The sequence below is a fragment of the Hevea brasiliensis genome, chromosome 7, assembly GCF_030052815.1.
Source record: "Hevea brasiliensis isolate MT/VB/25A 57/8 chromosome 7, ASM3005281v1, whole genome shotgun sequence".
In the NCBI taxonomy this organism is placed as follows: Eukaryota; Viridiplantae; Streptophyta; class Magnoliopsida; order Malpighiales; family Euphorbiaceae; genus Hevea; species Hevea brasiliensis.
In genome coordinates, this window is record NC_079499.1 from 96185381 (window position 1) to 96246288 (window position 60908).

At 32.1% G+C, this 60908-nt stretch overlaps 4 protein-coding genes and 1 non-coding gene across 9 annotated transcripts; 2 read left to right on the forward strand and 3 right to left on the reverse strand.

The window, feature by feature from the left end:
• Positions 1-9249: 9249 nt before the first annotated feature.
• Positions 9250-11593, forward strand: LOC110638214 (probable N-acetyltransferase HLS1). The gene is made up of 3 exons (XM_021788687.2): positions 9250-9841; positions 10053-10237; positions 10458-11593. The coding sequence occupies exons 1-3, from the start codon at positions 9665-9667 to the stop codon at positions 11320-11322; spliced, it is 1227 nt and encodes a 408-aa protein (XP_021644379.2). The 5' UTR covers positions 9250-9664; the 3' UTR covers positions 11323-11593.
• Positions 11594-15457: 3864 nt separating this feature from the next.
• LOC110638256 (BTB/POZ domain-containing protein NPY5) lies at positions 15458-23435 on the reverse strand. 4 transcript variants are annotated; one of them, XM_058150219.1, is made up of 6 exons: positions 22809-23435; positions 22572-22688; positions 21243-21937; positions 19774-19843; positions 18079-19257; positions 15458-16283 (listed from the first exon to the last, which is right to left on the reverse strand). In XM_058150219.1, the coding sequence occupies exons 3-6, from the start codon at positions 21302-21304 to the stop codon at positions 15720-15722; spliced, it is 1875 nt and encodes a 624-aa protein (XP_058006202.1). In that variant the 5' UTR covers positions 21305-21937; positions 22572-22688; positions 22809-23435; the 3' UTR covers positions 15458-15719. The 4 variants fall into 4 exon arrangements, with proteins under 4 accessions (XP_058006202.1, XP_058006201.1, XP_021644440.2 ...); XM_058150218.1 differs by having other exon boundaries at positions 22572-22697; XM_021788748.2 differs by having other exon boundaries at positions 22572-23435.
• An 8421-nt stretch (positions 23436-31856) lies between these two features.
• LOC110638215 (zinc finger protein ZAT10) lies at positions 31857-33170 on the reverse strand. The gene has a single exon (XM_021788689.2). The coding sequence runs from the start codon at positions 32942-32944 to the stop codon at positions 32222-32224; it is 723 nt and encodes a 240-aa protein (XP_021644381.2). The 5' UTR covers positions 32945-33170; the 3' UTR covers positions 31857-32221.
• Positions 33171-43821: 10651 nt separating this feature from the next.
• TRNAM-CAU (transfer RNA methionine (anticodon CAU)) lies at positions 43822-43893 on the forward strand. The gene has a single exon. It is a non-coding gene; the product is annotated as a tRNA-Met (tRNA).
• A 1488-nt stretch (positions 43894-45381) lies between these two features.
• LOC110662782 (glucan endo-1,3-beta-glucosidase 12) lies at positions 45382-47714 on the reverse strand. Of its 2 annotated transcripts, XM_021821882.2 has the most exons (4): positions 47376-47714; positions 47163-47225; positions 45886-47055; positions 45382-45775 (listed from the first exon to the last, which is right to left on the reverse strand). In XM_021821882.2, exons 2-4 carry the CDS (start codon positions 47221-47223, stop codon positions 45744-45746), a joined length of 1263 nt encoding a protein of 420 aa, XP_021677574.2. In that variant the 5' UTR covers positions 47224-47225; positions 47376-47714; the 3' UTR covers positions 45382-45743. The 2 variants fall into 2 exon arrangements, with proteins under 2 accessions (XP_021677574.2, XP_058006204.1); XM_058150221.1 differs by lacking the exon at positions 47163-47225 and having other exon boundaries at positions 47376-47645.
• Between the last annotated feature and the right edge of the window lie 13194 nt (positions 47715-60908).

The window sequence follows — 60908 nt, forward strand, 5'->3', positions numbered from 1 at the left end:
CTGGTATAATAATTCTTTGAAAAAGTGCTTCAGCTTTTTTGAAGGTATATGAATTTGGAATCGAATTAATGATATTGCCCAATCAATCTTTTTAATTATTCGGTATATTATTTGCTGATCAAATTTCTCTTTTTCAAAAGCAAATCCAACTTAATTTTTATATAAATAAAACTTAATTAAATTCATTCTATAGCTATCAATTGTAAATATATTATTCCTCCTTTTTATTTATTTATTTATATAATAAAGTTATGTTCTAAGGAGATATTCATACAGTTTTAAGTCCTTTTCTTTTAATTATGCTCTGAAATGATGGATTAATATAAAGTTTGGTCAGTGGTCACATGTATATTTCTTACAATAAATAGATGCCTTTGACATAAGCAGATGCTAATTAATTTACATCAGTGCCCACTTAATTATTCTCTTATTTGCCAATTTTGAAAATTATATATCTCTCTTTACAAATTGAAAAAATATTTTATTAATTAGAAATAGAGTATAAAATAAAAGTATAAATCAACACATTATATTTTTATGTAAATAAAATTAAACACTCATATAAAAAAAATAATATAATTAATTTACAAAATTCGATAATATTGATGGAATATGTATATTGATCAATAGATGGGTTACGCGCTTCACTTTTTGATTTCATGATATTTTTTAATGAGGTCATTTAAACCTCCTATTAAAAAAATCTACATAAGTAAAATACCTTTCAAAAAAAAATATTTCAACAATAAAAATAAATAAAAACTCTATTAAAAAATAAATAAAACAAAAAGTCAATATTTATAAACAATAATAGATATGAGGATTTATTTATATATTTGTTAACGATAATAAATAAAAAAAAAAAGAAAATAGATTACCACTCGTGAAAATACTCATCCTACTCATCCGTGATCATTTGTAAAAAAAAAAAAAAAAGAAAAATAAAAGAAAAGAAAAGATTTCTAGAAGAGATGCATTTTTTTTTAAATAATGAATAACCATATCCTTCATTGCCCCTAACAAGAAAATGTTAACTAATTATAAATTCTTCATCCACATCTTTATTTCATGAAAAGCACTAATTTTATATTTAAATTCAATTGGTGATGGGTTTTCAGAAGAATGAATTAATGGTTGAAAGATTAGGTATTGGCTATAGCAAGTTTGGGTTACTTTTGAATTAAAAATCATTAATTTAAAATTAAGAAAAGGAATAAATTGAAATTAGATTAATTAATTTTAAGTGGTTCCAGTTAGTTCTATTTTAAAAAGTTTTAGTATCAAATTTTATCTGATTTAATAGAGATTCTTGTTTGATTTAAAATGATAGTCTAGTCTAGTTTTGTTGTTGAAATTTTTAAAAAATAAAAAAATTCCCAAAAAATAAGGAAAAATTGAAATAGTAATAAATTAATAATAAAATTTTATTAATTTTTAAATATTATATATTGTTAAATGTGAATTAAAGAGTTAAAAGAGATAGATATTAAAAAAATTGAATTGGTATGAAATATGTAATATTTGTATTTTAAAATATTAATTATTATTTAATGATTAAATGACTGTTAGTTGAGAGTAGACCATTATTAAATTTAAGGTGAGAAAAAAAAATTTGGGTTGCTATGTGAAAAATATATATATATTTTTATTTTTTAATATTTAAAGCATTCACAAAATTGATTAATAAAAAATATTTTTTTAATTAAATAAAAAATTAAGTCATTTTTAAAAATAATAATTTTAAGTGATTCTTATATTTTAACATCTTATTAAAATGTAAAAATAATTTATATACACATGATATAGAAATATATTATTAATTTAATATCATAATTAAATAATAAAAAATATTTTTGTGAAAAATATTTTTTATAGATAAATTATTTTTTATAAAATAAATGGAGTCTTAGACTCTATTTATTTTATGAAAAATATTTTTTTATATTTATTTTTATATTTGGGACGCTTAGAAAAATAATTGAATGAAAAATATTTTATTGATAAAAAGAAAATTAAGTTATTTTTTAAAATAATGACATCCTTTTAAAAAAAGAGGAGGCTATTTTTATTTTATAGATTTTAATAATTTTATTAAAATATAAAAATATATGTAATATAAACATATATTATTAATTTAATATTATAATTAAATAATAAAAAACACTATCATAAAAAAAATTTCATAGAAAATATTTTTTTATATATAAATTATTTTTTATAAAATAAATAAAATATTAAAATAAAATAATTATATATACAATAACTATATCATAACTATACATATATATATATATAAATTACATTATAATTAATATTTAAAATCTATTTATTTTTTATATATATAAAGATGCTCCAAAGGGACACTTATTGAAGCCAGAAGACACAATGTAGTGTCTAGAAAATTCAGTTAGACTTGAATCAGACCGTGAGCTAAACTGCTAAACTATTAGTTCTTATTAGGATGAGAGGATGGTCAAACTAAACTTCAAAACCATATTGATTAAGAGACCAATCTGACATTTAAGCCGACTCGATTCAGGAACTCAACCAGCCTGGCCAGTCTATCCATGTGAAACTTGACTGAAGAAAAAAATTCAATGCATGTTATCCAAGTGTGATGGTGAGCTTGACAATGGTGAAAGGTCATTTCAAAAAACAGTAATAGAAAGAGAGAGAGAAGGGATGGGCGATGAGACACGGTGCATAATCTTGGGGATTCGGCCGAGCCAGGGCCGCACCCTAGTGTCGGTCTCTCACCATACAAGAAATTCTCATTTCATTACCAAACAAAATTAAACAATTCTGTGAGAAATGACAGCTCCACAATATCATATACAGTCCCCCCTTACCCTTTACTCACTTCACTTCGTTCTTCACTCACCAAATCATCTCTATCTCTTCTCTTGTCTGCCTCTCCAGACAACATACTAAGCTGTAACCCATTTTATCTCAGTCACTTCATTTTTATCTTTTATTTTTTGATATTATTAATTAAAATTTATTAATTTTATGGTTAATTAGAAAAGAATTATTAAGGGAAAAAATAATAAAAATTATTATATATGTATGATGGTAAACGAGAAGGGAACAAAGGGTCTGTGCTTTTTGATGTTGAGGTTTTTAGTATAAAATATTAGCAAGTTTGACTGTCTTATCGGACAATAGAACATTATGTCTTGCTGGGTCAAGTTGAAGGTCTCGATGCCATAAGAAAATATTAGGTGGAGCCTCTCTCCATATCAGTGGCAGAGCTTGAAATAAAAATTTAATATAATGAACTTAATTTATTAAAATAAATTTCTCTTACTTGTCAAACATTATTTTATATATTAAAAAAAAGTGTTATTATTATTATTATTATTATTATTATTATTATTTCTTAACTTATAAAAGAACGTTAATTCTTAAAATTAAACATTAAAATTTATAAAAAAATTAATTAATATTAAAAAGGTTTGAGTTATACTAAAATTACCTATATCATACATAATAAATTAAATATATATGCATATTAAACGAGAAAATTTTGTCAAAATTTGTGGGAATGCAGCCAGCAAACAAGTTTTTCTGTAACATATGCTTCTTTTATATAAAGTTACGAGTCTCATTTTTTAAAAAATATAAAAAAATAAAAAATTATATTTAAGGAAGAATTAAAATTTTATGCTTTCGATATATTATATAATTAATCTATATATGTACAACTGAATTTTATAAGACTTATTATTACTTATTTTATATTTTATCACTGATTCAATATATACAATCAGCAGGGTAAGATATAATCTCTACAGCAGCCTCAGGCCGGGCCATGGCTACCTTTCCTTAATTTTCTTTTATATTTTCACAAGAAAAAAAAGGGAGAGAAAAGGAAAGCAAACTAATCCCACATAATATCATTCCTCGAGCCACTCCATCAACTCATAATATCTTTAATCGTTGGTGGGTCAACTTGGCGATTAGGCTAGCCTAAAAAGCCCTACTTTATATACAACTAATTAATTTCCAACTGTAATCATATATTATTATTTAATGAAACCCATTATCAAAACCTTGTTATTTCCTCGTTCTCATTGGGCAAGACAAATTGCAAGATGATGGTGAACATGTTGCCTACTTGCTAATTAATCTACTATTTGATGTTGGCTACTAACTAGCTGCTAGGGTTTCAAAATTTTGGACAAGTAGCTTGATTTCACCATGTTCTAAATATATATTTTTTGTTTGCATGTGATATCCAAGAAGAGACACAACCTAGTGCGAGGACTTGATGTTTCATATTGGCCCTACAATATTGGTTGTGCTTGGCAACCATTATTCATCAGTAAATGATGTGATAAGAAAGGAGTTCGTACGGACCATAAGCTAGATTACACAAGAGAAGGAAACAAATCCCCTACCATCACCATTTCGAGGCAACTGTCTCGGCATTTGTCTCTTAACTCTTCATGTAATTTATCATCTGGGTGAAACATGTTAACATGATACGTGTCGAGGACCCATGTTCTTCTTCCATATTTTTATAATTTTATTACAAGCTTCATGTCTCATGTCCTAGCCTTATACTTCTTGATATTAGGGTTTCTGTTCACAGGAGCTAGCTACTGCTATATGTATGTGTGTGTGGTCCTCTCCTAGATAGCTCAGCATCAGCTCGCTCAAACCCTAATAATAATATTCTTTTGTTTTCCCCTCTCGTGTAGAATAAGTTGATTGGTGAGTAGAGAACAAATCGCTTAGAAATAAGCATTTGTCTCTTGATCCCATTATGGATATAAACAATGTTTATATAGTTCAAAAAGCTTGATGAAGGAAGAAAATGGAGGATCAAAATGGAGCAAAAGCCAAAAACTTCGCAAGAATCATGTGTTTTATTATGATTATCGTGCCCGTCATCTCTTTAATCATGATCCGATCAATTTATACAAGTTGATTAAGTCTTAAATAAGTAAGATTCCGAACCATATCTTCAACAGGAGACACTATTAGCTCATCCCCAAGAATTATTCTCAGCTTATTAAGTTAGTCAATAAATCAAGGTCTTCGTTCTTTTTACTGGTATAGATTATAGAAATCAGCACCAATTAAATGTCTCTCTCGATTCCAAATCGTGCATATGGACCCTCGCCAATCATCTAGACAGGGAATAATATGATCGGTAAAATGTTGGTGGATTTCTTAGTATCATCTAAAGCATCTCAGAATTGTTTAATTTTCTGTAAGAATCTCTCATCGTCACTTGTTTATTTCATGTCACTTTATTCTAATCACAATATTTTCCAATAACTAAGTATATTTTACAAAATATGCTTCTCCAATTTTGACCCGCAATCATTAGGACTCTCTCTCTCTCTCTCTCTCTCTCTCTCTCTCTCTCTCTCTCTCTCTATATATATATATATATATATATATATGCTCTTATTATTTTCTTTTAAAGTATATGTATATCTATGGTTCACTAAATTATCACCATTTTTTCTTAAAAAAAAATTTAGGTGAAGAGAGACTTCCTTAATCCAAGATTAGAGTATACTACCAATCTCATTGAGGATTACATTGGAGTTTTACAAATTATCCACAATGAGAGATGATTGATAGGAATTGAACTCTCAACTTAATGAGAAAATTTACCAACTGAATTAACACTCATCAACAAGTCATCACCGTCTTTAAAATTGGTATATATTTTTGATATATATTACTATCATCATCATTATCAATTAATTATTTCCTATCCCTGTTAATGAACTAGCTACTCACATTGTCTCCATCGAAATCATTTTCAGTCTATTTTTTCTTAATTGAAACGACTTTGTCAATATACATAGTATGAAATTAATTACATTTTTGTCATTTTCTTTGGCATCTAATGCTAACCACATACGTAAGACAAATTGACATGCAGCATCTAATATCTTGTATTGGAAGTAACTTATCCTATGTTTTTATTACATAAAAAGGTCAATGATGGAAGCAACCATATATAACTCAAAATGTATCTTTACAATACCAAATAGCATAGAAGAATTAGGTATCTTTGCTTCCACCTTCCATAGGAAAAAGAGTTAGAAGCAGTCTGATCAAGACCAATGTCGAATGTGTTAACATAAATTGAATTAGGTATATGTAACCGAGAGATTATCTAATGCAGTCGGTGCATATGCTTCTTTACTCATACTAAGGTGAGGTTTGTTCTTCTTGTTTTATGAGTTACCCACTTTACTCGAATTAAAGTGAGGCATGTTCTTCTTATTTTATGAGTGACCCACTTTATGTGTGGGATAGAGCACTAAATTTTTCATTTATATACTTTAGGTGCATTTGCCTTCCTCCACCTTTTTGCAATTTATGTATTAATGGATTAGAAAGAAGCCACTAAATAAATTAAAGGAATGAAATCAGTATGATGAAAGATCTTGCATGAATCTAATCTATGATGAATCATAGAAATAGAAAATAAATCCACAGATACGTAATAAGGATTTATAATTAACTATAGTACATGATGAACTATAAACACATCAAGGATTTCCTAATTATTGTTCAACTTATGAATGCTTCTTTCTTTTATATTTTATCTGTCCACTTTTTTTATCTGTTTTTAAAGTTATTTTATTCATAATAATTGAGGAAATCAATAAGTATTAATTATTATTATTATTATTTTAATTTTATCTTTATATCTACAAAACACAATTATTTATATAATTTCTTAAAATTCATTTTAATACTTTCTTTTTTTCTTTTAATTAGATAAAATAAAGAATAATTTCATCAAATTAAAGAGCATTTTATTATAATTTAGATAAATAATAAATAAAAGTAAATGAAAATACTATATTATGAATAATGAATAAATTGGATTAACGGGTAAAATTTTCCAAAATTTGTTCATTGTTGAAAAAGGAAAGAATAGTTTTAGCCCAAAACTTGACGTTAAATTAATACATATCATTCCTTTGGTAGATTTAAATTTAATTTTTTATTTATATAATTTATTTAATAAAAAAAAATAGGTAATAAGTAGGAAACCCATCACTATTAGAAGCACATTAAAAAACTTGTTAAGACAATAATTGCTGGTTTCCCATTAGATACAAGTCCAAATCAACCCAATTACAATAATCACATGGCAACCTGTCAAAAGAGACTTACCCACGTAGATTTTTTAGTGGGACCACCTCAAATGTAGGGACCCATTTGCCCCGCTAGTTGTTAGCTACCTACCCTACCCAAGCCATGCGTGTGTATAATATTTGTTTTTTAACTTATGCCTAATTATATTTTCGACTTATTTTTTATATATCAAAATTAACATTTTTTAAATAATTTTATAAATATATTAATAAAATATATTTAAAATAAATATTTAAATAAGAAGGCAGTAAACTTCTTCTGACTTGTCACTGCCTTCCTTTCATTTTCCTCTCCCTAAATATATTATCAATGATTTTTAGGTCATTATCACTAACCCTAATAATAATAATAATAATAATAATAATAATAATAATAATAATATTATGGTGTGAACTTAATAAAATTAAATATTTATATTAAAATATATTTAAAATTAATTGAAATGTATACACACATAAATTTATATATAAATATTTAATTTTGTGATTAATGTATTTATTTTTATATGAATTTGAGTAGGGATGGCAACTTATCGAATTTTTATAGGTATTAGATCCGATCAAACCCTAATCGTATGAATTTAGATAGTATATTTCTCGGGTTTGAGATAAATTAAGGCTTTACATATTAAGTATCTATTATTTAAACTCATTTATATAAATATTTAATTAAATATAAAATATATATATATATATTTTTATGATAATATTTATAAAATTTTTATATATATTATTTTACAAAAATAAAATTAAAATATTTTATGAAATTATTAAAATTTTAAAATATTAATAAAAATGTAATTTATATAAATTTTTAATTTAATATATAAAATTAAACGAATTTTTATATTTTTTGAATAATAATAATTAAATTTAAAATTATTTTGATAATTGACTAGTATAAATTTTAAAAATATTAATAAGATTTAAATTTAAATAGATGAATTTTATAGATATTCTGTTCATTGTTAAGCTCCAGCTTTATGTAGTTATAATAATAATAATAATAATAATTCATCCATGTAGCATGCAAATGATACCATTGTTAATTATTATTAATTAACAATAAAACCATTCCTAATGACGCGTTCACTTAATTAAAGACCCAACCATCAACTCCCCTTCTTTTTCTTTAATTCAGAGAAAATAAATGCTATTCACATGTTACTGCTTTCCATCAGCAACTATGCGGATCTTCTATCATAACCGTCCAATCACACAGCAGATGATATGAAAGGATTCACCTACATCACCAAGGATAGGGATGCGTCATACGGAGAAATTTTGCATTCGCCTTTGGCAAGATGGGCTAAGTGGGTAAAAACATCTTGTGACTGGATCGTGGCCGTTCATCCATAGATTGTGGACAATAGTGATGATGATGACGAGAAAATTGACGGTATTTGGGGAAGTTGTCATAGTCACTGTTGGATTCTTTAACCCAAAAAAAAAAAAAAAACGCAATTTAACAGTTTGATTATGGAGAGAAAAAGCCGCTTTTGCAGCCCACTCACAAATCAACGACCGAAATTCCTGGGACTTGCCCACGTGCCCATTCCCCTCCTCCGCATCCCGTTTTACTATCTTCTACTATGTTTTGCATGGCATATGTGTATATGTACATAGATAGAGAGATGATGTGATGATGATCATGGAATGGAAGGTTAAATGAGAGGTGGTATAAAGAAAAAGGATCTAAGTAAAAAGGTAATGATTACAAATGGGGTCATGATGGAACACCTCCTTCCATAGATATAAATGATTAAAACCAAAATAGAGAACGACTACACCCACAAGACTGCGCAGCCACAGCCGCCATTTGCTCTTCTGGCCCCTTTTCATTTCCATGATCATTAGCCATTACTATTTTTTTCAATATAAGATAAAATGATAATTTTTTTTTTTATTATTAGTATTTCTTACTAGTCCTAGACAAGCACTACGCAAGGGACAGGGACTTCAAAAGCACTCATTTTAATTTAATTTTTTAAAAAATACTTATATATATAAAAAAAGGGAGCGATGGGATTCTACAGAGAGAATTTATTTATTTATTTATTTATTAAAGAAAAAAAGAAAAAGGAGGACCCGAAATCAGGTATTTATAGGCACCATAAGATCGCTTGTTTCTTTGCAATGATGAACTACTCACTTGCCTAAAGAAAGCACATAGCAGTAAGTGGAAGAAGAATAAGAAGAAGAAGAAGAAAAGAGTAACGAGCAAACGTTTATAATTCCCGTTTGGGAATTTTCCCCTTTCTCTTGGTTGTCTCCTATGAGTTGTTATGATACGTATGAGCTGTTCAAAATCCTCCATTTTTTTTTCTCTGCCTGGTTTCGCTAATTTCGAAGTCCTAGCTTAGCCTCTGTTCTTCCTCCTTGCTTATTTCACACGTTATTATTGTTGTTCAGTCTTAACCAACGACCTCCAGCTCCTTCTATCTCTATAAATACACGTATAACCCTTTTCTGCACCAAGAAGCGAAGAAGCTTGACTGTTGTGAATTAAGTGGTTGGGTGTTATTAATATGGGGGAAGAAAGAATGATAGTTGTGAGAGAGTTTGATCCGAGCAGAGATCGATGGGGTGTTGAGGAAGTGGAGAGAAGATGTGAGGTTGGTCCCAGTGGGAAGCTCTCTCTCTTCACCGACCTCTTGGGTGACCCAATTTGCAGGGTCCGCCACTCCCCTGCTTTCCTTATGCTGGTACATACCCACAATACCATACTTGTCCATTTTCACTCATTTGTCTTTTTCTTCTAATAATCCCTCTCTCATTTTGCCACAAACAAACAATCCCCCCAAGTACCTATTCGTTTTTACGTGTGTTTCTTAATTATAATAATCAAGAACTTCATTAAAAAATTAAAAAATAATAAGTTCTAACCCATTTGAGTTTTGATTTTTTGGAATATAGGTGGCTGAGTTGGGTGGGAAGATAGTGGGTATGATAAGAGGCTGCATCAAAGCCGTTACATGTGGCAAAAAGCTCTCAAGACAAGTCAAAAACGCTAGCACCATCAACAAGAACCCTCCTAAGCCGCTCCCTGTTTACACCAAACTTGCTTACATCTTAGGCCTTCGTGTCTCTCCTTCCCATCGGTAAGTCCCTCACTTTTCAATTTGTACTCTACGACGTCGTCCTTTTTAAACAATCTGCGTTTCCAATTCCCGGAATCAAAAAACGACAAGTCTAATAATTAAACACCATTGCCTGCCAATTATTGGGCCTTAATGACCTTTATTTTAACATTTTCCTCAAAACATCTTTGTTTTTTTGTGTATTATATTTATATTAATTAATTTCTTTTTTCTAATGCAGGAGAATGGGAATAGGCTTAAAACTGGTGCGCACTATGGAGGAGTGGTTTCGCGAAAACGGCGCTGAATATTCCTACTTGGCAACTGAAAACGACAACCACGCTTCCGTTAAGCTGTTCACCGACAAATGCGGTTACTCCAAGTTCCGTACGCCTTCTATCCTTGTCAACCCGGTCTTTGCTCACAGAGTTTCCATTTCCAACAGAGTCACCATCTTTCAACTCAACCCTCACGATGCTGAATTGCTCTATCGCCGCCGTTTGTCCACCACCGAGTTTTTCCCCCGCGACATTGACTCGGTGCTCAATAACAAACTCAGCTTGGGCACCTTCTTGGCTGTGCCGCGTGGTACTTACGAATCAGATTCCTGGCCCGGTTTCGATAAGTTGCTATCCGACCCGCCTGAGTCTTGGGCCGTGTTAAGCGTGTGGAACTGTAAGGACGTGTTTAGACTGGAAGTCCGTGGAGTGTCGCGCGTGAAGCGCACGCTTGCTACAACGACGAGAATGGTTGACAAGGCGTTGCCGTTTCTGAGGTTGCCATCGGTGCCCGAGGTGTTCAGGCCATTTGGGTTGCATTTTTTGTACGGTCTTGGAGGCGAAGGTCCACTTGCAGTGAAGATGGTAAAGGCGCTGTGTGCTTACGCGCATAACTTGGCGAAGGAGCGTGGGTGCGGGGTGGTGGCCACGGAGGTGTCGAGTCGCGAACCGCTTAAGTTAGGAATTCCACACTGGAAAATGCTATCGTGCCCTGAGGATTTGTGGTGCATCAAGAGACTTGGGGAAGACTACAGTGACGGGTCCGTCGGTGACTGGACTAAATCACCACCTGGCGTGTCCATTTTTGTTGACCCTAGAGAGTTCTAAACTTGTAATGGTCATGTCAAAGAAGAAAATCGGAAAGGCTAAATTAGTAGAGCAACAAGAAAAGGTCCAAAAAAAAAAAAACCACCTTTATTTTTATTTTTTTTAAATCTTTATTTTTGGGTTTTTAGGGCTTTCGGTAGGGTATTGATGTGGAGGATTTTGGGGGATAAAAAAAGAGGGAATGAGAAGATATGAGTTTTTGTTGTACAAGGGAATATCCCCACTTTTGCTTGCTTTTCAACTTTTTTGTAAATGGATGTGGCTTTTTAGATCCTCGAGCAGCCAAACGCAACCTTAGTTTGATGTGGGGGGTGATGGGGTTAGGGTTATCTTCTTTACTTATATTCCCAAGTGTCTTTAAGCGGTTCATGTTTGAGATAGAGATGATGAGGTGAAATTGGAATATCCTCAGTCCTCACCCAAAAACTAAAACTAGTGTGTTCATGCAATTAACTTTTCTTTTCTTGCTTCTATCGAGAATAGGACTCTTCTTGGCCGTATCAATTATTCACTTTCTTTGATTATATACCCTTTGTTGATCCTATTTTCTTTGGTTAATTGGTTGCGAAGTATCTTTCTAATTAGGGTCGGTGGACATCAAAAGTAAAGCATATTGGACCAGAAGTTGTCTTAATGAAGGGGCAAAGGTGTCTTTCAAGTGTGTCCCAAAATATATTCATAGATTGTAAGATATAGTTGTAATGGACAACTTTTTTATGTGGATGAACTTTGGTGGTGGTGTTGGGGGATTCTTTTTAGGGCTTTGCTTTCATTATAATATATATTTGAAATTGACAGGAGATTTGGCTTTGCATTGAGAGAGAGAGAGAGAGGATAGTACGAGTGGGTATAAGGTATTTTCGCTTCCTCGTCTTTTCCTTTACACAGGGACCCTTGTGTTGATGGCTTTAGTTTGGAACTATGGACCATTGTGGAGGTTCTCAGATTATGACGTTTTTGGAACCAAATAAAATAAGATTTGAATATATCTGTACCTAATTATCTTTCCATTATCGCTGCTGCCAACAAATTTTTCTCAATCCTTTTATCTCACATCGCCTGCTTTCTTTATAAAGTTGGACTTGAGGGTCTAAAATAATATCAAATCCTCCTCTTATTTGGAGGTGATTTGTTAGCAAAAATTTTTCTTGATTTCTTCGTTTCATGCTTATAAACCCTGGATCTTTTTATAACTTGTTAGTGCCTCTCACTTTATCAATTAAGTTTCAAGATTGGACTTGGATTTCTAGCCATCACTATCACGAAAAGCAAATTCTACTGAAAATTCAAAGCTAAACCCACTTCCCTGTTTTTATCTTTTACCCTCTCCCTGTTTTTCTCACCCATTCCTTTTGTGTTTTCCAGATATTTTATAGCTAAAAATTTCATGATCATATCTTCAAACTTTTATTGCTGAATTATTATTTCAATTGAAAACGAAATTTACCATTAATTAATCCTATCTCTTAAAGGTGGGATTAAAAAAAAAGGTAGACTAGAGGTAGGTTAAGTATGCACTAAACTACTTGTTTAACAGTGGAGTGATTGAAAGAAATGGGGTTTTGCTGGGATCATGATTCATGAGAGGGATAGTTGAAAGCAAGTTAGAAAGTAATGTGATGACAAGTATTTGATTTCCAGCTGGAGTTTAAATATTTATCTAGTATTGTAGATAAACAAGTCAAAACCCAAAGGAAAGGAAACCAATCCAAGAATGGCAGAGCCTGCCCCACACTTGTACCTGCTTTGTGGTAACTGTTTTATCCATTCTTTTATTATTATGACTTGACTCCAATTTTGATCTCTTCCTTTGATCTACTGTAACTGTTCAAGAATTGGACTGCCCAATGATTTTGGTTAGAAATTCAATTTCATATTAGCCAGTGGCTCTTTAGACTAATTTCTCAAAACGATTTATCATTCACTTGACATATTATTCACTTGATAAAATCAAATTTTAGTCTTTCACTTGAAAGACTAATTAATGATATGCAATGGCAATTAAAGAAATAACAAAACCAAATTAGCCTGTAATTTTCTTGAAATAGAAGCAAGTAAATTCGTCAGGGATTGCATACACAAGCACCTAATAATGTTAAAGTGAAGTTAAAAGACAGGAAAAAAAGCAAGGGTCACTCATATAATTAAGTGCTAAATTGACTAAAAGTTTAGTATATTCCTCCATGATAATGAAGTTGATACATTGAACAGGAGCTTTCATTTCAAAGCTTTCCCAAGTCTTGATCAAATTAATATAAATAGAGATTGACAACGCGTTTATTTTTTATTATTTATCTTAGCAATAATACAGGAAACCAACAAAAGTAAGTATTGACAAGATTTGATTACTCTAATACTAACAAAGGCAGCATAAAAAGCAGGAATTAGGCTAAGTATTGACTGGTGCTGTCTCCATCTTTACATGTTAAGCTAACCTTAATATGGTTAATTAACATGTTTAGGTGTGAATTAGTCCAATTATTATTTTTCTTGGGAAAAGATATGTCCCTCAAAACAGGGTTTCCACTTTCAAATCAAAAAGATTAATGAAAAGCTAAGCTTTTGAATGGGTCCTTACCCTGAAAATTACATTAATTATCTGTTGCAAATTATAGTCAAACATGGTCGGCTCTCTGCTTCCTTGTCTTTGCTATAGCTAGTCTTCTTTAACAGTCAATGAGCAGAGTGGCCCATCTTTTTGACACCCCCTTTTACCAACAAAGTTCCAACCTTTCACTTGAGGAATTGGCAATTGAGCTGTGGTTGGTAGTGTTTGATCTGGAGGGATTTGATTGCCTCGAGAAGGAAAGAAAAAAAAAAAACAAAAGCAAGAAGCAATCCACTTGGTCTATTGCATTGTTTTTCTATCTTTGAGAATTTGAATAAAGATGGGAGAAGAAGAAGAAGAAGAAAAGAAAATTGAGAACCACCCATTGGCTAATATTTGTGTGGACCAATCTCAGGACATCTGAACTAATTAAATGTTTAAAACCTGGTCTACTAAATCAATTTGTGGGCAAGCACTGAATCTACTCAAGGTCAATTTTTCATGGATTAAATTTGCTAGGTTTGGTCCAAGGTTCAAAAGGAAGATGCCATTGTTAAAAATTTCTTGTACCCTTACCTTCCAAGATTTTAATATTATCAATTTCATGATGAGGTTGCTTTTTCGCTTATTCTTCAAGATTTCTGTACAATATCACAAGAAATAGATCAAATTGAGCCCAGTAACCACAGAACCTAATGGGCCAAACTGGACCTGACTTGAGCCTGTATTCTATATTTTCCAAGATAAGGTTGGCAATCATGGCCGAGCAAGATAAAGACTTCAATCCCAACCGCCTTAACGGGGTTACTGGTGATTGAAAAGCCTAAACAACACCTTCAACTTCAATTCTGAATCCAAAGAAATCAGTTATGGACCATTAGTTTTCCACTCAATTGTTGGAAAGTCTGTAGTTATCACAAGAAAATTCAAGAAACGTCAACATCCACGTCCAAGCTTAAGCGCAAGATGTGCATAATCCTTCATGGGCGGGAAGTGATAGCTTACATTTACTTCAATTTAGTGATAACAGCAGATTTAGAAGACTTGACAAGAAGTCCAGAAAAACGTGTGGGGTTTTGTTGCTGAACTTAGAAGATCATATCGGCTAGTTGAGAAGCAGGCAGCTGAGTTTAAGTTATTCGAAGCTTGGACACACGATGTGCAGTGAATAATTGAAACGGTGAATAATAAGCCGAAACAAAGATAGACTGTAAAACAAAGTCAAAACGATGCGTTGAAGGGATTTTGATTCTTGGCTAAGAACAAGAATGGGAATGGCGGGAGGAGTTGTTAGAAGCTAGTTACAGCTGGTAAAGATATTTTCCAGATCAATTGTAGATAGAAGATGTTTTTTTTCTGGCTGTTCTCTCTTATACAACTCATGTATAAGAACCATAGTACATTACAGAAGTTAATGATGAATGAATAGGATCATTCATTATCTTTCATACTTTCAGATGTTCTTGATTTCTTCAGCTTGTTCATGAACTTTATGATCCCTCATCTGTGCAACTTTTCTTTTTATCACACCATGCATGGTGGGGTAATTGAAAAAGGATACCTCCGAATCCAATACAAAAGAGGAACTGTATCAGAGAACATATCTTAGTCATTAAGGCCAACAGCGAGTATTAGGTAGCTCCATCTCTATGCAGAACCAAAAATTGGTAGCGTAAGATCTCAAAGAAATCAGCTCCCATTCCTCTCAACTTGTCTCTTTTGCATGAAAAATTCCAGCAGAAAATCAGCTGGAAAAAGTGGGTTTTAATTTCCTAATGGTCAACTAGGTGATAATTTTACAAGCCAAGAGATGCATGATCTAGTTCTTCTTCTGTGTATCTGTGACTTGTTAAGATACAGAATGCCTCCTGCTTCTGGAAGGGGTGGATTTTGCTTCTTCAGCAGCTGAACCAGGACTCTCCGATGTATCAGAGCTGCTAATCTCACCATTTCGTTCTTTGCTTGACCAGAGCTTTGAGAAGATCTTTGACATGACTAAACCTTTCATTTTATTGGCTGCAAGCTTTTCAGCATCACTTTTAGCACCATCATTCGGATTTCTATTGCTCCCACCTAATCGTAGTGTAGCAAGTTCCCCTTTCAAAGCCTTTATATCTTCAGCTGTTGGCACAGCATCCCAGTCCTCTTCTGTGTTGGTTGTAGTCGACCTTGAGCTCCCATCATGAGATCCACCAGGAAGTAATGCCCTAATGGACCCTGGTAGTTCTGGTGTGCTGTTGCCAGCAGATGATGTTGCTTGCCTAACCTGCTCAAAGAAGAGGACCTGCACAACGACCCTCAAGGGAAGCCGCTCATTTTGCACAGCATGCATGCAGGCATCCACTGACAACTTCCTGCAATCCATCAATCTGCATATTCTCTTTCTCTCACTCTTACTTATCCCAGGGTGTTCCTGCACCAAAAATAACAGTCAGTTGTAGCAAGTACTTTGAAACCAGTAACAACCACCTGTGCATGCTTGCAACTCCAATACAAAATTTACAGCCGCATAATTTGGATTAAGAAAAAGGAATGGGAGAGGTGGATCAATGAACGAATATGTAAAAGCATAAATGAGCCTCATATGCTGTTTGTGAGATGGGCTTTGACTCATAAAAATTACATGTACAGTTTAACCTTATATATATATAAATACAAATAGTCTTTAGCAGAGTATAGATTTGGTAATTTTCAAGTGAAATAGGGATTTTTTTTTTCTTGATATTTAAGTGGCATGTGTAGAGAGAAACAAGTCAATCCAAATGATTATCATCTTCCAAATGTAAAGTAATGCTTACTTCAATGGCAAAACTGAGGGTAATAAAGATGGTGACAAATAAATTGAAGCAAACAGCATTTCCAGCTTCGTCAAAGAAACATCTATCTATATCTATATAAATATTATAAAACTGATCTTTGAAATAGGTTAACACAATATTGCCATACGTTTATCCTATTTTTTTGCCAAGTGGCATGTCTTTTCATTTTGATCTTCTATCTCATTCATATCCCATATCATGTTTACATTAACAAATATTGCATAGTGTTTATCCTATTTTTTTGTCAAGTGCCATGGCTTATCCTTTTGATCCTCCATCCCGTTCAAATTCCATATTATGTTACAATAATAAAATACCTATTTATTGTCATGAAGGTATCTTCTTGCAATAAATTTCACCTAAGTTTTATAATATTTATATAGATAAGCCATCTTTCATTGTTCAGTATAATTGTATAACCAAGTACTTAATTTCTTATAATACAAAAATTTATGACAATAATTATAATTTAATTAATATTAAGAAAATTAAAATTCATAGTTATAAATTATATAAACCAAAGCCAGCTTTTCGTTATTAACTATAATTATAAAATCATGTATTTAATTACTTATAATAAAAAAATTTATGGCAAAAGTTATAATTTAATTAATGCTACGAAAACTAAGAGCTATACTTATAACTATATAAACTAATATTACACATCAAAAATCAAACTAGCCACCTCCTAATGCAAATAGAAAAAATAATATCCAACCAAGATTCTCTAAAATAACCTACCAAATGATATTTTAGTAACAAAGGCATTATAAGAAATATAAGAATTTATTTATATACATTTTATTGGCATTTTATTCTTTATTCTTTATATTTATTTTCAAAATATTATTTATTCTTCGCATTTATTCCGTTTATATTATCACAGTTTCTTTTACAAACATATCTTAAAATATTTTAAATAAATTAAATATAAGAACAGAAAATGTTATATACTCGTATTTCCATTCAACTAAATAATATATACTAATAATGATTATATCCGCGCAACTCGTGGGCAAAAGTCCAGCATTTAATATAAACCTAAAATATGATGAAATTATGACCACAGAACGTATCTAGCCATAATGACACGATACTTTGAAAATCTCTTTTATACAAAGTATCTTGAATTTTCAAACACAGTGGCACAACTCTGCTTGTCAGAATAACTCAAACAAACAAGGGGGAAAATGATTTTTGGTTTCTTATCATTGTAGCTAGGCAAAAATGTCACATAAATAGACAAGGAGAGAGTAATGATAGTTGATGCCATTCTTTTATATAGGCATGTGTGTGCACTTGTTGATGTTTACATATAATACCAATAAAAATCTTATTTATTAAGCATACTTAAAAGGTCAGTATGGTATATAATGTTCAGGAACTTACCTTAAGATACATATCAATGGCACGGTAAAGTCCATCATGGGATGGTCTTGGGAAATTAGACACCATTTCTGCAAGTTTAACAAACTTTGAAAGAGAGAGATTGGGATCTCGTGCAATTTCAGCAAGGTAGCTCTCAATCAACTTTGCTACCTTCATCTTGGAACCATCTGATCCTAACTTTGGGCTTCTACTCTCCTGGTACTCATTTTCCATGGGAAAATCACTCTGAGCATTCTGTTTATTCATCACAAACTCCTCTACTAAGCTTTGCACGATATCAACATTATACATTTCTGTTTCCTCAGCTGGGGCACGAATCAAAAGATCAGCCGCTGTAGCATCCTCTAGCTGCAGGCCAATCCTTTTCATCAGTTCATTCCTTTCCATCTCTCCACATTCTAACAGAATCACTGCTCTTAACAACCTGAGCATAAAAGTACAGGGAACGCTGCCTTTCTCTGAGGGCAGTAGCCACACAATGGCTTCTGCTAATGATCTATATCTTATGATGTCACCACTCTGTATTATTCCCTTGCTAAAACCTGGCAATCTTCTCAAGGCATATGCATTCAAGGATTCGCCAATTACATCACCAGAGACTCTTCCTTTCGTTTTGATTGTTGTAATTACCCTTCTATACAAATCAATGTGAAGCTCGCAGAGATCTTCCACCCACCAATCTTTTGGAACTGTTTGAGGTTTTCTTACACCATTCCAGATGGGATCATTCCCATTCTCAGATGGGAGCTTTCTCCTATTATAGGTGTATGACCACTCCACCTTGGAAGTATCAATGCAAGCCTTAGAAGCTATGGAATCCAGGCAATGGCTGACCAGCTTTAATTCCTCAGCCCATGGAAGAAGAGACTTTGTGGTTTGAAGAACAATAATCGAGTCTTTCCAACTACGGAAGATGCTAGAATTAAGGAAGACTTCAATCTTGTAGATGAGATTTCCTTTCTCAGCAGTTTCATACATTTCAAGGTACTCTGCTGCACATCGAGCTGCAACCACATTATATGCATTAAGAGTGACTGTCATACCATAACAGAACTTTGTACATATCTCAAAAGCTGCAGGTCCACCGGGAATATCCTGGATGTGAATCTCATCACTGTTCTCATCATTTATGTTTGCAACCAGTTTCTGCAGACGTGCACTCTTGGACAACAGTGGAAACTATAGAAATATTTTGGAAATTAGTACAAATGAAACCAGAATTTCTGATAACAGAAATGTCAATACAGGTAACTGTATTGATATTATCTAAGGCATAGCTGCTCTGACCAATTATGCAGGCGCATTTTAAAAATACAAGAATAAAAAGAGCAGGTAGGATCTTCAATATAAGTTATTAAGAAGGTTAGAGCTATAACTTGTTGTCCACAAACCCAGTACACACCAGTGTACTGTATAGTAGGACTGTAGAGTGAAACAGCCAAAGACATTGGCACATTTAGCCAAAAAGAATTCTGATCTATTCTCAACTTTTATTTAAAGTTCAAGGAGGAAGGAACATAAAAGGATTTGGAATAGACCCAGCCATTAATGCCAGAATGATCTACTTTTATTCCTAGCACCATTAAGAATTTGAAACATTACTGAAGAGAGTTTATTCCTTGCGTTATATGCATGGTAACTGGTAAATTATTGTACAAGATAGCACCCAGTTGAAAGATCAAATAGAATTCATACCTTATGCAGATAAAATTTCACATCTCCAACATTAATTACTATGTCAGTCGCCAGCTCAGTTGCCACATACCTGGACACATAGAAGTTTTTCCAGTCAGATTACCAACAAACTCCATCGGATTTAGGAATGATACAAAATTTCTTCATCTAACAAAGAAAGCCAATTATTGAGATAGGTTACAATGAAAAAATGAAGGATATCAACATGGGAAATGAAAGGAAATAAGAGAATTGCTCATATGATATTAAATTGTTGGAGGATAAAAATATTTTTAAAACAATAAGTGAGTATTTTCACCAGTCTGTGATATGAACCATTCGCTTGATTCACCTTTTTCAAGGAGCTCTACATGTCTGGATGGCTGTCAGTGCTAAATAGACAAATCGCAGAGGTGGAACAAGCTAATGCTTAAGCTTAACATATAATAGGGAACGTTTTAGTCAAAGCCAAAGAAATATCAGACATTTATTCCTTGAATATTTCTTTTGCCCTGCTAGTAAAATAACACTTATATTGGCTGCTTAACATTGAATACATGAACACCATTACCGAGTGCCCTTTTAAAAATCATTAGGAAGAAATGGGCAATAACATAATTTTCCATTACAATGTTCACTAAGTCATAGGTGGATTTATTGTATTAAACCTCAAATGGGAGAAATCTAAACAAAAATTATGTACAACAAAAGCTATTCCTACAAAAGTTTGGTCCCTCAATTTGTTAAAAAAAAAGGGGTTATGTCCCTCAAGAGCCAGCTAAATTGTGCACTTGCACGTACACATGCAAAGGGGGAAGAGGGGAAGGGAAGAGAGAGAGAGAGAGAGAAAGAAGTTCCTCATTTAAGTTGAACTTTGAGCTGGATGCATTTATTGTGAGAATAGTTATATATTCTTGGTCAAAATGATATGTTAAAACTGTTTCCTCTTCAACACAATGAGGCAAATTGGAACAGCTCAAGTCAACACTGTAAAATCAAGTGAAAAATGGGGGAACATAAATATTCCTTAAATAAGAGAAATTTGAATTATTGAAGCACAAGGTAATACACAGAACATTTATAAAAAGAAACCAACCCCAGAAAGGGTATAGTTTGCAATTATTTGTCAAAACAGTCTATTAAGGTGCCAAGCTAGTACAATTAACTGAAATTGAAAGGACTGATTTTCAGTGAAGAAAGAATACCCTTAAATTAACAAATTATTTTGTCTTTTTTATCTTTCCTGATGCAACAAAGTTGCAATCCATAGAAATCAAACAACAGTGAAATATCAACACATAAGGCACATGGAAATAATTCATTTGGGAAAGAACTAGACAAGTTATGTGCAAAGGAAAATCAGCTATATATATATATGGTGGATAAATAGGAGAAGGGGAGTTTCACTGGCGAGATTTGAACCCTAGTGACAGTCCCCAGATTTCACAATATAAAATTAGAAGAAACCAAAAGAGGGATCCAAGACTCACCTAATATTGTCCCCATCCACCAGAAACGAATCAGGCTTGGATCCAAGTTTCATGAACTTCATTTTGCCAAATAAAGATCAGCTCCCCTCCCTTGCAGAATCTAATTTCCAAATTGTTTCAAATCCACAATTACAGAAGCAAAACCACCATGAAGGCTTCAGGGAAGAAAAAAAGGGAAAAAAAAAACCCAGAAATGAGATTGAACTCCTGAAATTGACCAGCTGTTCAAGCCAAAGAGAATGGATCAAAGAAAGCTTGATGATGAGTTTCTTAACGTGTCCGAAATCTTGCCCACAAAACAAGGCCAAGGTGAGAAAGAGAGAAATGACTAAATGGAGTCAGTATGATCTTTGACAAAGTGAAGTGAGTTTGCTTCCTGAATTGGTAACAGAGTCCAAGGGCCCAGGACTGAGAAGGTTAACTAAGGAGACAATGTCTAAAAATTGTCTTAAAACATTTATATAAACTAAAGCAAGAGAGACACCCCCACTTGCTCAAAACTGACACCACCGTCCTTATATCATTTGTTTATGCTCCTCTCTCTTGTTTTTGCTTTTCTTAACCAATGGATCTCACACACACTACTAAGAGACCTTTACTTCTGGTCCACAAAGCTTCAAGACCAGAACCCCAGAATGCAAATTCCTTTACAAATCAAAATACCCTTCCAGCTCTTCAATTTAAGCTACAAACACCTGCAACCAGAAAACAGCATATCTTGGTATCAGTTCAGGGAACCACCGAAAGATTGGACAAGAAGCATCAATTTGGGGGTTTCTAAAAGAAAGATTGTACAAGGGAGCATCACTACCAACAAAGTTGTTTCAAAGTGGACTTGAATAAGCGAGATTGCTAGAATCAAAGTCGAGAATTTGACACAGAAATCAACGTAAGAACATACTATATTCTTTAACCAAAAAAGATGTGAGAAAAGAAAATAAATAAAAAGAGCAATAAAAACCCACCACAAAAGCTCGTGATCAGCTTGAGAACACCACTCAAGAACATCTCTGCTAGTCATTTTATAACAAATGCAAGAATTTGAAAACATGCCCAATAAAAAGAAACGGTTCACATCAAAAAATTGTTTTCATTAGACAATTACCAAGTGAGAGCCAGCTCTAATGCACAAAAAAGAATAAACAAAAAGAAAATGCAAGAACAGATTTCTGTTGGAAATATAAACGAATAAAGCCCAGGTCAAGTGAAGCAAAACAGTCACAAACAATGGCAGTTTGATAGGAGAATCATCAAATACATGAATGAAAAGGAATTCAATTGTTTAGAAAAACAGAAGAAAAGCATGAGAATCAAAATTTGTTACTTTACCTTGAAGATGTGTCTCTAGAAACTGCCCAAAATGTCTGATAGCGAAGCACCTTGTGTTTCTTATCAATTTGAAGATGTGTCTCTAGAAACGGCCCAAAATGTCCGATCGCGAAGGACCTTGTGTTTCTTACCAGTTAGCCAAGTACCAAAAGATAAGAAGAATCATATAAGCATGGCAATAGTCACACAGCAGAAGAGAACACAATACTACGTTCAATGCATGAGAGGGCCTATTACCTGCAGGACAAAACCCAAAAGGAGTAACCCCACGTACCACCAAATCCACCCAACAACACCCAAAAACTTCACATAAAAAAAATGAAGCTGTTCCTCATCTAATCTTTTGACAGCCACCACTGGCTACACACACACAAAAAGCCAAATCTCAGAGTGTTCCCACCCCATCTCTACTATTTTCCTTTGAATCAGCACCACCGCCCCCCACCACCACCCCACCACCTAGCCCTCAATGTAGACTCCACAAGAACCTTTAATCATATAAAACTAGCGATTCAGTTTTAACAAAGTGTCCTTATTTCACTTTGGCAACAATGAAATAAAAACAACTTTTACTTTGGCTGTAGACAGAAAAAGAGTGACGTTTCTTTCAAAGAAGAGAGAACCCAAAAACCACGAGGCCCCCACTTCCCACCTCACCTCGCCATTTTCTTTTTCTTTCTTCCCGAAGTTAAAAGATTTTCTTTCTCTATAACTTTCTGGATCTACAGTCAATCTGACTTGCATGACTCTGGTGTTTCCCCTCTCAAATACAAACTGACTTTAGTGAGTTACGTTGTGTTCTTATATTTTAGTGAGCGAAAGAAATAAACTGAGGAACAGCCCGTGTACCAGAAAACGACCCATCCATTCCCTTCTCTCGTACTTCGATAATAATGGCATCCATCTCATTTTCTTATTTATATTCATTTTCCTTCCGTCATAATGACTGTAAAGTAAAACTCCATGAAAGCTTGTCTCTTTTTTTCCTCGTGCCATTTTTCCCATTCTCGTCATTTCATCCCTGCCTTCAATGTTAAAAACTGAGTTTTGAATTTTGGATTCTCACTTACCATTTATTTTTAATATCATATTATTATAAATATGACTATAAAAACTAAAAAGCTTAATAAACACACACTTTATATATATATATATATATATATATATATAAAGTGTGTGTTTATTAAGCTTTTTAGTTTTTATAGTCATATTTATAATAATATGATATTAAAAAAAATGATAATATATATATATAAATTAATTTTATATAAATATTAATATTAATATTTAATTTAATAATTATAAAAATATCACGAATAAATTAGACGTGTCATTTTCCTTTTATTAAAAAAATTAAAATAAAAAGACTTAAATGCCTATGAAATGAGCTAATTATAATTTTTTACCACAAATATAAAAATATTAAAATAGCCTAATTGATTTTGTACTTAAAAAAAAAAAAAGGAGTAGATCACTTCAAGTTCAAAATTTTCCATTTATTAACTATAAGATTTATTACTTTTATACTTTTTATTATATAATTTATTAATTAATAATCAATTTATTGAAAATTTTTTAAATAAAATTATTATGCATACTCTTAATTAAAAAAAATATATGTATATAAAATTTTAATACATTATTATTATTATTATTATTATTATTATTATTGCTGCTTTATTAGTATATAAAAGTTCCATTAGAGTTAAAATTTTGTAATAATGTGAATTTTAACTTTACTGTCTCCCCTCTCCTCTTTTCCTTTTCTCCTTCCAATTTCTTCATTAGACGACCATCGATGAGTTTTTCATTAGTAACTATCCCAATTGATTTTTTTTATTATTATTTTTATTAATTTTTTTCTAATAAACTCTTAGATTTATGTTAATTTAGAATAAATATGAATTTCTCTCCTTCAATTTAGGTCATTTAATAATAAATCTAAAATTTTCAATCAATATTATGACATTGTTCTCTCCATTATTGTAATCTCATTTTCTTCCCTTAGCAGGTTATATTTATTTTTCACAATATTTAAATAAATTATTTAACAATTCAAAATAAATCATAAATTATTATTATTATTATTATTATTATTATTTGGAATTTTGAATCCTCATGTATGATCTTCAATTAATGAAGCTTAGTAATATGATTTATTCATCTATTGACGTTTGATAGTTTAGTATCTTTTACGAGTTACATAGATAATAAATTTCTAAAATAATAATATTACAAAATATTTTTTAAATCGTATAAAATGATAAATAATCAATTATTACTAGAAATTATTCTCATTTACTCAAATTATCTTTCATTAAAAGTTTTTAATAGTTTACGTTGTATTTTTTTCTCTTATAATAATATTATATTATATTAATCTTATAATTCTTATTAACGAATTGAAGTTCTTTAACTCGAAAAAATCAAAAGGTTAAATTTTTAAAAAGTATTATTAAAAATAATATAATTATTTTTATAAATTTTATAATTAAAATATATTAAATTTGATTTTAAATTAATTTTTAATATTTTAATAATATATTTAAAAAATTAAACATTTTAATCAGTTCACGTGTCATTAGATATATTATTACGTAATATTTATCAGTTTTGAAAGATTCTTAGGTCAAATCAGTGACTTTTATAACATTTAAAAATCAATTAAATAAATCATATTATTTTCTTAAGAAAATTTTATATATTTAAAATTATATATTATTTTAAAGTTTGAAATTATTTTTGATACAATATAAATCATTCGATTTTATCTGATTAATGATACGTGTCCTCAGAGATTGTACTCCACCATATATAGTTTGGATGCCACATGAGGATACAATACCCCTTGATCCTTGATCCTTTAACCTTTGATTGTCTTGCAAAGGGAGAAGTTGTAAATTCATCCCCTACTCAATGAGTACTCAAAAGGAGTTAAGCACTTTGGGTACCCATATTTCACTTATATCTTCCTAAATACTACCCTAACACTTTGACCACGTGTCCTTCATCACAAATGCCACTTGTATAATTTATGATATTGGAACTTATTTGATGTTGAAGCCATCTAAGCTTAGTTTACAACACTTGCAAGTTCAAAAGTTGACAATCTTGCAACCTCTTCATTATATATATATATATATATATATATATATATATATATTAGAGAAATATAATACTTCAAAGAGTTTTTTTTCTTTTCTTTTTTATGGGAGTTTTTAAAAGCTATTTGTTATTTAAAATAAAGAAAGAAAACAAAGAGAAACAACCTACTAGTCCAATCAAATGATGAAAACATATCTTCCTTTAGTGGACAAGCTGTGACCACAATCTTTAATTCCCTCATCCAATCCCCAATTTTTTTCCCTTTCACCTCACATGCAATGCTCCACTCCCCTATGTCACTAGAAAATCAATAAAAAACTATGTGCAATTGCTTATGTTCTATCATTTTAAGTTTTTAAACACATCCCCATGGTATTGTTGCATAAAGAATCTCACCCAGTACTATACATAATTCTTTTTATTTTGCACACCTGATGCAGATGTGCAACCCCAACAAATAAAAAATTAATTAAAAAATACTGCTATAGGATCTATGCAAAGATGAGATTGATGCTTGTGCTAACTGTCAGGACTTCTAATTAAAACAGACCAAATTTTTTGACACAATCTTTGAAAGATCCTATCAATGTTGGGGCCAATTGAGGACTTATTACAATACAATGGAAAATCATTGCTCATTGCTGTGGTTTACTATAAATTTAAAATATAAATATATAAAATTTATATATTTAATAAATAAATTTTATTATATATTTTATATTTTAATTTGTGATAAATTAGATTTAGAATTTATAATAGATTATTATTTATAAAGAAATTATTTTCTTTCCATGATCAAAAGATTAAGTATCACAAATTACAAATGAAAATTCATTTTGCAGTTGTGGGCATTGCTAATTTGAAGGTATTATTCTACAATAATGAAGGGGAAAAAAAAAGAGAGAGAGAATAATGATGCCCACTTGGCATTTGAGCAATGAAAGGAAAAAAACACACACTGTGGAAATGTCACCTTGTGCTCTGGCCTGTATACAGACTTTGACCCATGCCATGTGATCTTCTACTACTTGAAGGCTCTTGCTTGCCTAGCATTATCTTATATATACTTTTTATGATAAAAAAAAAAAATTATCTTTCCAGCTCAATTCAAGAAAAAATTCAGGCTTTTAAGGAGGGGACCAGTGAACACTCCTTTAATCTTTTGCTAAACTAATGTCACTATAAATCTGTGTGTTAGGATAGCTTTACTTGTGTAGCCCAAATTCAGGTAATGATAGCAGGCACATGGCCGCAGATTCTCATGCTGTGGTTAATTGCCCAAATTCAGCCTTGTTTATTTTTATTTTTATTATATTTATTCATTAATTTTCTAAATTTAATTATATAAGCCCTGCCACCTGCACCATGAACTAATCTTGATGAACAATATTGTTTTGAACTGTTAGCTTAAAAGCAACTTCCCTCTGACACGCTTAGGCAAAAAGAATTCATGGCCTAGCTTCAGTGCATTATCTTGGTAATGTGGTTCAATGAATTTGTAAGATTTTTTTTCCCTTTTAATTTCTCATAAAAATATTGCTTCAACCTCATAATGTGATGATCATAGTGAATCTTTGAACGTGTTATGATTGTATAGAAAATTTCAATATTTTCCTGGACAGGAAGGGCATCTCAGTGTTGTGTGATCATGGCCATGGGAACACAATATACAAGAATCATATAATTCTTGGATACGCAAGTGTGTTTCCCATCAGAGAAAACTATAATTAAAAATTAACTCGCAACTCATGACAAACCATAGGTGTCACGACACGACCTATGGACCGGACCGGCACTAGGACTTGGACTAGCCTAAAGCCCCTGAGACCCGTAGTAAGTTAACTATTCCTTAACCTAACTCTAAGGCCCATTTGAGCTCAATTTCAAGAATTCAACCGGACAGAGTCCGACCATAAAGTGGACCTTTCAACAGGGAGTTTTTGACTCACCCGACCTGTAAACATGATATATATAATCAATTAGGGAGTTCAGCTCACCCTCCACATACTCAATGTCATAAAAATAAATGGGAGCTCAGCTCCCTCATCCAGTCTATCAAACATGCATATAATAATAATTTTACAGGTCCAACATGATAATTATATTACAGACCCAAATCAAATAAATACTTCTAACACATGTGGAAATTCTAGAAGTTAATAGAATTACACAAACATTAATAAACAACCTGTGAAGGAGAAAAGCAGGTTAACCACAACAAAAATCCTCCTGTAGCCTGAAAAATAATGAACAGGAGTGAGCGTTCGACTCAGAGAGTAAAATATCAATTTTAACCATAATCTCTATAACTATCTAAAGCTAATGCACTCTGTAGAGTGAAATGCAACATCAGCAATATTTTCACTTCATAACAGCAAAAAGGTAATTTGGAGCACTCACACACCCAGTAATGTCAAATCATAAATATATGGGAGCTGATCCCCTATACAGCTCTCTTAAATCCAACCTGTGCCAGCGAAGAACTCAAGCCGGACTTTCGCTTAATAAACCAAATCGGGGTCCCAGCGAAGAACTCAAGCCGTGTCTACCCCGAAGGACCGGGTCCCAGCGAAGATCTCAAGCCGTGTCTACCCGTCCTATCCATAGCCAACACCACATTACACGCACGCCAACGCACGCACACTGCTCCAAATTACCACAACAACATCCATGGCACTTTAACAGTTGTGAATGCAACATAAAACGTGCCTAGAGTTTAACTACATAGATATATACATATAAGTGATGCATGGGCATGCTTGAACATATAATAATATCGAAATTACAATTAAAATTAATATTTTACTCACAGACTTGACAGCAGTCACTGTGGAGGCTGGGCGGAGGAAGAAGGCTGTCTCGGCTCACCTGACAATTTTATTATAATTGTTCAATACAATTGACTCAATACAAACCAAGAAAAGACCAAATACGTCCTAAGTCGTGCCGAAAATCCGGCAGAGTCTCCCCTATACCTAGGACTTACCCAACCTGCAAATGGGTTTAAAACACACTTTTATATCCACCAACCATACACCCACAACTCAATCATATCACACAGCCCCTCCTGGGCCCATCCAAACAGTCATCAATCACAATATGTAAAATTACAGTTTAGTCCTTATAATTAACCCTTTTTGCAAAAACCACCCAAATAAACTCTAAAAATTCTAAAACTTTGCCCTGCGGGCCTTAGCAATATTACTAGGCTAATGCAAAAAAGAATCATAGTTTTCTGAGCTACCACGAATATTTTATGGATTTTTAATCCCATTTAAGCACTAGAAAATTACGAAAAAGCAAGGTTTGGTTTTACCTATGCCGATTCCGAATCCGGGGACGCGCTCGGGACGTCTGACAATGGTGGGATAGCCAAAATCTCGATCTGATTCCAAGACTTTTTCGATAGTTGGTCTGTCTGGCCGGAAATTTACAGACCTGGACAACTGTCGAATTTCCGCGAATTGAAGATACCTACACGAAGCCCACAACACGGGAGTTAGTATATAAATTTTACTAAATTTTCTAAACTCATTTAATGCTCAAAAAAATACTACGAAGTTCTGTGGGACTCACCGAAAAAGGTGTCGAAAAATTTCAAAATTTATATTGCCGCGAAGCTCTCGACGAGTGGAGCGCTCTCGTACTCTCGGTTTTCTCGTGGGATTCACGGTTTGCGAGAAATCTAGCTCAAAAGTCAAAATGGGCTAAAACTTTCAGGACAAAAATTGGACAAACCGCTTGATGGATTTTAGTGTTCTTGGTGTCTATGGAAAGCTCTCGAGGTGTAGATGGTGTTTGACACAAGACCTGGCTCAATCGGTGGCCGAATCGGTCTGAAAGACGAAGCGGCGCGCTGCACTTCGAGCGGCTTCGCGCGTGGTTTCCCGGCGTTCCAGGCGGCGGCCGGTGATGGGGGGAGGCTAGGGTGGCGCGCCTGCGAGGTGGGGAGGGCTGGGTGGCGGTTGGCCAGCGAGGGGAGGAGGGAGGAGAGAGAAAACAGGAGAGAGAGAATGAGAGGTCGGGATGCCTGCGGGGAGAAAGAAAAAGGAAGATGAAGCCGGTCCGATTCGATCGGTCCGATCCGGTCCGATTCGATTCGGCCGGTCCAATTCAAAATATAAAATTTTGAATTTTTTTACTCTACCCTGGGACCGAAAACGAGGCCCAAAAATTTCGAAAAAATTCTAAAAAACTCAGAAAAATTCGTAGACTCCAAATATATTTTTAATTTTACCACGTGATTTTTAAATTAATTTTTAAAAATCATCAAAGTTTATATTTTCAAAAAATCAAAATCAATTTCTAAAACATAAAAAATTTTAAATAATTTTTTAAAATTTAAATAAAATAAAATATTAATATTTATTCATAAAAATTAGGGGTGTTACAATAGGATTTATGTTTTTGTTTACTGGTTAGAACTTAGAACAGAGAGGTCCATATCCTGATGATTAGGCTTTGTTTGAAGTGGCGAAGTACCAACCAGGAATCATGACCAATGGGTTTTGTTTTTCTAACAAAGTACAATGAGGGTAATTATGGCTTCTCCTCAAGTCGCATGAACCATCATCTATCTCGCTGGGGATGGATAGATTATAGATAGAGAGATATCACACGTACGAATGAATAAAACGCATGATGAAGAGAATATTACAAGGGGCCATGAGATGCTTTTGCTGCAATTTTTACTGAAATGAACCTTTGAAAGCCAGCCTTTTTGCAGAGAAACAACGAACAGACAGGGATGGCATAGCTGATGGCTCTTACTCAGCTCTCGCCACTCAACTTTTTTTTCTTTTTCTGCCATTCTCGCAGGTTCCTTTGTGGGGCTAAAATTGGCTCTCCCAGTCAGCCCAAATGCTTGTTCTCTACGAGAGAAGAGTGGAGTGAATTTACTGATTTTCTGTGGATCAGGACAGTGTTTGGGATGAGGAGATTGGACCATGTATAGGCCCAAATGTACAAGGTTAGATGCTCTAAGGGGTTTAAAAAGGAAAAGATTGCTGGGGGCCGAAGGGATGCTTCAAGCTCCTACCACAGCAAGATCCCTTTAAATCCATTAAAGTTTTAGAAGTCCAAGTCCAATAGCAGCTACCAATTGGCATCCAAATTGACCAAGAGGCAGCAGGTCTATTCGGCATTATTGCTTGATAAAAATATTTTTTTTAAACATATTAATCAGAGAGTTTTAAAAAATAATTTAAAATTAAATTTAATATATTTTAATTATAAAAATATTAAAAATAATAAAATAATTTTGTAAAATTGATTATTTCAACTATAATCTAAAATGATAAAAAAAAATAATTTTGACCAAATGGGCTCATCGCATAAAAGTCTATCAAGGAAATAATTCGATTGGGGAAAGCTCAATTTTATCTCTGAATTTTTAGTGTATGTTTAAATAAATTATTTTTTAAGTTTTTATTTCAATTAACCCATAATTTTTTGTTTAAATATGTCAATTTTTTTCCAAAAAAAATATTTTTTTTATGTCTATATAAATTTATTTTTAATTTTTTATTTCAATTAACTTATAACTTTTTATTTAAGTTTAAATAGGCTTAATTTAAAAAAAATAATCATTTTTTCTAATTAAATAAAAAAAGCTTAATTAAGCTTTCTTCCATGCACCAACCCGCAGCTGGCAACCAGAAGATGGCGTTGTATAGAGGGCATGCAAAATCCATTAATGAAAATTACTGAAGAAAACAAAGAGCTAGTCATACTCATACACCCATTAATTGACAACCAGCTGCAAGGGCGGTGCTTCCTGCTTGCTGCTGCTACCCTGTTCTACACCATTTGATCTCCTCCTATAATATAAATGCATAGAAATTGTGCCTTTCTGCTTCCTGCAAGTCAACCCATAGGGAAGACCACAGACGTTAACATGTACCAATCTCCAAATTTCTCCATGAACCATTTACTTCTTCTTCCCCAGAAAAAGAACAAGTCTTACTCAAGCAGCTTTGAAAGTAACAGTACTTTTATTTTAGACCCAATTGGCAAATTTCTCTCTATACTTTATTGAAGAGTATGATGTCATTTTAAATTTTTATTTCAATCTAATAATAATAATAATAATAATAATAATAACAGGCGTACACCTTTCTTTATGGTGCGTGCAACACATGGGTGAGCATTTTCATCAGTGTACTCAAAGAACATTTCACATGATTGAATTTGACTTCGCAATTTATTCAGCCATATAGGCAAGCAAAAACTATTAATTATTGAATAATTATATCCACACAAATTTAATTTTTAAAAAATATATATTAAAAAAATTACATTAAAAATAAAAAAAAAGTCCACTCTAATAATTATCTTCATGATCAAGCTTTGATCATAGGTGAATTCCATGCATCTTCGCCGTCTCAATCACTGTAAGTGGCCACTGCCGGATCTCGGGAAGAGGACTCTCCACCTCTTCCTCGCCGGGAAGTTTACTTTTTGGCTTGCGGTGAACATCAACCAATGGAAACTCCGACAAGACAGGAACGTTCAAGTCAAAGTCTAGTTGACTAATCAGGCTCTGATTATAGGTGAATTCCATGCATCTTCGCCGTCTCAATCACTGTAAGTGGTCGGTGCCGGATCTCGGGAAGAGGACTCTCCACCTCTTCCTCGCCGGGAAGTTTACTTTTTAGCTTGCGGTCAACATAAACCAATGGAAACTCCGGCAAGACAGGAACGTTCAAGTCAAAGTCAAGTTGACTAATCAGGCTCGAATTCAGAACTTCCAATCCTTTATTTTCATTGTCACCGCTATTGCCGCCGCCACTGTTACTTCCACCATCATAGTGGCGCCGTTTGTGTCCTCCCAGAGCCTGTCCGGAGGGAAAAGTTCTATGGCAGATGGAACATTCGTGAGTCCTGCCACTTAAACTAACCGAAGAGGGTGTTTTGGAAGTAGTAGTTACCATAGGAAGGTTAGATTGGTCGTCAACTACTCCCATAAGTTTCCGATGGCTAGCCTTGTGTCCACCTAGAGCCTGATAAGTTGGGAAGGCTTTGTTGCAAACTTTGCACTTATAGCTGAGTTTTAACGATGGCGGGGGAGGTGGTGTGTCTTGGTGGTCGTGGGTGCCATTGGCAAGCATGAGAAGGCAGAGAGCTAAGTATTCCTCTTCAGTAGGGGAATCTTCCAATTCCAAGCGTGAACGCTTAGTTCGTTTTCTCTTAACCCAAGGTTCATGGGAATGAAGTTCTATATCATTATGCAACAGAGAAGATGGGGAATTCAGAGCTTCAAGAGCCATATCAGCGAGAGTGATGACGGAGAAAAAGCAAGAGAAATTGAAGTGAGTGAAGAAACAAAGAGGGATGGTGTTATTAAATAAGAAGGTGACAGACGACGACGAAGTGTGCTGGGTTTGCAATTCTGGGAAAATTGAGGAGGAAGGTGCTTGATGAGTGGAAAGAAAAGAGGCGTGTGAACACTTGATATGAGTTGTTGGAGTGAAGTAAGGGGCGTGCTAAGTATATGAAGCATGTTAAGACTAGTTCCGAGTCAGAGCAAAGCCATATTATTATTATATGTCCTTAATCGGCGAGGAACTTTCTAAGAAAAATCCACAAATCCTCACCTTTTTTGTTTTTCTTGATATGTTAATTAATGTGGTTAATTTGTGAATTGCACTGGCGGCTTACTGCTAAATCATGTTTTTAATGGCTAACTACCATTTTAATAATTTGGGAGAGAACCTAATGGCATTGACCTCTATAAACTATATAATCATGATTATGGCTGCCCAACGCGGGTATTATTGGCTTGCTAATTAAAATCTCGTCCATATTGACTTTGAATCCATACAAAGGAAGCTTCAACTAAACATATGGTACTTCCCCAACATGCATGGTGCTTGCTAGGTAAGTGGGTTAGCCCAATCTGGCTGCGAACCAGTCACATGTCTACTTCCGACTCTGTTCTTTTCCTAGGAAACAATCATTACTATATGGATTATTCTCCTTCTCCAATCTCCACCATATGCTCATGGGTGAATTTATTACATGTTTATATATTATACTATAATTTGTATGTAGTGGGAACAATTGAAACTTAGGAATTTTGTGCAAGAAAGCGAATTGCAAGTTGCATCGTAGACTTTTAATACTTTATTTGAATGGAAGGAAATAAAGAAAAGAGAAAAGAAATAAAATTTTATTTTTTAATTTTTTTTGTTTGAATATTAAATTTAAGAGACAAAATAAAAAGAAAATACATTTCTCAACTCCCTGCATATTATCTAAAAAATTTCTCTCCAAATTAAAGGAAAATCGAGAGAAATTACCATTGTTTACATGGAAAATACTTCAATCTCCTTTTACAGCAAATAATGGAAAAAATTGCATCTTCACACTTCCATCATTTGTGCTCTTCCTCTTCTTTTTGCTGTTGATGGTCACTTTTGTGGACCTTTAGCTTTTAGATGATGTTCATCTGCATGATTGAATTGCTTTCAAAAAGGGGGAAAGATGCAGGAGCTTCCCAATTTGCAAGCAGACGTTTTATGCAAGGTGCGTTGATCCTTGGTTGGTAAGGAAACTCATTTGTCCTACTTGCCGGTCACAATTTGTACTCCAACAAAGATTGAGATTGGAGGTTGTCTAACTTGAGCAAGGACGGGCTGAAGCCCAGGGCAAAGGGCACTCGCCCCTTGAGATTTCAAAAATTTTGGACGGTAGTTTTTCAAAAATAAATATTTGCAAAGTAATTTACAATTTAATCTTTCATATTTAGTGAAATATACAATTTAATTTATATATTTTCAGAATTAAATTAATTTATTGCTTTAAAATTCACTAACAAAACAGAGTCTGATTCGATTTGATTTAGCCATTACACCCTCTTTATAGAGAATCAGTGTGAATTGAACTGAATTGGTCAAGTAATTAACAAATTGATCAACCCAACTGGGTTTGAACGAAGTAATAAAATCTAAGCCCTTTAGGCTTTTTTTTCACTCCAATTACCATGTGAACTAGAAACACATTTGGCAATTGTTTTACAATAACACACACACACAAAAGATTTTTTATTACAGCCACCTGCAACTTCATAATTAATAATATCAATAATTTACTTTATTAGTATATTAACTTAAATTGTTAAATTATTTTTTATTTTATTTTTTAGATAATGAAAAGTATGTGAGTTTTATTTATTTATTATATTATATAATTTAATATTTTAACATTTACTTTTTTTATTCATAAGAATAAATTTATTATTATAAAAATTTTAATTTTAAGTATTTTTTATTATAAACAATTAAATATTATTTTAAAAATAATATTTACATGTTAAAATCCAATTAAATTTATTTTAATAATTATTTATAAAGTATATAAAAGTATTATTTATAATAAGATATTATTATTATTATTATAATATTTATTTAATAATATACTAGTTAAATTCCGATTTAATTCTAATTGAATCTTTAACCCTTAATCTTCTGTCTTTAACGGTTAAGTGACTGTCGAATTTAAAAACTTTGCTCCTAAATATTAAAAATAATTATGCTTATATATATATATATATATATATATATATATATATATATATATATATATATATATATATATATATATATATATATATATATATATCCATTAAGTATATATGAGTATGATAAAATAATTTTTTATATTTTTTAATTGAATTTATATTTCATAATTGTTTTGAAAAAATTAGAATTGATATAAATTGAATGAACTTTTTAATTTTAGGTCATTAATATATTTTAAATATAGTAATTCATATTATGAAGCGTTTATTATATTTTTGAATTAACAAAATTTTCATTTAATTTTAACAAGTCAATTTTGTTAAAAAAAAATTAAGGTATTTAGTTTTATCTTTTGTCATTATAAATTAATTGTAACAATATATTAACTTTTTGTAATAAATTCTCTTGTTAATTTTTATTTATTTAATATATAAATTTTATAAATCACATATTTTAAATTTTTGTATTATCATTGAACATGAATCAACAAATTTTTTCTAATTATTTCACACAAGAAATTGTTAATTAAAATTTTTTATGCTATAAAGAGATCAATTAGTTGATAATCAACTATATCTTCAGAAATTGGCTAATGAATATGTAATGATATTCGTCAAAAATATTATTAAACCATTTTTTTTAGATAAGGCAAAACCAATTATTATATATTTAATAATTAATATAAATATATAAAAATAAATGAAGGTATAATAGATATTTTCTCTTTTTATTTAAAAAAAATATATTTTTTTTCTATTCTAATAATCTATTTAAACATTATAAAAGAAATTTTATTCCTTTTCTTCTTTCTTCTCTTTATTTATCCTACCCAAATTTTCTTTATTTCTCTTGCAATTAAGATCTAAATAAAAGCTAAAGCAATTTTCTACAAATCAAATTAGAAATAAATCAATTCCATGAGAAATTCTTGTAAATTTAATTTATTATAAATTTAAAATATAATATATATGAAAATAAAATTTTATATATATATATAAAAATAAATTTCACTTGTAACTTAAAAAAAGAAAAAATATACCGATTTCACTTTGCATTTCACGTTCACGCTCCACAGAAACGGAGACTCTTAATTTCATTTCCTCCTTCTGCGCTAATTCCCTCCCATCTGTTCATTTTTTTCCCATTCAACCTTCCAGCATCAAGCCATCAAAGCTACGGTCAAGAACTTCAAAGCTTAAACTCCAACAGCGTCAACTTCCATCACAACAGGGAAATAACGAATGACAGTGTCAGGTGCTTTTCTCTCTTTTTATTTTCCTTTGATTTGGCTTATAACTTGTAGGATTATTATATGGGGCTTTGGTTTATTTTGTTGAATATACCTGATTATGATTATGATTATGCCGCTATAACATCATTGATTGTAGATTTTTATTGTGTTGTAATTTAGTGTGTTTTTTTTGACGAAATTGTAATTGAGATTATTCACTAGATGTTTGTTTAATTGTCTAAATGGGGTTTCATGGTATATTTTTGTACTTCCTCTCTTTTAAGTATAGGAAAAATTCTAATGCCAAAACCGTCATTCCTTAGATGGGAATGAGTCTACTTTTAACTGTAGATATCAGGATTTTTTTTTATTAAATTTAATTATTTTTAAAATAAATTTAAATTATAATTTTGAGATTTAACTATCCATTTATTTTCTCATTCTCTTTTCATGGTGAAAAAAATAATCGCAAGAATTTAGATTGCCCAAAGTTGTTTAGTAAGTTTGGTCCAATTTAATCAACAATGAGCCGCGTAGAATTCAAAACTAAAGAGAATTAGATTAAATAGAAATAGGATTTCCTTCAAAAATTAGCTCACTATATTTATTTTAAGATGGTTGCCATCATTACTTTGTTTTTACCTTCCTATTTATTTTATTTAGACTTCAATGTTTTTATTATGAAACAAATAATTATTCTTTTAAAGTATTTTCTACTTTATTAAACTTTTAAAGTATTTTCTACTTTATTAAAAATAAAATAACACACATAATTTTTCTATTGTAAACTTAGCTCAAACTTTGGATGGATAGGAAAACCTTGTCATTAGCAGGGGAAAAGAGTTAATTAGTGGTTGGAACTTGGGAACTGCAAATCCACCTCCATCCGTTTATTATGGTGGCTTCTAAGGTTACTTTGTTTAAACAAAGCAGAATTACTTTGCTTTTTCTTTTAAAAAAAAAAAAACCTTGAATTTCATGAAATTTTTATGTTTTGGTATATTTTATGTAAAGTGGTATTAAATTTTTGTAAAACAATCACTTTGCAAAAAAAACATATTGACTCAACAGAAAAAATTATGATATATGCTTCAAAATATATATATATATATATATATATATATATATATATATATATATATATATATATATATATACTTTGTTTAAACAAAGCAGAATTACTTTGCTTTTTCTTTAAAAAAAAAAAAACCTTGAATTTCATGAAATTTTTATCTTTTGGTATATTTTATGTAAAGTGGTATTAAATATTTGTAAAACAATCACTTTGCAAAAAAAACATATTGACTCAACAGAAAAAATTATGATATATGCTTCAAAATGTATATATATATATATATATATATATATATATATATATATATATATATATATATATATATTTGCAAATTGATATAATAAGACATCATATTAAATTAATAACAATGAATTGAATTATTTGCTTTAATAATATTTTATTGTATTATTTATAAGAAATATTATATGTATGTACTTTTGTAAGGGTTAATTTCACTCATAATTTCTCAACTTAGTTAGTTGCATCAGTAATGTCTCTCAACTTCAATTTGCATCATAAAAATGCTTAAATTGCAATTTGAGTATCACTAAAATCCCTGTGACCTGCTATTGTAGGTTTTCAAGTTAACTTATTTTTAAATTTCATTTTTTGTCCATTAACTTCGATAAATATATCACACACATCCCTCAAATTTAATTTATCTCATAAAAATCTTTAAATTTTAATTTAATATATAAATAATTTTAATACAAAATGTACTAAATAGTAATTAAAGATTGGATATATTGTTTTGATAATTTAAGAAATAAAGACGAAACCTATATACAATATTTGTAAAAATATGAAACTATTTCTAAAATTATGATTTTATTGTAAATAAATCGAAAATAAATCAAGATTTTAAATTTTAAATTGACTATAAAATTGAGGAGGGACTATGTAAATCTATTTAAATTGAGAGACAATGAGTAAAACTTAGCCATAAGTTAATCTAAAAACCTGTAATAGCATATCACAAGGATTTTAGTGATAATTAAATTAAAGTTTGGGGATTTTTATGATACAAATTAAAGTTGAGGGACGATACTGATATAACTTTTTAAGTTGAGGGACTATGAGTGAAATTAACCAATTTTTATAAAATGTTATCATTATATTTTTTATATTTTGATATTTAAGATATACTAAATTATTAATAATGATAATGAATTGATTTGATGTTCTTTTTCTTTCTTTCACTCTTCCAATTATTTGCATAATTACAACTCATAATCATATTGGTTTTTCTTTTGTAATTTTGTTTGTGCAAAAAGGATTTCATGAGGATCCAGCTACCAGAAAGTCAGAAACAGAGAACCCCCTCCCCTTTTACACCAAGTCTTTAGTCTTTAGAATGCTAGTTTTAAGAATGAGTGACTACCCTTCTCTAACCCTTATTGCCCAACCTGGGTTTTCTTATTGATGATAGTGACGACATTGATTGTACCAATGAACCAACCCCTTATGGCGAAATAGGCACAAGGAAAGAGAAATAAACTTTAATAATAAAAATATAATACCAATATTATTAATTTTAAATAATATTTTATTATATTATTTCTAAGTAATACTATATGCTTATAGTTTTGAAAAATATGCGTCATTTTACATAAAATTTTTGAGATAAAATACATAAATTTTGTAAATTTTTTTTTTTTAACAAAGTAATCCTATTTTGTTTTAAACAAAGTAACCATACAAATTACCATTTTTATTATTCTTTCATCAATTTCACCCTATAGCAACCTTCCAAACTTTCTCTCAAATTTTAAAAAATCCGAATTGAGTAGCACTGATATTGAAGTAAGTTTTTGTTTGAAAATTATGTTTATCTGACGTTGGATTCTTTTTTTTTTTTTCCTTTTCCTTTTCCTTTTCTTTGCACTTGTTGATACTAAGTTCTTTTGTGTGCGTGTGTGTGGATTTCAAGGCATTTGGAGAAGCAAAATGAGTTGTTGATGGAGGCCTATAATTCAATGTCTCCTGAATTGCATAAGCTTCAGGTTGGTTCCTTCTTCGTTTTCAGATTATTTTCTTGGTTCTATGACTATTTATTTTGAGTGTCAATATTTCTATGATTAATAATCAAACATATGGAAAAATTATATATTTAAAAAAGAAAGAAAGAAAGAAAGAAAGAAAGAAGTAACAGTTGGAATGGACATAAATGTGAAATTTTTTTTTGCAAGGATGTTTATTTTGCAAAAGCAAATTGTGCTAAAACGATTGGTGTTTTATTTTTATTTGAATTACAATGATGGTGTTTTATTTTTATTTGCAAGGTATTTTATTTTATTTTTATTTGTAGTGGTATTTCTTCATAAATGAAACAAGTACTTTCTTGGTTAGCAAAACCACAGTAGTCTAGTACTTTGATTGTAAAGCACTTGTTGAAATACTATATATTTGTATTTATAAATTTGTAATCAGAGACCAATTTAGAAATAATATTGGAAGTTGCAGCATATGTGGTGCATGATGTGGTAGTTCATCTGACTTTTGTTCTGTAAACTGGCTACTTTATCATCTAGTCATACTGAATGATTTGATTGTGTTAGAATCCTGTGATTATGATGTGTTACTGCAGAGAAATTAGTGTGTGAATAATGTATGATTATGGCTAGAATCAGGGGATTGATTCCTGTAATTAAGCTTACTGTATTTATTGTACAAAGGAATAATCATGCTTCTTAAAACCCTTCATTTCTCCTCCTTATTGTTCTTTCTTCTTCTCCTTCAGCTAGTTATTGTAATAAATTAGGGGTAGCATCTTAAAATAACAACAATAGGAATAGTTTAACTCAACTGGGAAATTGGGTCTGGGAATATCTGTGCTTTGTTGTTTTTCATCTGAAGTGTCTATTACAGCACATGGCTTTAACAAAGTGAACCAGAAGGAAATGTGAAGCATGAGCTTTAGTAGAAAATAAAATTATGTATTCACTTGAGGGCATTTGCATCCGCACAACCCTTGCGACCTGATCATTTGTTTAGTGCTGTCAATTTAAACTATCCTCATCTCATCTCACTTGCAGGTAGAGGAAGAAATGCTAATGCATAAATTTCATGAACTTATGATCGCTCAGGGTTTAACTAGAAAAGTATAACTTATCTCCCAAACTCTTTATTGCTGGCTATTGTGGCCTATCTAGTGAATTCATATTTTATTAGCACTATTTTTTTTTAATCTAACTCCAGTGAAAATGTGTGCATGAATTACTTACACAAGGAACAAGCTTGATCTGCATTTATTTGTTTGCTGATTTATCATTTTAATTGTCTAACTGGTGTTTTGGCTGATAAAATTGGTCACCATGAATAATTGAAACAAAACTTGTTATGATAGAAACTATGAAGTATTAGGTAGAATATGTATCGTTATAATCATATGTGTTAGGTAGAATATGTATCTTTATAATCAGATTGTTGCAGGCAATAAAAGAGAAGATAGTTAAGAAAGAGCTTATTAATTGAATGAAATTTTGATTTAATTGAAAATGGTGTTGTTACTTAGTTTATGTTCTTTTTGCTATTAGCACGGCACCTTGCAAAGCATACTTAACAGATGGACTGTATCATGACTTCCAGTCCCTGCCTCTTTGCCATCCTAAACTGTTGCATTTCCTTTCACTTTTTTGGTAAACTGCAAATTAACTGTTTGGTCTTCATAAATTTTTATGATACAAGGAATTATTAATAGCTACTAATATCAGCATGTTAGGAATGGCTGATGGATTAAATAAGTGTTTGTAAAATTATTAAGAGTTGGATATACTGGGTAGTAAAATATTTATGTGCTTGCAAGTTAGTTTTTCTTTAAAGTAATTGCTGCATGAGTGGAAGTAAATGCATAAAATGAGACGGGGCAGATTTGGGAAGACTCATACAAGTACCTACAATGATGTAACATGAATGTTTCTGGTAGAGTGAGGAATATTGTAAAGAAATAGAGGCAAGTAATCGGGAAAGAAATTAAATTTATTGAAGAGGATCTGTAAAATCACAGATTAACAATCTCTATAAATAAATAAAGAAATAATTAACTCAATGACTAGCAATTGAATAATGTAGCAGGACATAAGTCACTGCTCCCAGGTACTAATGGCCAGAACTACAAAATACTCGAGACATCCTCTCCATTTCCCTCTTTCTCTATTTATAGGCTCTGGCATTCTTGGCTTGTTTATCTTTGTCTACTGCATTATCCTCTGCTGCAACTAACTTATTCATATTTTCTGTAACAACCTGATTGCCATGAAGAAGATTGGCCTTATCCTGATCCCCCAACAGAAAGCGCTTGTTATCCTTATTTCTTTTTTCTGTAATAAATTCTGAGATGTCCTGGTTCATACTCTGATCCATCTCCTGCGTTCATAACAATTTCTTATGGTTGTGGAATGGATAGAAAATTGATGGGTTTATTCTTGTTGGAAGGCTTAGTTGATCTTGCACGTTTAAATTATTTAATTTTTCTTGTTTTGGAGTTCTTTCTTGATTACTTCAGCATCTAAATTTTTTTCCTACTTCTTGTTCAGAACTTTTTAATATCATTGGTTTTGGCAGAATGAAGGCAATACCTATTTCGAATGGTGGCCAAATTGGAGACGACACTGTTTTACTTGCTAATAATGCCAGCAATAATTCTTATTGTGGTAAAATTAGGCAATCAACTACGATAGCCCCTACCACTAATGAACACCAATGAGGATGTCAAGTTTGCTTTGACTTCGTCATGAACTTCTAAAATTTTTTGATAGTGGTCCTGGAACTTTCAAGGTTTATTCTAGAAGAAGCAAGGGGATGGAGGGAGCTAGCAGTGCATTACTAGAAAAAGAAGAATGGCATGTGGCTGTTAGAGCTAGCAAAGGAGAGATTGACTTGTGGATAGAATTTGTTACACGGGAAAGGCATGCTTTTTTTGCTATTAACCTTTTGGGGCAGGGTTTTTCTACACGGGAGGAGAGTGGGGGGGGGGGGGGGGGGGGGGGGGGGGGGTTGGGGTGGGTGGTGGTGGGGGGGGGGGGTGTGCCGGCGTGTGGGGGTGTGGTGGGGGGTGATCAACCAGTTTCCTTATCTTTGGTTTCTCTTTTTTCCCTTGAGTTAAGATAATATAGAAGGAGGTTGTATTGTTGATTGAATCAGTCTTATTTCATTGAATCAATACAAATTATAATATTCTGCTACAATTTCATCACATTTTTCTTGAATATCTGTTCCTTTCTGTGTCATTTTTGTTGTGGGCTTTTTTTTTTTTGAGATCCTCTTGTTCTGTCCAGCTACAAATTTCGTTAACTGAAATGTTTAGTGCAATAGTTTTATCAACTGTATATCTCTTAATTAAGTAGCCTAGTATTCAAACAATAAAAGATTCTATTCAGATTGAGTTGTCTGTCTTTTATCATATTATGTTTCTTGAAACGACCAAGATGAGTGGATTCTTAGTTCTTTAACTTGTAAGAATGATTCTCTATTTATTTATGTGGAAACCACCCTGTCATGATCTATGCCCTCTTTGATATGATGACCTCAATAACAATGGGTGAGAAACGGGGTTGCACCTTTCATGCATATTTTCACATTTTCTTTTTCCAATCCCTTCAAAGTGCAAAGGAACTTGTGCCATCTGGTACTGTCAATGAATCAACTGTCCAATAGGAGGTAGGTAGGACAATTAAAATATCCAGGGAATTATTGACAGCAATTGCAAAGCAAGCTGCCTGCTGGAACTCTTGTGAATGATCTCCAGGCCTATAAAAGCACTCTATATACAAGACTGCAGGATTGTGCAATATGTGGACTAACTGCAAACATTAGGCAAACAAGACCAAGCAATTAAAATGGATGATCTCGCAGCTGAAGTTACTGAAAACATCTCAAATTGTGATAGCTAATGGTAAGAAATTAACTGATTTAATTTCCTTGTTCCGTATTAATTTCCAAGGAGTCCTACTTCCTAAATCTATTTACCTGTATAATATATAACAAGAAATAACCTCTTCATTTGCAAGTTTTGATTTTTGAACGTTGCTTTATGGGCTGATTTTTTTTTTTTTTTTTTTTGGGATTTCATTAGCCAAACCAAGTCACTTAGACACAAATTCAAAAAGTTGGGCAAAGTATTCTAAAGAAATTCTCTCCATTGAAGTAAAGCATGAATAAACATCGATAATTTTGGCATGTTATCATTTGACAACCTTTAAGCTTTTACTTTAATATCAAATTGCACCATGGAAAGCAGAAAGAATCCCTTAAAGCAACAAACGCTTTGTGTTTTTGATGCTACGTTATAAGCACTTGGATACGATCATTTATTAACAAATCAGAGTGGCGCAGCGGAAGCGTGGTGGGCCCATAACCCACAGGTCCCAGGATCGAAACCTGGCTCTGATATCAGAGGGGCTTCCCAAAAACATTTATTTTTATTCAATTCTGAAATGGGCAGTAATTTTCTGGTAGTTGACATTGTTGTCCTTCAAAAAATTTGTCTTTAATGTGAAAGTGAAATATCCGCAGAACACATGTTCTTTAGACCAAACCAATCAGCAAATCATTCTATGCAAAACCAAAAGCCTCACTTTCCCTTCTTTTACACCAAGGCAGCAACACACATGGAAAAGTATTCGCTACAAATTCGTGAATCATGAATTCGTGCCGACGCTTAAACTGCTGGGACCGGTTGGTAGATTTAGCCACCGGCTGTTGGCTGAATCTGGCAGGTTTTTTAAATATAAGAAATAAAATTATTATTATTTTTTTTTACGCATTAAATATAAAAAATTGAGTTTTTTAATTTTTGAAATTAATTTAAAAATTTTAATTTTAAAATTAAAAAATTAAATTTTTTAATTTTTAATTTAAATAAAAAATTAAGAAATTTTATTTATAAAATTTAATTTTTAAATTAAATAAAATTTAAATTTAAAATTTTAAATTAATTTTAATAAAAAATTAAAATGAATTAAATTCAACTTCTATAATTAATACAACATTAAATTGGCATTTTACAAATAGAAAATCACGATTTGTATTTTTTTTTCCACCATTATGATTTGATGTTGTCAGAAATTTCAAAAACAATACCTGTAGCTTTTGCATTTTCATATCATTGTATGAAGCATTTATTGCCCCCATCAACTATTCTCAGATTTTTTTTTCCGGAGAAATAAGAAACACGTATGATGAGAATGAATTATTATTAAAATTATAATAATTTTAATAAAATTTTTATTTATATATAAATTTAATGTACATATATTTTAATAAATGATATGAGAGGTCTAAGTATCAGCCTATGGAGTCAGTCAAAATACTCATGCACATCACTCTCGCACAATATATTTTTTTCTTTTTTTTTATTAAAAAAATAAAAAATATAATTATACTAAATTTAATGATGAAAATAAATTATTATTAAAACCAGGCGCGCACTCGCTTTCACAAGTAATGGACAACGCACACACTCATCAATTGAAAAGAAGAATGAGGACTTATGATTGGACAATGTCATTCACACATATTTACTATTATTGGTCTTGCATCTTATTTAATTTTTAGAATATCATGCATAATATTTTATTAAATAATCACATAAATAAATAAATTAGAAAAATTAAAGAAATATCTTCTAAATAATTCAATATTTTTTTTCTGACTCCTTACTCATGTCTTTGTTTGATCTAATATTTCATAAGTAGAATTTCACCTTGTAAAAACGTTCTTAAAAAAAGAGAGCGAACTCGGCCTCAAGAATTCCAGATTTTAGCCCCACCATCCTCATGCCAAATGAGAAACATTACAAGTTGTCCATCCGATAATTAGGGATCATGTGATTGGAAATTGGACGTACATTGGGAAAATTTTTGGATGAAATAACAGGAATTCACGAGCTAAACAGCAAGCACTTGGACCATTTTTATTAGCAGCCACCAGTGACAGGACTGGACATACGAAAGTGGACAAAAATAATGGGCAGAAAACGATCAAAATACAGAAGTAATGTCTATTAGATTGAAGTAACAGGATTTTATCTCATCTAAAGCACTAGCATACAAATCAAAAGAGCAATTCCACTTTGTGCCCCTGAAAGAAACACAGCAAAATTTCCTCAGGAACCATTTCCTACTCGCCATCTGCTAGGTTAATCACTCGTATTAAGGTGTGTTACGTAGATAAATTCATCTTACAATCATACCCTACCTTTCCTAGTTATACCAAAACAAACTCAACTTCCATTGCTGTGCCTAGCTGAGAATAAAGCGGCAGTGAAGAAAACCTGAAACAACCATTTATAGATTTTATCATATTCATTATGGAAATTAAAGCTAATATGGACCCAGTAAGATTGAAATTGCTAATTTGTTATTTAGATGAGAAGAAGCTTACTTGGGTTAGAAGTGATGAGCATGGCAGTCCCTCCAAAGTCGCAAGTACCCCCATTTCTCTTAGTCTTCTGAAAGTAGCTGTTGAAAGCGTAAGAAGCATGAGCAACAACAGTATCAGGATAGAAACAGCTACCATGAGGCATAATCCCTGTACAATCAGCACCACCATCACCACAAGCGTAGTCCATTGCCTCCTGCAATGTCTCTGCGGGAACACTAGGTTTAGCCACACACCAGAGCTCCTGCACAATCCCTGCCATTGGTGCTGGTGATATTGTGTTGGCTGGATTACAGGGAGGCAATGAGTAACCATATGGTGCTGTGGATGGACCAGTGAGGGGAGGCTGTTCCGGAGCAAAAGGGAAGTCCATTGGGGCCGGAGCAGAAAGAGGGTAGGATAGCGGTGGTGGAGAGGCACGAGGGAAGGACAATGGGGGATGAGGATTCTTGGCTACATTGGAAGGGACAGAGGATCCAACTGAGGAGTGGAGTGGGGGTTGTGACGATTCTGGTAATGATGGTATTGCAGGGTATGAGTTCACAATCTTGGATTCAATGGTTGAGAGTTTCCTGTTCTTGGGTACATCCTGTTTTGGGTCAGTAACCATCACATTGATTTTGTTAAGGACAACAGATCCAAGATTTTGTAGTAATTCTGAGCTAGAAGACACCAACCTCACAGTTTCAACTGATGAAGGAGAGATATTTGGAGGCAGTTTTATAGAGTAAGTGGAGTTTATACTATAGAGAAACTGTATCAGGGGCTTGGTAACTTTCTCAGCCAAATCATGAGCGGAAAGTGCAGAATCCGACTCAAAACAGTTAGAAGAAAAGGCAGCAGAAACTTTGATCTCTCTATCCAAACCCCACCCAGTAAGGGAGTAATAGATATTCTTAAGAGATGGTAGAACCATACCCCAGTTACGATCTCGGACATTTTGGCATAAAAGAGCGTTACCCACAACAATGGTGGTGATATTAGTGGCAGGAAAGTGAGCTAGAACATGGGTCCTAAGCCAACTCTCAGCCATTAAAACACTGCTAGAAACCCCATTGAGGTCTTCAGCACTCACGGACACCGCTAGGGGATGACCTGACTGAGACATTGCTTGAAGAACCTCAGGAGATGCATCACAGAGGTTAAGGAGTTGAATAGTTTCTTGACCTGCACCTAAAAAATAAAAAGAAACAAAGTAAGGGCTTTAAAGAAAAAGAAGACGAGGAAGGAAACCACAATGCCATGAAAAGTGAAGATTTTGCGCATATAAATTTGCTTACCAGTAAGACCCAGAAAACAGAGAAGGAAGAGGTTGAAGACAAGCCACCCCATCTTCAACATTTCTGCTTTCAGGGAGAAGATTTTAAATCAGAAAGAAAAAAGAAAACCCATTGAGTAAAAAACTGCTATAACACTGGAAAAATCCACTGACTCTCTCTTTTTCCCTCTGCAAGCGTACCTAAAACAAATAAAGTGAGGAGTCTAGGTCTTACCTGAATTAAAAATCGTTTCTTTTTTCAGTTCTTGCACCTCTGCCTCTAGACAAACAACTGTATCTTCAAACCAAAGATTAAGCACTGGCTAGTGGTGGAGTACAACAGCTACACAGCAAAAGAACACCTCGAGTCTCAAGAAAATGGCATATCATAGCTACCGAGCACACACTCATACACGGCAGGAAAATTGTAGCTTCAGCACCAAGGTTGAGGACGGTGAAGAATTGTCCTTTATAATGTGTCTACAAAATCTTGGGACGCGTGGAACAAGAAAGTGTGAGCTTTGAAGAACCCAAGGCCCCGGCCAAACAGACTCAGAGGGACTTGTCCTTCTCTCTTTTGGAATCCGAGCTGCTCGCCCTTTTTCATCTTTTGAAGCCAAGTCACGAGGGAACTACTAATGCATAATATTTCACGAAAACGCTGCCGTTTCTGCCATAACGACGACGTACATGAGAAAGAGTTTTTCTGATTTGCAGAGCCCATGGTTTGTGTTCGTTGAGAGAAATTATAAAATAAAAGTAAACTATAATTTAGTCCCTGAAGTTTTATAAAATTTATAACTGCCCCTATATTTTTAAAACTAAACATTTAATCTTTTAAATTTAACAAAGCTTATAATTTAATTTCTACCATCAAAATTCCGTTAAGTTATTATTAATTTAATTAAAAATATATTTTTAATCTGAAAATAATTTAATTTTTAAAACTTTATTTTCTTAATAATTTAGTTTCTGAGATTTTGTTTCACTAACAATTTGGTCTATATACTTTTGAAATGTGAGTCCCATTAAATTAAAAAATTTTAAATTTAGCCCTTAAGGGCCTGTTTGGTTTAACTGTTGGATACAACTGATAGATGTTAGTGATAATCATATCATAATGGTGATAATGATAACTGATAGCTGATGATAGCTGTTTTATGTTAAGTGTTTGGTAAAATTATATTTAGCTGTTACTGTTGACATGTGAAATGACTAATAAGGGTATATATCATATAATTTATTTAATTTTTAAATAAATATAAAATTATAAATTTATTACATTATATTATTTATTTTATTATTAAATTAAATATATAATTATTAAATTAATATATTATATTATTTAAATAAATATATAATTATTAATCTATTATATTATATCATTTATTTTATTATTGAAATAAGAAAATAATTATTTTTTAAGATAATTAAATAATTTTAAAAATATAGATAAAATAATAAAATAATTGTTATTGTTAATAGAAAAATTTATAATTAATTTTAAGTTTTTAGATATAAATAAATATTTTATATTTTATGTTATTAATAAAAAATATTTTAACAAAGTTAAAATACGTTAATTAAAATGTTAAAATTATAAATAAAAAATAAAAACATTAATAATATTAATTTTCAAGTTAAATAAAAAAGGATAATATAGTCAAAATAAAAAATAAAACTAAATCAGCTATCAGCTGATGAGAAACAGCTCTAAAAATAGAGCTGATACAAACTGCAGCTGATGGGTATCATATCAGTTGCCCATCAGCTATCAGCTCTATTTTTTTAAGCTTACCAAACACTATAATTTACCTGTTTGGATGTCCATCAGCTATCAGCTGCATCCAACAGGTAAACCAAACACCCCCTAAAAATTTTGGTTAGTTGCAAAAATATCTATATATTTTACAAATTAATCCCTAAATATTAAAACTATTTATAATAATTTTATAAACTTCTATTTATGTCGTTATTATTTTAACATTATATAAATAATTATATATATATATATATATATATATATATATATATCAATTTATAATATTTTCATATATTTTTTAACATATAAAAAATATGAATATGGACCCAAATTGTTATTAAAATAAAATTTGAAGGATTAAATTGTTTTTAAATTCAAAATAGAGTTAAAAGTATTTTAGTATTTTGGCTAAATTTAATTGGAAATAATGGTAATTTTAAAGGTAGGGGCTAACTTGTAGGTTTATTAAAATGTCAAAGATTAAATTACTTATTTTAAAAATATAAAATATGTTTAACCAAATTTCAATTACTAAATTATCAGTAAAATAAAATCTCAAAGTTTATATTTTTTTTCAGATTGAAAATAGAGTTAAGAGTATTTTGATATTTTTACTAGAATTAATGGTAATTTAAGTAAAATTCTAATAATAAAAACTATGTTTCTTGTTATTTACAAATATGCACCATCTCGTAATCCTTAGCAAGAATGATATAGGTTGTCACGACCCAACCTATGGGCCAGATTGGCACTAGGACCTGGGCCAGCCTAAAGCCGCCAAGGCCCATAGTAAGCCTAACTATTCCTCAACTCAACTCTAAGGCCCATTTGGGCCCAATTTCAAGAACTCAACCGGACAGAGTCCAGTCATAAAATGGACCATTTAACGGGGAGTTTTTGACTCACCCGACCTGCAAACACAATATATAATCATCTGGGGAGCTCAGCTCACCCTCAACATAATCAAATGTCATAAAAATAAATGGAAGCTCAGCTCCCTCATCAAATCCAACCATACATACTTTTAATACGTTTACAGGTCCAACATGACAATTATATTACAGACCTAATCAAATAAATATTTCTAACACATGCGAAAATTCTAGGAGTTAACAAAATTATACAAACATTAATAAACGACCTGCAAAGAAGAAAAACAGGTTAACCACAACAATAATCTTCCTGTAGCTTGGAAAAAAATAATGAACAGGAGTGAGCGTTCGACTCAGAAAGTAAAATATCAATTTTAACCATAATCTCTATAGCTATCTAAAGCTAATGCACCCTGTGGAGTGAAATGTAACACCGTCATAAATTTCATACAAATCACATCAAAAAGGCAATTTGGAGCACTCATACACCAAATAATGTCAAACAATACATATACGGGAGCTGATCTCCTATACAACCCTCTTAATCCAACCTCTGCCAGCGAAGATCTCAAGCCGGACTTTCGCTTAATAAACAAAAAATGGGGTCCCAGTGAAGAACTCAAGCTGTGTCTACCCCAAAGAATCAGGTCCCAGCGAAGATCTCAAGCCATGTCTACCCATCCTGTCCATATCCAACACCATACCACACGCACGCCAACGCACGCACACTGCTCCAAATTACCACAACAACATCCATGGCACTTTAACAGTTGTGAATGCAACATAAAATGTGTCTAGAGTCTAACTATATAGATACATATTTATAAGTGATGCATGGGCATGCTTGAACATATAATAATATCGAAATTACAATTAAAATTAATATTTTATTCATAGACTTAACTGCAGTCACTGTGGCGGCTGGGTGGAAGAGGAAGGCTGTCCCGGCTCACCTAACAATTTTTATCACAATTATTTAATAAATTTGACTCAATACAAACTAAGAAAAGACCAAAGATGTCTTAAGTTGTGTCGAAAATCAGGCAGAGTCTCCCCTATACCTAGGACCTACCTAACCTGCAAATGGGTTTAAAACGCACTTCTATATCCACAAACCATACACCCACAACTCAATCACATCACACAGCCCCTCCTAGGCCCATCCAAACAGTCATCAATCATAATATGTAAAATTACAGTTTAGTCCTTATAATTGACCCTTTTACAAAAACTACCCAAATGAGTTTTAAAAATTCTAAAACTTTGCCCCGCGGTCCTTAGCATTATTACTAAGCTAATGCAAAAGGAATTATAATTTTCTGAGCTACCACGAATATTTTATGGATTTTTAATCCCATTCAAGCACTAGAAAATTAAGAAAAAGCAAGGTTCGGGTTTACCAATGCCAATTCCGACTCCTGAGACGCGCTCGGGACGTCTGACAATGGTGGGGTAGCCAAAATCTCGACCCAATTCCAAGACTTTTTTTGTAGCCTGTCTGTCTGGCCAAAAATTCACAGACCCGGGCAATTATCAAATTTCCATGAATTGAAGGTACCTACACGAAGCCCACAACATGGGAGTTAGTATATAATTTTTACGGTATTTTCTAAGCTCATTTAATGCTCGAAAAAATACTACGAAGTTTCATGAGACCCACCGAAAAACGATGTTGAAAAATTTTGAAATTTATATTTCCGTGAAGCTCTCGACGAGTGGAGCGCTCCGGTACTCTCGGTTTTCTCGTAGGGTTCACGGTTTGCGAGAAATCTAGTCCAAAAGTCGAAATGCGCTAAAATTTTCCGGACAAAAATTGAGCAAACCGCTCGATGGATTTTGGTGTTCTTAGTGTCTATGGAAAGCTCTCGAGGTGTAGATGAGTTTAGACACAAGACCTAGCCCAAACGGTGGCCGAATCGGCCGCCGTTTGGCAAGGAAGCCGAAACGGTGCACACGCATAGGGGGAGCTTTTCGCGTCGTTTTCGGCTGCCTGGAAGGCCGGCCTGCGGTGGGGAAAGGCTGGAGCGGCGCCCCGGCGAGGTAGAGAGACTGGGGTGGCAGCAGCGCGGCATGGGGAGGAGGGAGGAGAGAGAAATGGGAGAGAGAGGAAGGGCGACGGGAACACGCGAGGAGGAAGAAAAAGAAGAAGAAGGCCAGTCTGATTAGACCAGTCCGATCCGGTGCGGTTCGATTCGGCCGGTCCTATTCAGGATACAAAATTTTAAATTTTTACTTTGCCTTGGGACCAAAAAAGAGGCCCAAAAATTCTGAAAAAATTTTAGAAAACTCAGAAAAATTCGTAGAGTCCAAATATATTTTTAGTTTTACCACGTGGTCTTTAAATTAATTTTTAAAAATCATCAAAGTTTTATATTTTCGAAAAATCGAACTCGATTTCTAAAATACAAATAATTTTAAATAATTTCCTAAAATTTAAATAAAATAAAATATTAATATTTACCCACAAAATAATAAATTTAAAAATTTGGGGTGTTACATAGGTAATTTTAAAGGTAGGGGCTAACTTGTATGTTTATTAAAATGTCAAGGATTAAATTACTTATTTTAAAAATATAGAGACTAATTTGTATGTTTAACCAATTTTCAATTACTAAATTATCAGTAAAATAAAATTTCAAAGTTTATATTTTTTTCAGATTGAAAATAGAGTTAAGAGTATTTTGATATTTTTACTAGAATTAATGGTAATTTAACTGAAATTCTAATAATAAAAACTAAGTTTCTTGTGATTTACAAATATGCACCGTCTCGTAATCCTTAGCAAGAATGATATACATTAGTGGATTCACTGAGTAATTCAATAGTGGAAAAATGATTTCTACACTATATCTTGGCATGGAGAAACCTTTACTTTTATTTATACACACTAATTTCAAGATCCAATTACATGCTGCTATCTATCTTTCTTCATTTTTCGCTATTTTCTTTTATGAAATTTTTATATTTTGTTATATATATATAGGTTTGTTATTTTTATGTGGCTTGAATTTGAGATATGTCTTCATTGATTCAAAATTATGATCTGACCAAAAAGTTCACGCTGCGATCCGATTAGGATAAAAAGTGAGATCTGTAGTGGTAGCGGAGGGCATAAAAATATTGTAATATTATACCTTTTGTGGTAGAGTTGTGAGATATTTGGAAAACATATTGGGGTTAGGGGATGAGAGTTTTGAGTGATTGTATCTTACTTTTTCATCATAGTCAAACTTTTTCTCTTGTCTTGCCTGTGAACATAGACCTTACAGTCGAATCATATTAAATCTTGTGTTATTCTCTTTTCTTATATTGTGTGATTGTACAATTTGTGTGTATACCTTAAATTTGCATGCTTGATATAACAAACTGGTGTTAGAGCTTTATTCATGCAATTTAGGGTTTTATAAATGATGTCATCTTCAACGAAGTATGAGGTAGAAAAGTTTGATAGTGGATTGAGTTTCAGTCTGTGAAAGATGAAAATCAAATCTTTCTTGATTCTGCAAGGTCTATGGAAGACAATCAAGGATAACTTTCCAGAATGTATGAAAAAGGCGAAGAAGGTTAATCTAAAGGAGAGAGTTTTGAGTGCGATTTTCATAAGCATAGCTAATAATGTCTTATACGAGATTGCTAATGAAAGCTCAGCGTTTGTAACATGAAAGAAATTGGAGGAGTTGTACTTTGCCAAATCATTGACCAATAGCTTGTATATAAAGAAAATGCTTTATAATCTGAGAATGAGTAAAGGTATACTCATTAAAGAATATCTGGATGAATTTAATCTAATCATTATGGAGTTGAAGAATATTGATACTGATATTAATAGTGAGGATTAGGCCCTTATTGTGTTATGTTCTTTACCACTCTTCTATGAGAATTTTGTTGATACTCTGTTATATGGGAAAGATAGTATTTCACTCAATGATGTTAATAATTCTCTAAAATCAAAGGAGTTGAAAAAAAAAATTTCCAGATAATAAAGAAAGATTTTAGGTGAAAGGTTTGGTGAGCAAGGAAGAACAAATTCAAGGGAGGGTTCTTCCAACAGAAAGAAATTTAAGGCTAGATCTAAGTCAAGAATGAAAAAAGCTAACTATTTTGAGTGTGAGGAGGAAGGTCACCAGAAGAGAGACTGCCCCAATTTGAAAAATAAAAAGGAAAAGTTACCAAAAAGTTCTGCGAATGTGGTTGGCAAGTTTAGCGATTCTAATGGCGATGACAATGCTGGGAAAATTTTATCTGTGAGTTCAGATCATAGACAGAATTCCTAGATTCTTGATACTGGTGCTACTTATAATATGTGTCCACATAAAAACTGATTTTTTACTTACAAACAGATGAATGGTAAGGTATTTCTAGGCAATGATCGTGCACTACCTGTGGAAGGAATTGGTAACATTAGATTGAGAATATTTGATGGCATTGTTAGAACTATAGAGTGTTGGCATGTTCCAGGATTGAAGAGGAACCTGATTTTTCTTGAGACACTTGACTCTCATGGATTCAGATACCATGCAAAGAATGGAGTTCTCAAAATGTACAAGGGCTTTATGGTACTCATGAAGAGTAGTTTGATTTAAGAATTGTATTTTTGTCGGGCAGTACAGTTTCAGGAGAAGCTGCAGTAGCATCTAAAAGCAATAATCAGAATCAAAATCAAACTCAATTGTGGCATTTGCATCTTGGTCATATGAGTGAAAGAAGGTTATCTGTGTTGAACAAGTGGGATTTGTTGGATGGGTAAAAAATAAAATCTATGGACTTTTTTAAACATTGTGTATTTAGCAAACAGACCAGGGTGAAGTTTAATAAAAAGGTAATGTGCAAGACCAAAGAAACGGTGGATTATATCCACTCAGATCTATTGGGCCCTAATAGAGTCCCTTCCAAGAGCGGTGCCAGGTACTTCATGACTTTGATTGATGATTACTCTCCAATGGTTTAGGTGTATTTTCTGAAAATAAAATATGAGGTATTTTCAATCTTTATAGAGTGGAAGACAATGATTGAGAAGCAGATAGAAAATAAGGTCAAGCATCTTAGAACTGATAATGGGTTAAAATTTTGTAATTGTGAGTTTGATGCATTCTGCATCAATGAAGATATAGTGAGACACCAAACTTGTACAAGGACACCACAACAGAATGGTATTGCAGAACGCATGAATAAAATGTTTTATGACAAAGCATGAAGCATGCTTTCATATTCAGGATTAGGAAAGGATTTCTGGGTTGAAGTAATTAATGTAGCCTATTTCTTAGTTAATAGATCTCTATCTACAGCTATTAAGTACAAAATTCCTTTTAAGATCTGGTTTGGTTCACCTATTGATTACTCTCAGCTGAGAGTGTTTGGTTATCCTGCTTATGCTCATGTGAGAGATGGTGTGACATCCTCACTTTAGATAATCCGCACGTTATACTGTTCCAGTGACTAATGTTGGTCCAGATGGAACTATATTTAAATTAGAGTGAGGAGTCATAAATAACCTAAATAATGATAAGAAAATTTAAGAAAAAATTTTAGCAATGAAATACAATGAAGTTAAATAAGCCGATGCCGCAACAATGGGTAATCTTAATGGGAAGTTGCTGTGAGGACTGTTAGCAACCCTAAGCCCTAGGGAAACCCTGTGAAATAATTTTTAGGACTCCAGTAAAGAGTTATTGAGGCTTTGATGACAATAGAATGCCAAGAAAAAGCTCAAAGAATTTTATCGATCAGTACAGACAATTTTAGCTCAAAAAGCTAAACGAAAGGCATTTTGGTCATTTCGCCTTCAGAGACGATTTTTGACCAACTTATCTATTTAAGTAAGTGAATTATATGACAAAAAATATGAACAAATATTGATGAAAAAAATTTATTAAAAATGAGTAAAGAAAGAAGAAAGGAAAAAAAAAACAAAAATGAAATTTAAATGGGATTTATGACATAAATATGATGCTAGCATGATGTAATAAAAAGTCCCAACCAATCAAAATGAAGCAAGTCTTCTTAAAACAATTAAAAGAGATAAAAATCAAAGAAAAAAAATCAGATTTTCCTTCTCCTTCTTCAGTTGGCCGAACCACTCTCTCACATCCACCATTGTTGTCCCTTCAACCAAGCTTCATCTCCCACCAATTTACACCATAAAACCCCTTGTCCCTTTCATAAAAAAAATTGTCTTTGCACCTTGGGCAAGCTAGAGGCAGCAAAAAGAAGAAGAAAAAGAGAGGCAAGCTTGGAAAGTAACTCTATCAAGGTTAGTGCCATATCTCTCCCTTTTTTGTTTAAATTTGATGTTAGGAGTATGAAATGAGTTGAAAATTTAAGGAATTGAAAGAAAATAATCATGTATGGACCAACTTCAATTTTCAGCAGCCTTGATGATTGAAGTGTTTAATGAGTTTTAAAGGAATTAAATTTTGTTTATAGGTAGCTTTGAATGTGAGTATGAGACATATAACATCAATTGATATGTTTGAAGTAAGATTTAAGAATCTGGGAATTTAGTGTTAGGGCTTTGAACTAAAAATTAGGGGTTTATGCAATTGAGGATGAATTGATGTTTTCATGGTCAATTAGTGACCATTTGGTATAGTTTGAACTAAATTTGGAGTGAATTGTGACACTAAATAAGGGAATTAAAGAAGACACATAAAGGAATAACTTTGATGAAGAAAAGTTTATCAAATTCTCACTGTAGCTTAGATCAATGGAACAGTAAATATAGAACACAAAAATTTAATTTTTGAAAATACTTCTATGAGGCTTTGAAGTGCAATTGGCAATCAATGCCAATAAATTTAGAACTCAAAATGTGGTATAATTATGTACCTAAAATTTGTATACATATTATATATGAAAAAGTCAATAAATTGAGTGAATAGTAATGTGTGAATAGTAACCCTAAAAACATAAGAAATAATAAAAGAAATTAAAAAAGTCATTATGAGTACTAATATATATATAGTGTAATTAGTGAATTAAAAATTCTTGAATTTGAGTGACTCTAGGACATAAGGGAACAACCAATATAAAGGACCTTAGGCAAAAATTGTGACTGTAATATGTTCAACCATTTGGACAAGATTGGGATTCCAGAATCACCTGGTTCTGGATTTAGAAGAAAAAAATGAATCAGTTATTGTTATTTAACCATAATTGGAGCCCTAAAACTTTAATTGACATAATTCAAATTAATATGAACAAATAAGATAAAGACTTAGGATTTTATTTTAGGAACCTGGAATCAATTCTGAGCCTGAGTGCTTGGAATTGTATGACCAATAAAAATAGAAAATCTGGAAATGAATAGACTTACAGGGTTTAGCACCCTGGACAGTCATTACTTATTTCTTTAAAATTAGAGTTATACTACTTCAAAATAAATGATTAAAAAGAGAAATTTAAGTTAATCTGAAATCCATGAAATGTTCATGGATTATTTAGAATCTAAATGATAATTTATATAAATGGTATAATGAATAAATGAATCAAGTGAATGTAAGCATGAGACATAGTTCTCTTTATTAGAGAAAGGAAAAACTACTTTGAGTACAGTTATACATGAGAATAATTGTTATGAATTGTGATCAATATGAATAATATAATGAATGTATAAATTAGAATGAATGTATAAAATTATGTAAAAATGAGATTAGATATTTATGCTTATGCTATGAATAAAATTTAAATACTATAGATTATAATTGGAAAATAAAATGAAATAGTAAAACTTAGGAACATTTAATGGTACTAATGTGCCCATGTATTGCATAGACACGTGTGTCAGATTAGATAGATTAACATGTCAATAGAGTATTATTTGAGCAGTACTGCGTAAGGCTTTATGCCTGTATTTCTGGCTTTATGCTCGCATTCATGGCTTATATGTCCTATTATTTGATTATCTGTTACTATGGCTTTTTAGCCATACTGACTGCATACGTGGTTGATGTTATGTATTTCACGTCCATGGTATGATGGCCCGAGACACCACAGTGTCCAGTGCCCAGTAATTCGCTTATCCAGTTTAGTCAGCTTGTCATAGGTTGCTTGGGCAATGAAATAAATTAAGAATATTAGAAATTAAAAATATTAGAAATTAAATAAACGAGTTAGAAAGATTTGAAATAAATTAGATTAGCTCTAAGAAATTATTTATTTAAAAAACCTGAAATGAACTAGATTAATATTAAAATTTATATGTTATGAAATAACTCCAAGAATTTTAATTATTATGAAATGATCTAAGACAACCTAGGAAATACTGAGGAAGTGATGAAAAGATTAGCAAAGTAATTATAATTGCAAATGTGTCATACATAATAATATAAGCATAAATTTAATATTTTTAGAATATTTTTATATTATACATTATTATTGTAAATTTATTAACTAAGCACCTCCAATGAGAAATGAACAAATTAGGATAAAAGATAGTTAATATTAGAAATTTTGTACGAGATTAAAGAAATTCTAGATTACCCATATTAGGTTTTATTTCTATCTTTATTTGTATATTAATATGCACCTGATGTAAATTATAAATTAAAGAAATTAGTTTGCAAATTATGTAAACTAATGAAATTGAAAATTTTGATATATGTAATAAGCATGAATGAATTTGTACAAATGAGTATGAAATTGAATTACATAATGATTTTTGAGATGATGATATGAGTATGGAAGAATTATTGCATGGAAAATATTGCTGAGATTGATGATATGAGTATGGATGAATAATTGCATGGAAAATATTGTTGAGATTCTTAAACAGGTAACCAGTGAAACACGTCAAATGGTAATATAATAAGGGAAACTCCATTAGTTTCTCCTTAGAATATATTTGATTCTAAAATATAAAGAGATTAAAATTATTTAGGAATAAAGTAAGATAAGATAGGGTACTCCGGCACTAAATATGACATATCTTGCTCGGCTACACTGTAGACAAGAGAGGGGTATTACAGATGGTAAACTTGAGTCAAGGGCAAGAAAATGCATATTTCTAGGGTATGCGTTTGGAGTGAAAGGCTACAGGTTGTGGTATAATGATCCAAAGTCTCTAAGATTAATTACCAGCAAGGTTGTGACATTTAATAAGTCTGCTTCATTGGATAGTCAAAAAGAGAAGTCAATAGTAGAATCAAATCACGACGTTAAAAAACAGATGGATCTTGAGATTAATACTTGAGCAATTTAGTTAAGTGGTTCAAAGGATAAGGTGTAAGATCCTTATCAACAAGAGGATGCACCTGAGCAATAGCAACAGAAATCATATAGCTTTGTAACTGGTAGAGAGAGAAGACAGATTAGACCCCACAGAGATATGCAAATGCAGATCTAGTTGTGTTTACCTTGTTAATTGTGGAGAAAGTTGATGTGCATAAACCCAGCAATTATAGAGAAGCTATTTCTTGTTCAAATGCAAAACAGTGGGTCGATGCTATGGGTGAAAAAATTGAATATTTTCATAATAATCAAACTTGGAAGCTTGTAGCATTGCCTAAGGGACAGAAAGTGATAGGCTGCAAATGGGTGTTTAAGGAAAAGGAATGCACTCAAAAGGTTGAAGCACCTCGATATAAGACATGGTTGATAGCAAAAAGCTTTACTCACAGGGAGGAGATTGACTTTAATAAAGTGTTTTCTCCAATTGTGAAGTATAGTTTTATGAGAGTTTTATTTGCTATGGTTGCTTTTCATGATCTAGAGCTTGAACAACTAAATGTGAAGCAGCATTTTTGCATGGTGAGCTAAAGGAGCAAATTTATATGAGTAAGTCTAAGGGATTTGTCATTCCAGGTATGGAAAAATCATGTTTGCTTGCTTAAGAAATCTTTATATGGTTTGAAAAAGATTTGATACATTTATGGTTTGTAATGGCTTTATTCATAGTTCATATGATAGTTGTATGTATCATAGGAAGCTTTCAGATAATTCCTTTATCTATTTATTGTTGCATGTGGATGACATGCTTATTGCTGCTAAAAGCATGTCACATATTAACATTCTGAAAAAGTGGCTAAGTAATGAGCTTGAGAGGAAGGATCTAGGTGTTGCAAAGAAGATTTTGGGAATGGAAATTACTAGGGATAGAAGTGTTGAAAAGCTTTTTTTGTCTTAGTAGGTCTATGTTAAGAAAGTGCTTAATCATTTCAACACGAATAATGCTAAGCCTGTGGCCATTTGGTTTGTTGCCCATTTCAAGTAATCTGCAGACATGTCACTAAAAACAGTTCAGAAGATGGAGCATATGTCTAATGTTCCTTATTTGAGAATTATTGGTAGCATCATATATGCTATGGTTTGCACTCGATCTGATATTTCATATGCAGTTAATGTTGTGAGTAGCTACATAGCGTGTCTTGAGAAAGAGCATTGGCAGGCAGTGAAATGGATTCTAAGGTATTTGAAAGGTACTACATATTTTGGTTTGACATTTGATAGTGCCAAGATGAGTGATTCGATTGTTGATTATGTGAATTCAAATTTTACAGGAGACTTAAATAAGAGGAGATCTCTGATAAGTTATTTGTTTTACTTTCTCTATAAGTGCTATCAGTTGGAAGGTAACGTTACAAGCTATAGTTACTTTGTCTACCACAGAGGCTGATTATATGGCTTTAATTGAAGTAATAAAGGAAGTTTTATGATTACAAGGTTTGGTGTGTGATCTTGGGTTGATACAGAATAAGCCAATAATCCAAACTGTAATTGTGCAGAAAGTCTCTATACATAATAATCCAATAGATATGACGACCAAGGGAGTCCCAATCAGCAAGTATAGGCATTGCCTAGACTTCATTAGTGTTTGTAGTGCTCAGTAGTGTCCTTGCAAGGGCATATGGTAAGACAAAGTTGTTGTAGTGATTTCATTGATGATGGAGGGAATTCAAGCCAAGGAAAAGAATTGTTATTTTTATGTAGCTTGAATTTTGGATATGTTTTCATGGACTCGAATTATGACTAAGCCCAAAAACTTTTCTCTACGACTCAATTTGGATAAAAAGTGACGTCTGTTGTGGTAGCGGAGGGCACAAACCGATAAATATTATAATATTTTTCCCTTTTATGATAGAATTATGAGATATTAAGAAAACACACTAGGGTTAAAGTTTGAGAGTTCTGAGTGATTGTA

What these genes read in the sequence shown, in the direction of transcription:
- LOC110638214 (XM_021788687.2), top strand. Translation starts at nt 9,665, where the DNA reads ATGGGGGAAGAAAGAATGATAGTTGTGAGAGAGTTTGATCCGAGCAGA. An exon ending in CCCCTGCTTTCCTTATGCTG is followed by an intron (nt 9,842 to 10,052) that starts GTACATACCCAC and finishes TTTGGAATATAG; the next exon opens with GTGGCTGAGTTGGGTGGGAA. An exon ending in CGTGTCTCTCCTTCCCATCG is followed by an intron (nt 10,238 to 10,457) that starts GTAAGTCCCTCA and finishes TTTCTAATGCAG; the next exon opens with GAGAATGGGAATAGGCTTAA.
- LOC110638256 (XM_058150219.1), bottom strand. Translation starts at nt 21,304, where the DNA reads ATGAAGTTCATGAAACTTGGATCCAAGCCTGATTCGTTTCTGGTGGAT. An exon ending in GTGGATGGGGACAATATTAG is followed by an intron (nt 19,844 to 21,242) that starts GTGAGTCTTGGA and finishes CTATGTGTCCAG; the next exon opens with GTATGTGGCAACTGAGCTGG. An exon ending in CCATTGATATGTATCTTAAG is followed by an intron (nt 16,284 to 18,078) that starts GTAAGTTCCTGA and finishes TTTTTGGTGCAG; the next exon opens with GAACACCCTGGGATAAGTAA.
- LOC110638215 (XM_021788689.2), bottom strand. Translation starts at nt 32,944, where the DNA reads ATGGCTCTTGAAGCTCTGAATTCCCCATCTTCTCTGTTGCATAATGAT.
- LOC110662782 (XM_021821882.2), bottom strand. Translation starts at nt 47,223, where the DNA reads ATGTTGAAGATGGGGTGGCTTGTCTTCAACCTCTTCCTTCTCTGTTTT. An exon ending in CTGTTTTCTGGGTCTTACTG is followed by an intron (nt 47,056 to 47,162) that starts GTAAGCAAATTT and finishes TTTATTTTTTAG; the next exon opens with GTGCAGGTCAAGAAACTATT. An exon ending in GCTCATCACTTCTAACCCAA is followed by an intron (nt 45,776 to 45,885) that starts GTAAGCTTCTTC and finishes TGGTTGTTTCAG; the next exon opens with GTTTTCTTCACTGCCGCTTT.